Source organism: Pipistrellus hanaki, assembly GCF_964339955.1.
Source record: "Pipistrellus hanaki genome assembly, chromosome: 13".
Taxonomy (NCBI): domain Eukaryota; kingdom Metazoa; phylum Chordata; class Mammalia; order Chiroptera; family Vespertilionidae; genus Pipistrellus; species Pipistrellus hanaki.
In genome coordinates, this window is record NC_140515.1 from 36623073 (window position 1) to 36695161 (window position 72089).

General features: G+C 41.2%; 1 protein-coding gene across 1 annotated transcript; it reads right to left on the reverse strand.

Moving 5' to 3' along the window:
• Window positions 1-278: 278 nt before the first annotated feature.
• Window positions 279-37229, reverse strand: ACP3 (acid phosphatase 3). Its single transcript, XM_084902148.1, has 11 exons — window positions 36792-37229; window positions 27564-27659; window positions 25997-26083; window positions 25388-25540; window positions 20527-20625; window positions 19194-19286; window positions 17373-17505; window positions 13822-13904; window positions 11250-11353; window positions 9280-9449; window positions 279-895 (listed from the first exon to the last, which is right to left on the reverse strand). The coding sequence occupies exons 1-11, from the start codon at window positions 36903-36905 to the stop codon at window positions 777-779; spliced, it is 1251 nt and encodes a 416-aa protein (XP_084758274.1). The 5' UTR covers window positions 36906-37229; the 3' UTR covers window positions 279-776.
• Between the last annotated feature and the right edge of the window lie 34860 nt (window positions 37230-72089).

Here is a 72089-nt window from a genome sequence, read left to right on the forward strand (position 1 = left end):
GCTCTGATAATTGAAGTAAGAAGAAGAAGAAGAAGAAGAAGAAGAAGAAGAAGAAGAAGAAGAAGAAGAAGAAACAGGGGTATGTAGATTTTCTAGTTATTATGGGGAAAATGGCCTCAGCTACAACTAAAATAGTTGATATTACAGTTTCTGATAATTAAATATAGGCATTTTCAGTATAGATATGTGTATGTATGTGTTGGCTATCAAACACTGGGTAGGAGTTTCTTTTCCAGAGTATGTGTGTGTGCATTTGTATTAAACCTACTTGGTGGCTGAAAAAAACCACAATAAAACCAAATTTATTAAACCTTCTGATTGGGTCTTATTTTTTAAGAATCATCCTATATAATTCTACTGTTAATCTAATCCCTCCCTCCCCCAAGTATCCAGGCTTCTTTATACTATATCTTTGCCACACCTTGTAACTTTTTGATCTTTGCAGGCTAAAAGTTGATTGGAGTTTGGCTTCTTGTTTCTGTCTGGCCATCTGTGCCAGAGAATACAACTGCCGTCTGCAGAGAACTTCTTCCTAGCCGGATGAGAGACACCTGCACTGCGATGAGACCTTACCAAGCAACCTGGGCGTTCATTCATCAGTCAGTCCAGCAGCTGTTCCTGGGTCACTCACTGTGAGTTCCTGCTCTAGGTAGACTCAAAAGGAAGAGTGTGGGCAGTGTTGCGCCCACATGGTGAAACTGTCCTTTGAATCTTGTGTCACTGAGAGATTCTGCTTCACAGAAGGTTGGCACGTCTGCCCTTCTTCAGCTGTCAGTTCAGATGTCCCGATAGGAGCCTCTCGGCCAGCAGGGCCCATGGCGGATGAGGGTAAATAGAAGCACCACTAGGATACTAGACACCAGGCAAAAGGCAATGGCAAGGATGAGCTTTAGGACTGTGGAAAAATAGGAAGAAGATTAATGGGTTAGAAATATATGAAGATTACTAATCAATCAGTGTTGATTTCTGCCTTTTAAAAAATTCAGGTTTTTATTGATTTCAGAGAGAGGAAGGAAGAGGGGGAGAGAGAGAGAGAAACATCGATTGCTTGCCTCCTACATGTGCCTACTGGGCATCACGCCTCCAAACCATGTGCCCTGACTGGGAATCCAACTTGCAACCTATGGGTGCACAGGATGACACCCAACCAACTGAGCCACACCAGCCAGGGCTCTGCCTTAATTGTAAATGTCAGTGGCATTTCTGAAGCAGCCTTGAAATCAGCATAATGTGGTGTAAAGAGCAATAGGAAATGACTGAGGTCCCAGTTCCAGTATGATTTTTGAATTTTGTGCCTCAACTCCTCCACTGTAAAGGGAGGACAATTGACTGAAGTATTTCTAAAGTCCTCTTCCAGGACTAACTTCATGTATTTTTCTACAATTAAAATTATTTAATTGTTCCTGGTCTCAGGGTCAAAGGAATTTCTGAATAATCAACTGCAATCATTAATTGGATCTAAATGAAATGGAATATCATCTTTCAATCTTTGAATTTGATTTTTGGTAAATATCTTTTAGAGAGGAAACCTTGAGCATATCTACCTCACCACTTGAGAATTCCAGATCTATTTGCAGCAAGCATTTTTTAGGATAACTGTGTACTACTGTCAATCTGTGTCTTTATTTATACAGATCCCTTTGACAGCTGACCGGGCATGATACAGATATAGGGGGTCCTTTTAAATTAGATGCTATTCATTATTTCATCTGGAAAGTTATCCTAACCCCACCCACACATACATCCTAGTCAACTATAGTATGTATATCATAAATATATAAATGTATGTCAGATTTTCATTCTAAAAATATGGATTTATTGTTGGCAAAGGCAATGGGAGAGCAAACATCTCTGATCCTGGAAGCTCTGTCTACAGAACCCTAGTTAGTGAGTGTTCCACAGAACCCAGTTGAAAATCATTTATTTAGCCTAACTTTATAATTGTAGAGGTGATAAAAATGAGAAGTGGAGAGATTAGATAATTTGACTAAGTTAAAGCAGATATTTGAATTTGGATTGGAATGCATAGGATCTTATTAGTCATATAATTTTTTTAAAATATATATTTTATTGATTTTTTACAGAGAGGAAAGAGGGAGTTAGAAACATTGATGAGAGAGAAACATCTATCAGCAGCCCGAAACCTAGGTACATGCCCTTGACTGGAATCGAACCTGGAATTCTTGAGTCCACAGGCTGACGCTCTATCCATTGAGCCAAACTGGTTAGGGCAGTTGTGTAATTTTAAAAGCCATCTATTCATAATGACTTCCAAATTTAAATATTCCCCAAACTCAAGACTCATATAGCCAACAGTGTCCTTGACATATGCCCTTGGACATCTAGTTAGGCATTCCAAAACTGCACTCCCAACCTCTGCTCACCCTTTCCCCCCACACCCTGCTCCTCCCGCATCCTCCCCACTTCAGTTGATGGAAACCTCCTTCTCCTAGTGTCTTACTCCAAAACACTTGGAGTCTTCCTTGACTCTTTCTTTCACATCCTATACCCAATCAGTCAGGAAATCCTGTTCTTTCTATAAAAAACAAAACAAACAAACAAAAAAAAACTGTATCTGGAATTCAGTGATTTCTCCCCTTCTCTGCCATTACCCTGCTTTGAGCCACCATCATTTATTTATTTATTTATTTATTTATTTATTTATTTATTTATTTATTTATTTTTTGCCAGGATTGCTACAATGCCCTTCTGTCTTGCTCCTTAGCTTCTATCTTTTCTTCCCTACAATTAGTCTGTTTTTAACCCAAATGACTTCAAGTCAAATCAGCGTACTTCTCTACTTAAAGTCTGCAATGAATGCTCATCTATAGGAATGAAAGCCCAGACTCTGATTAAAACAGTTGATGAGACTCTTAATCATCTGGCTTTTTAACCTCTTTGATTTCCTCCCCTGTCCCTGTCCTTCCACTTCTTTTCTTTTGGCCACGCAGGCCTTCTTGTCCATCCTCAAACATGCCAGGCACACTCCCCCTTCTTGCCTTTGCTGAATTGTTATCATTATCTGGATGCTCTATTCACCTGTCTCTGCATCAGGCCACTGCATCACCTTCTTTCTCAAATCTCATCTTCGCATTGAGGGCTTTCATTTAAAGGTGCAATCTGTATGTCCTCTCCCCAGATCCATTTCTATTTTGGTGCTAATGATCTTCACTTTCCAAAGTACTTTCTTATCATGTTTATTAATTATTGTCCATCCTTCTTCCCTCTCTAATAGAATGTAAGCTTCATGAAGGCAGACAATTTTGTCTCTTTTGTTCATGAGTATATCTAATGCACTTATAACAGTACCTGCCCCATAGAAAGTGCTCAATAAATATTTGTGGAATGAACCAATGATCTAGAACTCCTGGGTTCCTGACTGTTAGTCCAGTGCTTTTCTCATGATGTCAGGAATTCTCTTAGCAACGTGAGAAAGTGAATATTAATAGAATTAGATCCTGGGAGTTGGGTGCCATTAGTATTGAGGATGGAGTTAATGGTAAGTTGGAGGGAACTAAATGGAATTGAGGAAGGAAGGGAAGGACTAATGGAAATGAGGAAGGCAGAGACTAATGATTCTTAAAAACTCATGTTCATGACTGTATTTGAAAATTATTTTATTTTTTTAAAATATATTTTTATTGATTTCAGGGAGAAATGGGAAGGGAGAAAGAGATAGAAACATCAATGATAAGAATCATTGTTTGGATGCCTCCTGCACACTCCCCACTGGGGATTGAGCCCATAACCTGGGTATATGCCCTGTCCAGGAATTGAACTGTAACCTCCTGATTCCTAGGTCGACACTCAACCACTGAGCCACACCAGCAGGGTGGAAATGATTTTCAGTGATTTTTGGCTATGTTGTTATGGTAGTTCAATGGAATAGGTTTTTCCTCTCTCCTTTCTTCATGCCTCCCTGGGCATACAGAGAGTACACACTATATGCCAGACCAGCTGTGTTTTAGGTTCTGGGGATCTGTGATCCCTTCACTTGAGGAGATTCAATATTTAGAGGAATAATAAGATAGATAATTATGAGGTAGTGTGATTCATAGTAAAATAGAGTTGTAAAAAAATATGTCTGTCTTGAAATTGACACAAGGTTTTCTATTTGGAAGAGAAAGAGTTGGATGGAAAGTCTTCTGAGAAAATGATAAGATCTGAATGGGCCTGTGTGCTAAATAAGATTTTGCCAGAAGACAGGACAAATAGCTCAAGAGTATGTTTGGGAAAATAATAAGCAGTTGGAGTATAGGTTATGGTGAGGTGAGACCAGATATGTAGGTTGGGGTTCAGGTTTTAGGAGGTCTGGTTTGCCGTGGGGCAAATGGAAATCATTAACAATTATTACACATGGAAATGACAGGGCTTAATTTAAAAAAAAAACAAAAAAAAAAAAACACTTCAGAACTGCCTGGCTGACGTGGCTCAGTTAGGGCTTATTTAATTCTGTCTCCCTCTCCTCTTGCCTGCTTCCCCACCTCCCTGCCCAGATCTACAAGCCACAAGAGACAATTTTCTTATATGGCTGCTGTTTCCTCAGCAAACTTAATGCCTGCTACATAGGGACTTACTGTGTACATGATAGGTATTCAATAAATATATATTGCTTATTAAATATTCATGTACTTTGACACACTAATCCCATTTTTTTTTTAGAATTTTCCCTAAGGAAATGGTACACAAGACAGCGTGGGATGGAAAGGAACTTTGATATAATAGAAATATGGTGTTGGAAAATGTTAGACTTGAATCCAGACCCTACCACTTGTGGCATGTGATTTTCTGAGGTTCAGTATTTTTCTCTGCATAATGGGGATATGTGAAGTTGTCAGGAAAAGGAAAAGAGGCTACTGAATTAGGCACTGAGGGCTTTCAAAAAGGGACGTTTCAAAAAACATGAAGGATCGGGGTGTGTATGGGAGGCAACCAATTGATGTTTCTCACATCTATGTTTTTCTCTAAAAATCAATAATCATATCCTTGGGGTAAGGACTAAAAACATAAAGGAAGTTTTATCATTTCACAGAATAGTTCCAGAGAGGGAGATGAGGAAATAGAGTTAGTGCAAATGATTAGCTTGAGAAAATTGAGATTGAAGAGAATGATAGAACAGGCACTGTAGCGCATTCTCTGATGAGAAGATTTGGTCATTTTCATTGTAGAAGGGATGGAGCCTTCTACTATGGAACAAATGAAGCTAAGAGACTCATTTAGGTTCAAGTAAATGGAAGCATTGGGACCATATGAACAGGGAAAGGAGTTAGGTTTCTCAAGGAGGAACATGTTTCTAGAGGGACGGCAGTAAAGGCAGGTTCAAGCTACTGAGATATTTTGAGGTAGTGACAGAAGTTAAAAGGGCTTTCAATAGATTATTTTGGTCTTCTTAGAGTTAAAGAAGCCAAGATAGTATTAGAAATTTCATAAAAACACACACAGCACAATGCCTTTCTATAGAAAATGAGAAAAGAGTCTCAAGCAGGGTTGAAAGATCCAGCTGCAGTTGGAACAGAAATGTCAACACTCATGGTTTGAAATGGTGACAATAGACTTAAGCTTCACCCAGCAGATCAGAATGGAGAAACTGTGTGATTGATCTGACATAGGGTTGGATATTGGTATGGTGGGCAGGAGATGAGGTGGGGGCATTGTTAGGAATGTCCAAATTGCTTAGATGAGGGCAGAAGTGAAAATGAGGTGTGAGTTGGTATATACCAAAGCAAGTTTCCAATGTCTTTTTATGAATGATAAGACATGCCTTGGGAAAACTGATGATAATGGCAACAAGAAAGGGAAGAATATTACAATCAGATGGCCTAATTTCTGAGATAGGAGAGGTGCTGGGATGGGTATCATTGAACAAGCCTTTAAACAGCAATAGGGGAATAAGAGAATTTAGAGGTCAAATAACACAGACATGTTGAATTAAGAGGTCAAATAACACAGACATGTGTATATATAGTCCATGACTACGTCTTTATTGGGCAGTCACATTTGAGGCTCATTCATAGCTTTCCTCTATTTATTAAACAACTGAGTATAGGCTTCTGACATCTGGATCTGGCCATGAGGAAGCCAGGCTAGGTACGGACAGCTGAACATTTATTAAATTAGCAAATATTGGTTGAAGGTACCAGGTTCTAGGCATGTAGACTGCCTGGAGATTCAAGGAGGAAAAAAATATAGTTCCTGCCTTCAAGGCTCATGGTTGACTCTTGGGCATGTGTATATGTGCTATAGAATCTCAACTTTGCAAGGATTATTAGGGGACACAGGAACTGCCTACCAGTGCTTCTCCTTCCTATGAAGTAACTGGAGTGGAGATTAAGGTAAGGGTTAGGAGAGTGCTAGTGAAGAAGATCTGATTGTGTTAGTAAAGTTTGGGAATTAAAAAAGTATTTTCTAAAAAATATATATATATATATATATATATATATATATATATATATATATGTATATATGTATATATTTTTAAGTAACACATTATGGGACTTAGACTTATCATGAAATTTCCAGCAAAGACTCTGGTTAATTTAATTGATGTGAGAATTAAATTAATTGGATCTACTAGCTGAAAACACTGCCTACAAGTATGAGGAGGATTTCATGGGTAGAAATCCCCTCAGGCATAGGGTTGCCAGGCATTCTGTATATCTAGAACATGTCCTTATTTAATGACATTGTCCTGCTTACTGTATTGAACTTCTCAGAACAGCCTAAATGTCCTTAATTTGGCCTTTGAAGATATATATTATAAAAATTCATCAGCTAGAAATATTATATTTATCTTGGCATCTTGTACTTTTATTTGCTTTCTGTGGTGAAAATACTCCAGCCGTGACACCATGACCCATTTCAAACCATCAAAAGGAAGTCATTGAATCATAGTTGGGGAGCAATGCTCACGCTCCTCTCTTGATCTGCTTGAACTCACCAGTACCTGAGTTTTCTTCTTCTTAACATATTTTGCTGCTGAATTATATTTCATCCTATGTGGATCTTGAATTGTTGATAGTGGTGTTTTGAGGAAAATATTTACAAACATACTGATGGAGAGGGTGGGGTCAAAAAACACTCCCAAGTTACTTGGTATTGCTGCCAATCAAGATGGAGTCTAAGAGTAGGTTCAGGGAGGAAAGATAACTAATGTATACACTCATTGAGCAAATGTTCATTGAGCACCAATCCATGTCAGGCATAGGCACTTCTAGGGGTCCAGGACAGATATAGCAGAGAACAAAATAGAATCTTGGCTATTGTGGAGATGACATTTTATTTCTTTAGAATTGGCCCCTTAGATATCTTCTGGGAAGTAACTCCCCTATCCATTCCAGCTTCAAGCCAATAGGACATTTGATATGCCTTTCAAGTACCTTGTACCACATTTTTAGAAACCCCCATCCAAACTGATTTCAGATGGGTCAGTTGTCACTTCCTGCAAGAAGCCTCTCTGACAGTCCTTACTACCTCCCTCCCTCCAAATCCAGGTAGCTCTTGTTCCCATAGCAACCCTTGTAGACATAAGACATGAACCCTAGTTATTCTGTGTAATATGTATCTCTTTAATTCATACTATATCATAACTTGCCCAAGGATGTTTTCTTAGCAAGTTTTATCCTGAATAGTTGGAGCAGAGACACCCATCAGCTTAGCCTTTATCCAAAGCAGTCAAGTCCAAACTAAATACATTTTCAATGTATAATATTAATGTAAGCCAGCCAAATAATTTCACTTTATATATTTTTCCTCCTGTTACATTAAAATAAAGCCACAAAACAAAAAAAGTCCCTAAAATCTGTCCTGGAATTTTATTATAATTAAACACACACACTTTTCATCATCCATTATAAAAATGTAATGGTATTGAACTTCCTAACAATGACTTTATTCCTATTTTACACTTGGCTCACTTCTGGAGGAAAGTTACATGCACGGAGGGGAAAGAATAATTAGATGATGTCCCCAAAGCCACATATTTACTTGGGAAAGAAATCATGCAAAAAAGTATGTCAATCAGTATCTCGTGTCAGTCATCCCATGGCCAACTGGGAGGGGGAATGGCCTAGCTGTAGACTCTGGTGCCCAGTAGAAACCATCTCTAGAAACCATTTCATCTTTAGCCCTAAGGGTGGCATAGCACGTTGTTCTCTAGATGTATTGCATCTATAACATGACAAATCTACTGGACTCCAAAGAGTCATCATTTGAACATGATTTCTTCTTATATAGTGAGTAGTTTCAGCAGGACCTGTGGGTGCTTAGGTTTTTTGCAGAAAACAGGACCAAAGCCTTACCCGTCGCTGTTGTTGTCAGAACAGGTATCACAGGCACACTTTCAATATTCCAATAAGCTTAGATCTTGGAGGCGTTCAGGACATTCTGACATTTCTAATTTTGTTCCAGGTTGAAACTATGTAATCATACTTCCTCTTTTAAATTAACTTCACATGCAACATGTCTTACCATGGAGCTTTGAGAGCACACTCTGCAGGGCTCTCATCTTGATGTGTTGGGCCTGAGTATCTTGTTCTCAGCAAATAAATTATTTGCTATTATGTCTATACATATGCATATGTACAGCAAAGTTTGCTGGCAAGATTGCTCTTACTTTCATCAAAAGTAACACGAATTTTCCCGTGCCAAAGTGTACAAAGAGGTATTTATTTTTCAGCTCTGCCACCCAATACGTTTTTACAGAACATTGAAAGATAGGTTCAGTTTCCTGGTGTAGGTTACTTCTCAACATCTCTGTACTGTAGCGCCTTTCTCTGCTTCTCACAGGAAATAATGGGTAAGTTGGTTCTCTGCCCATTAGCCTTAGGATTAAAGTCTTCCCATCTTTGCTGTCACCGAGATTTGTTTGAAATCTTTTCCACTTCAGACACTTAAAGAATAGCCTCATTTAATTCTGCTTAAATAAAATCTTGGAATATTTAAACAACAAAAGGTCCTATGTGGTCAATCGTGTTGCTCATGGGAGCTCCAGGAATTTTGACCAAAGTCTTATCTCTGGTTATATGTTGGCATTGATGCCCTTTTATATTAACACTGAAATAAACCACGTTAAGGTTTATGGCAAGTGGGGGCAGGGGCAGGTAGAGAGGTAGGATTTGTCTGAAATTGGGGTCCCTGAAATATATGATTATCACCCAAAACCTATTTCTTTTAAGTCTGGGGGCAATGGCTATGTTATACTCTCAAAGCACCATCTACCCTAAGGAAGGGCGTCCTGCCCTTTCTGCAGGGCTTTGCGTGCATCCCCAGTGTCCTTAGTACCTTCATGCTTGCTTGTGAGTTTACACTCCGTGGCCCAGTCTTGGGGGATCACAGGTGCAACCAGCTCAGCAAACTTCGTCAGTGGGCAGCTGGGGGTGCATCCTGGCAGCGTGAGGGGATATGGCTCATGGTTAGTCTCATTCCGGTAATACATCTCCACGAAGTAGTCCCTGGTGGAGGAAGGTAGTGGAGAGAGCTCTGTTATTGTATTTTTGTATTGTTGAACTTGCCATTGAATTTCTTTCTACTTAGCTTGTAACCCACCAGCTGAGGGATTAGTAGAAAAAATATATGGGAATAAGTAGATCTTAACTAATTTAGGGGTGAGAATGGGGAGATAGTGCAAGTGGACCAGATCAAGAGAGTGGGAATGGGGGAAGGGGGTTAGTTGGTTAGATGATCAGGGACATAGGAGGTGGAGAACAGAATACTTAATCAGAGAAGAAACGGAAAGGCAGTGGTTGGAGCAGTTGGGGGTGATTTGATGAGCCTTTGAGTAAGAATTGGGGTGGGATGTTGGGGTTCCTTTCTCCTATTGTTTTTCCTTTATGCTTCTCATTTGCTCCTTCCTTTTCTCTCTTTTCATTCCTCAGTATTTTTCAGTCTTTCTTCTGAATAAATCCATCTCCCTTCTCCTTAACCAGGTCATAAACATGGAACTGAATAATACATAACATATGTGTTTGAATACAGCAAAGACTTTATCAAAATTATACCTCAGAAAGAGAAAATGGGGATATATATTCAAATCCTTACATTCTCTCATATTAAAGAGGGATCTCCCCATATTTGATTTCAAAAAAACAGTGTACTTTTTGGGGAAGGTGCATTGTCCAAACCAATCTCAGTAGAGTTGGTATGAAATGCTTATGAAAGTCATTTGTCAAAGAGGCCAGAGAGAAATTCAGATAGGATTTAATGATTTCTTTTTTTCTTTAGAAGCGGAGTATAATAACCTCACAATTGTACATTTGGATGTTGTATAAACAAGCCTTTAAAAAGCCATATAAAAATATGTAATCACTTATAATCCTGTTCAGTTTGACTCAATTGCTTGAGCTTTGTCCCGTGCACCGAGAGTTCACTGGTTCGATTTCTACTTAGGGCACATGCCCAGTTATTGGGTCCAGTCCCCATCAGTATACATACAGGAGGCAGCCAATCAATATTTCTCTCCCCCTCTCTTTCTGTCTCCCTCTCCCTTTCTTTAAAATCAATAAAAACGTATTTTTTTAAGTAGTTTTAAACAAAGATGTTATGGCAAAGATGACCCAAAGTCCTTCAAGGTTTGTGATTCTCTTTCCATAGAACGTAGTTAAAGCTAAGGAGTGACATTTCCCAGAACCCCTTGCACCTCAGTGGGACCAAGTGACTAATTTTAGCCAGTAGAATGTAAGTAGAAGTGATAGGTTCCTCTTCTGGGCTGAGGTGGTTCATAAGCAGGTTGCTTTCTCCACCCTCTTGATCCTTTCTGCAAACTGCCTGCAGATGAGCCCAGCACTCTTAAAAATTGTAGGTCCAAAAGATTGAACTCTGAGTCTCTGAATAACCACATGTGGCTCCTACTAGGAACATCTACATTGAACTGTCAGATGAATGAGTGAGAAATAAATCTCCATTGATTAAGTAAGCCTCTGAAAATTCGAGGTTCATTTCTATAGCAGCCAAATTTACTCTTATTAGTTAATATTGCTGGTAAACAGTGTTAGGGGATTCTTTTGACTCTAGTGGGGAAGACAAGTTAAGATACATACAGAAGTTTGGATATAATTGTTTCATAAAATGTGAATGGCAAACATTATTTTTAATTTAGTGAATTATATAATATAGTATATGATTTTTAAGTTTATGTACCAATCTAAAAATTAAATATTTTAAGAATACAGCTAATCTAACAATAGCAATAATAATAAAAAAAACCCTTCAGGTCCAATGATACTAATTTTGAAAAGCACCTCTTAGATACTTACCCCTTCTCAAGGTACAATTCCATTATGTGGCAGGAAGCATAGGGAGGAAGGATTCCGTTGTAAACATCTAGCGCCATCTGTAGGCCACTTATAGTAGTGTCATGCTGCAGAGATTTGAAATATTATAAATCATTTTTTACTCTTTACCTTGGTTTCAGATTTACATTCAATAGGTATATATTAAGCATTTGTAAAGCACCATGATGGTTTGTGATTCAATTAAATCTCTTATACCCTTAATGACTATAGAAATAGAGAGGAGAAGAACTAATTTTGGTTGAGCATGTGCTGTGTGCTAGGCAGTCAGATTTGCATATACATAATTACTTCCAATTAAAAGATGAAGAAACAGACCCAAGAAAAATTAAGTAGCTTACTTACTGTCATATAATCACACAAAGGAATAAAGTACATTTAAGCTAAATCTTCTGATTTTTCTCCCATACCTTTTCCCAGAGGCATCTCTCTTTCAGCTTGTGTCATTTTTATTAAAATTTTAAAATATTTTGGAACATATCAATGCTAGATTCTTTTTGTAAATAGGATAATCTGGGGTTTTAAAATTGGAGAGGAATATATGAGGTCATAAATGTTTAAGGAGAATAAAAAATAAGGAAGTAGAGTGTATAGCTTAAAAATAATTGTTCAGCCCAGCCAGTGTGGCTCAGTGGTTGAGCATCAACCTATGAACCAGGAGGTCATGGTTAGATTCCCAGTGAGGGCATATGCCTGGGTTATGGGCTCATTTCCCAGTGTGGGGTGTGTCAGAGGCAGCTGATCAATGATTCTCTCTCATCATTGATGTTTCTCTCCCTCTTTTTCTCTCCCTCCATCTCTGAGGTCAATAAAAAGATATTTAAAAAAAATCGTTCTGTCCTAGCTGGTTTGGCTCAATGGATAAAGCGTTGGCCTGCAGACTGAAGGGTGCCAGGTTCGATTCTGGCCAAGGGCACATGCCTGGGTTACAAGCTCGATCCCCAGTAGGGGCAGTGCAGGAGGCAGCTAATCAGTGATTCTTTCTCATCATTGATATTTCTATCTCTCCTTGTCCCTTACTCTCAGAGAGAGGAAAAATAGTTCAATGTTCATCCCAGAGTGGCTGAGAATAATAGGGAACTGGTTTTGTTACTGATTAGCTATCTAATTCTTGGAAATCCTCAGCTTCCATATCTGCCAAATGGGTATAACATTTGTTTGTCTAAGTTATATTGCAACGTAATATATTCAAAAGGAGTTAGAACTTTTACTAGAGAAAGGAATGGTTTATAGATATGTGATGTCTCAGAAGTCACACAAGTTAGGACTGGAAACCAGATTAGAAACTAGGGAAATTTGTGCAACTGACTTTCTAGGCCTGCCTCTCTCCAGGAAGCACTACACTACATGAGCTTTTTCTCTGGTCGATGCCATTTAGAACCCCTAATGATAAGCAGAGTCCCCTGTATCTTCAATCACCTCTTCCATCTGTGTGCAGAATGAAAGCGTGGCTTTCTCTAGCCACACCACATCTGCAAGATCCTCAGTCATGGAGACAGTGGGTGGAAGACCGAGTCCGCATACGATGTCCAGTTTCCCTGCTCCTCCCAGACTCCATGGTCGGGCATTCAGGGCATGGTCCCTGCAAACTCCCCTCCACCTGTGTCTCTTCCCCTGTCTCTCCTGCTCCATGGAGGGAGTCTTCTCCCAGATCGCTCCCTTTTCTTTCTGAACCCAAATGCAGCTCTAACTTCATATTGCAACTCTTCTTTCCCTTTCCTCTTCTACCTGTCCATTTGCCATTTGGAGTTTTCAACTTGGATGCCCCCTGGCATTTCAAACCCAGTTGTCTAATTGGTACATTCACCTGGCCCAAAACTACTTCTGTTAATGGTTGCATCTTCCTCCCAGTCATCGAGGCTTGAAACATTGCCTTTACCTTCCACATCATTGCCTTCCACCCACATTGCAGTTCATCACCACGTCCTGCACTCTGCTTCTCCTCTCCTATGGTTTGGAAAAGTGCGTGTTTGTCTTCTCTGAGGCACCAAAGCGCTGGCTTGATGGCATTTCTGTACTGCTTTGTAGGGCGTTTCTGTATACACTCTTCTTGTCAGTGTTAGATTGCAAATTCCTCAAAGGCCAGAATTATGTGTTTAATTTTAAAAGCTATGAACACGTGCTTACCACCTACTGGGCAATAAGGAAATGATGATCAAGAGGAGGCCCTGCCCTGGCTGGTGTTATAGAAGTGTGACGTCCCAGAAATCACACAAGTTAGAACTGGAAACCAGGTTAGAAACTAAGGGAAACTTGTGCGACTGACTTTCCAATTGGTTGGGGCATCGTCCTGTGCACTGAATGGCTGTCCCTTTGCTTCCTGGTCAGGGCACATGCCTGGATTGTGGGTTCGATCCCCAGTTAGGGGGTGTGCAGGAGGCAGCTGGATGTTTCACTCTCACATGGATGTTTCTCTCCCTCTCCCTTCCTCTTTCTCTAAAAGTCAATAAAAATATTTTTTAAAAAAATTAGGCTCCCACCTTCAAGAGATCACACACCTGAACAATGGAGGTTGAGTGGAGACAAAAATACTTACTGCAGAATACATGATAAGCTTTCTGAGGTTCCATGGCTGAGTTGCTGACTTTATATGATTGAGGATTTCACCGACCAGGACACCTAAAAGAAGAGAGAGCAACTGTGGAGCTGGACCAAACAGGGACTTCTCTTTTAGTTGATAAGCTTTCGGTTAATTCATACTTAGTGATTTTCTCTGCTATGATTCTCAAGACTTAAGAGGAGAGAAAAAGAACTAATTTCGGTTGAGCATCTGCCGTGGGCTAGCAGTGTGATTTACATGCATTATTTTACTAAATTCTGACTGTGTAATTGACTGTGTAAGTTAGGAGGCCGAGCAATGTGGAAGGGATTTCAGACGGCTTTTCCCCAGACCGTTATTAGCCAATGGTGCCCTCCAGGCCAGGCCTGCAGTGACTGCATTAAAAATGGAAGGAGCTGGCCAGGCTGGTGTGGCTGAACATTGACCCAGGGTTGCTTCTGGCCAGGGCACATGCCCACGTTGTGGGCTCGATCCTTAGTGGGGGGCATTGCAAGAGGCAGCTGATTAATGATTCTCTCTTATCACTGATGTCTCTCCCTCTCTCCTCTCTCTGAAATCAATAAAAACATATTTAAAAAATAAAAAACAAAAACAAAATGGAAGCAGCTGGATGCCACATCCTCAACAGGCCTACATCTTTCTGTCCCAGGGAAGGTTGCCTTCAGGGAGCCCGTAAGAACTTATGTTTGATCTTCATGCCACATCAGCACTAAAGCCTGCAGCCAATTTTCTGTAGTCATAACAGCCATCTTCAATCAACCTGTCCCTTGTCAGCAGGTGCCTGTGCAGCAGGCTTCAGTGGATGCTATTAACTCTTGGCTGGGAGTGACTGTACACCTGGTCTTCGGAGAAACTAGGGGAACTATCTCAAGTACCCCCAAGTTCTGGCATCCTAGTAATGATGTATTATAGGAGAGGAAACTGAGACTCAGAGAGGTTCCGCGACCTGTTCAAGATTACGCAACTCTGAGCAGACAGGCTGAGCTTCTCTGAACCAGCATGTCCTACTTCACAACTCTGGCTCTTAGTCATCGGGCCATGCTGCAATATAAGCTAGCTGCTGAGTTCCCCACTGCATCATTTATTAACGCTGCATAAACTAGACAAAATGCCATTGACTGAAAGACATAAATGCCACTTCCCTTACTCTTGGGCCACAGCACGGATTGGCACACTTTTTCAGAAAAGGGCCAGATAGTAGATGTTTTAGGCTTTGTGGGCCATTGTGTCTGTCACAGCTGTTCACTCTTGAGTAGAAGCACAAAGGCAGCCATAGGCATGACCGGAGAATGAATGTGGCTGGGTTTCCATCCCATTTTATTTACCAAAAAATAGTCAGTGGGCTGGATTTGGACTACAGGGTGTGGTTTGCCAACCCCTGATCTAGAGCACACAGAGATTTCCATCAATATGAGTATGACCAGCCATGTATTTCTAAATGACCTGGAAGGATTTTCTTGGTGTGTGTGTAGCAGGTGAGTTGAGGGCGTATATTACCCAACAGTGTCACCCCGGAAACCAACAGATAGAACAGTTTTGGCAGAGCTCCGAAGCTGCTGCTCAACGTTCTGATGTTCCCATGTGATTCTGTCACCCAGACAATACATGTTTTCTCTTCAGGATGGCGTCCAGTCACTTCATCATTCAATAAGCACGCAGCTGACAAGTCTCTCTTGCCCAACAAGATCAGAACAATAGGCTGAGTAGTGTTTTGGTAGGGATCACCCAGGAAACAATTTCCTGGCTTATCAATAGCACAGGATTTCCTCCAGAAAATGCAGATTCTGATTTGAAGTGGGGCCTGAGATTTTGCATTGCTAGCTCCATGATAGGTGATGTTGCTGGTCCTTGGACTGCATTTTCAGTGGCAAGGGGCTGAATTCCTGAGCCCATAACTAGGTTGGAGGAAAGAAATCAAGATTCCTGCCTCCACCATCTAATGGGACTTGGTATTAAGTCAGAATGCTGGCACCTGGGGGTCCCTGTATGAGGCCTGGTGCTTATATAGCCAATGAGGCCCATCTCCCACCTCTGCATCGTTTTGTTATTTAGTGCACAGGATGAAGCTGTTTCCTGGGCTCTGTCCTTGACACACTGTCTGTATCCTGCCTGCTGCTTTCCTCTAGATCCCATCAAAGACTCATCTCTGGATACTCTCCCTTCCCAAAAGGCTGGATCTTGCTGCCCATATCCTTAGCATGAAGTAAGAACTTGTATATTTCTACCAAGTCTGCCTCTGTGCCATGCCATCAAGACTTCTGTGACAGTAGGCCTGTAACTTCCTCATATCACTAATGACCATGTTCCTAAGCATTTGCCACAAGCTACTTTGTACACCTCATATGCAGTTGCTCCTGACTACCGGGACTTCATGCCTCATTAGCTGCTCTTCTGGTTATAGCTTCCATCAGGCTTTTTTGGTAGCTATAATTGACTCCTCTCCTGGCTGGTGATTTGCATTCTTTCTCTAGCTATGCAGTTCCAAGTGAACTTCCTCCCAGTGTGGTCCAACCACCAGGATGCTTTGCTTCTCTGCATTCTTCTGAGGTTCTGCTGAACTTGTCCTGACCCCATGAAAATAGAGCCTGTTATGGATGGAGTCCTGTTGTGTTGTACTGTTTTCCTCAAACTGTGTAGAGGATATGATTTGAATCATCTCCATGACATAGGATTGCTTCATTGTTATGTCAGCCTGACATAATGGACCTTCTCTTGCTCTCCATCCTTAGTTTTAATGCCTATATTAACAACACCTGAACCTGACACACCAGTTGGTGTCTTGGACTTCCTATTGATGCCCTCAGTGTCTATCTCCACCCTGTCTGATCCTGGATTCTTCCTTCTACCCACCTGTCCTGATTATAAGGGCTTGGCATCCTCTTGCCTGGGTCCACCTTCATTATCATAGAGGAGAAGCATCACTGAGAAATAAGCACTTTGTAACACCAATGGAAAAAATTTAAGTTGGGTCAGAAGCTTGCCAATTGCAATAGGTATTCATCTAAAGGCTATCATCAGCCTGCAAAATATGTTTTATTAACCTTTGAAATAGCTACCGCCAAGGCCATTTTTGTCATACCACCCACTTGAAAAATTCATCCTCTAGGTCACTGGACACATTGATTTTCATGGGGGCTTAGATACAAAATCCTTGATTCTTTGATCTGAAGAGGATGAAAAATATCATTTAGCTTTAGCCCAAAGCCTTCATTTTCCAGATGGGAAAACTAAGGCCCAGAGTAATGCTAGTAATTATAATAACACATAACGTTTATCTTCAGCATATTATGTACCAGATAGTGTTTGTCCTAAGCCTTTTGAACATATTAATTAATTTTAATCCCTATGACCTATGAAGTGGATATCATTATTATCCTGGTTTTGCATCATGGAAACAGGTAGGTACAAGAAGGATCAAGTGATTTTTCCAAAGTCACATAGCTGATTAGTCGTGGAACCAGGACTTAGACCTGTATCGTGCGACCACAAACTCAATATGCTCCTCTCATTTGTTAAAATGTACTTACCCCCCTGTAGTCTGGATTTCTCTTTCTGCTTGTGAATTCCATACAGGGACAGGAGGGACAATTCCGACAATTCTTTCAGCTTAGTCATGGTGTCCGCTGTGGCCCAGGAGGGTAACGTGAAATTGTGAACACTCTGCAGCGAAGAGAAAGGGAGGAAATGTGAATTTTCATTTCTGAGTGCCCTCTTGGTTCTTCCACCCCATTGAGCTACCGGGTTCAGCCTTTCGTGTCCTGTGCTTTCGTCTAGGAAAACTTCACTTTGTGATAAATAGTAGCATTGATTTTCAGAAGGAAAAGTCAAAGAAACTAATCTGCCCCCTCCTATAAGTCCGTAGCTTTGGGCTTAACTCTGGGTCAAAGGATAATTCGTATTTTTCAGAGTAAGGTTGTGGTAGGGCAGGAATATACTTTATTCTCTTATGAGAGGTTTAGAAATATTTTTATTAACCTAGGGGTAAGTACAACCCAACAGGGTTAGATGATATATATCCTTAAAAGCTGGATGAGCAGCCTAAAAGGAGGGATGGGAAGGTAAGATATTTCTAGAGCCTTTGATAATATACTCCCACTCCCATCAGCTTCCAGTTCTCTGCCTCTTGAGGAATGCCTGCACCTTGCACACCGTGGACATTTGGTAAATTGATGACTGAATTATACAGCAGGGTAGGCAGAGATGCTGTGCCAATATTTATTACCTGGCATGAAAGTTAATTAAGCTTGCCTGAGTTTCAAAGGTAGAAAAAAAAAAAAAAGGGAGGGAGGGAGGGAGGGAGGGAGGGAGAGAGAGAGAGAGAGAGAGAGAGAGAGAGAAAAGACCAAAGAAAAGTGAGAAGTGAGGAAACAAGAAAGAGGTGAAAAAGAACCACACACCATGACCACATTATGGTATAGCTCTGATCAAACTGTAGTAAAGAAGAAAGAAAAAAAAATCAAGACTGGAACCAAAATGTGGGCTCTTGTCTCCATTGAAGAGTGTTGTTTCTAAATAGCCTGACATAGCTTCATTGAAACAGGTGCTGATGAAAAAGTAATATTGGGAATGTAGTGTGAGCTTGGGAGGGGGGCAAACGGTGTCATCTGTAATTGCGATGGAACTATGAAGGTGATTGCTGCCCCGCAGACACTCACGAGGACCACAGAATCAGGAGTGGACATGTGTTGTGTGTGTGTGTGGGAGGAGGGCCGGAGGGGGGTGGGAAGGAAGGGGAGAAGGGGGTGAGACTTTTGCCCCAGGATTCTGTGAACTGGTTGGGAAACCAGGATTGTAGATTATTCCTTTTGGCCAGCAGGTGGAGCACGTGAGTACAAAACACCACATGTCCTTGAACAACTCAGTAGTTAATTTAGCTTCAAAGGCTATTTTTGTATGCATTACATGGCAAGGAAGAGATCCTTTCCTGATAAACCATTTTCAATAGTGGCTTAAAGTTGGTTTGCTTGTTTTATATCCAGAAATCAGATTAATTTTTTTCTCTTACTGTACAATAACATTGTGTTTTCATTAACATCTATGACAGGAGCCCAGCATTCCTAAGTGATTGAAAAATAAGTGACAAAGCACAGAAGAAAAGCAATTTTGTTTGCAATTTTCTAAAGGGTGGGAAACATAAATAATGGTGAGAAGAAGTCAGGATGTTCAAGTTAATATAAAGAAGGCCTGAATTATGTTTCAATATCAAAGAAAGTATAAGTAATACATCTGCAAAAAAAAAAAAAAAAAAAAAAAAAAAAAGGCAAAAGAAAATGTATTCATCTATTTCAAAGTAGGCATAAATCAAAATCAGATTTCAGGTTCATTTTTAATATATTTTTTTCTTTTACCTCACAAAATAAAGGGTCGTAGACTTTACTCCAAATTCTGAAAAGGTCCTTGCCATGGAATCCTGAAAATTTGGGCAGCGTTTCTATAAAATCCTGAAACATATGGAGAGGTAAAGATATTTCTATGCCAGGTTTCACGTCAGCATTATTGTTATTTTGGGCTGGATAACTTCCTGTTGTGGGAAGCTGCCCTATATATTATAGGATATTTAGTAGTATCCCTGGCCTAGATTACCCCCACTGAGGACTGTTATTCATTACAGAAAAGTGTGCTACTATTACTGGCTATAATGCCAACCCAGCCAGAGTGGCTCAGTGGTTGAGCATCGACCCAACAACCAAGAGGTTACTGGTTCAATTACCAGCCAGGGCACATGCCCTGGTTATGGTCTTGATCCCCAGTAGGGGTGTGCAGGAGGCAGCTGATCGATATTTCTATCTTTTTATCTCACTCCTTTTCTTTCTCTTTAAAAAATAAATTAAAACATACCCATTTTTTTAAACAGATACTAATTGATCATTTCTTTGCATTCAAAATGTGAGCAAAGGCTGGCTTACCGCCACATGCTCCTTGTTTGTCCTAGAAGCAGACTGAAGTGCACTGCCTCAAAATTCTTTGTGGAAGTAGGTTACATATAACTCACATATAAGTCAGTGGCCAAGGTGAGAAGGGAAAGCATGTCCCTGGTCAAAGGACCCCAGGACAACACAGCAGAAACACGACTGCTGAATGGCTATAGATGTGAAATGTGGATGAGATGCGAACATTCTCTATATGATTCTTAGGTTGCCACGTTCATGAGACCCCCCCCCCCCCATTCAGCTATCTGCCTGAAGAAACTGGCAGCAATTTCTGACAAGCATTTTGGAAGACAATTTACCTTTTCCATAGTCTTGAAAGGGACATTTCACAAAGTGGAGACATTAAAACACACACACACACACACACACACACACACACACACAAACAAACAAACAAAAAAACCCAAACAAATGAACAAAAAACACACCTATCCTTTGTGTACAGTAGGCCCAGTCCTTCAGCCTCACAATAGTGCAGATCATCTCAGATTTGCATTTATTCTGAGCCAGCCACACACTTTCACCTGGTTCTGCTCAGGGACATAGGTATAAGCTTCTTTCTGCCTGTGGTCCCAGCACAAGGATGGGGAAGAGGAAATGATGACTGACCTTCATTAAGGAGTCTCCCTGATTGCCTAGACCAGCCACCGCAGGCCTGTTCCACCCACACTTTCAAGAATCTGCAGCCCTGCCCTTTGACTTGGCCCTCATACTTATGCACACACCATTGTGAAATGACACAATTTTTAACCTTGTAAGGCTGCAGCCTCTTCTGGAATTCCTCTGATTTCAATGTCTCACTCTCTAGTTCTTGAAAACGAGGGCAGTTCTTGAAAGGCAGAAATAGCAACTGAGGACAAAAGAAAAATAATAAAACCTTCGTTAGTCAGAAGTACTTTGCTAAGGAAGCTGCAGCCATATTTTAAACATTAGATGCAAAGAAACATTCATAAGAGTATTAAATGTGTTTTGAGCTGAGTGGAAATCCTAAAATTGAGGGGAAAGAGGTAAGTGATCTGCTGGTCTTAGAAATAGAATAGGTACCTAGAACTGAAAATCATTTTTTCCCCCTTTCATGAACTTGCCTAAGAGAACTGTGCTATTGGTAAAAATTCATACTTCCTGGCTTTTCAATGTGAGATAATAACCCATCTCTTGCTTCCCTCCCCACCCCTTTTATTCTCTAGGTGTTCATGAGTATAGAGAAATGAATTGCAGGTTCTGGAAAGAATCTTGAGATATCAATTAACCCATTTGTTGGCTTAATTCTTGCAAATTTGCAGACTGTTAAAATAAGGGCACATATTAAATCCATAGAAAAATATACTTAAAGACCTATTACAAGGACAAAGTGATCATGCAAAAGTAAGTTTAGATCCAACAAGCTTTTGTAAATCATACTCCATAGGCTGGTGACTCCGAGTTGATTTTGCTGCTCTTGTTTTCCCCCTGTGGCTAGCCCTGAATTTCTAGCCCTTGGTAGATATCACTGCTTGGATGGTACTCTTCTCCCCCAAATGTAACATGTACAAAGCTGAGCTCAACTTCTTCATTTTTAACCAGTTCCTCTTCACCATCTCTCTATTGCTTGCTGATTTCAAAATATTTCCAGAATAGACCCCTTTTCCTGGTCTTCCTTATCCCTTTCCCGTCCAAGCTACCCAAACCTGTGTTTCAACCACTGAGTTTCCTGTTGGATAGGACAGTGTCCACCCTTCCTACCTTCATATGCCATCTCTGTAAACAGCCTCACAAAACCTTTTTGTTTGATTTGTGTAAACTCGAAGCCTTTTAAAGCATCAGTCAGATCATGCCATCCTGTGCTTTATAACCCTCCCGGGCTTTCCATCTTACTTGGAACAAAACCTAAACTCACGGTTGGACCCTAGTGACTGCTCTGCCCTGCTTCCCACTGCTGTCCTCCCTCACTCATCTCCAGCAACACTGTGGGCCTTGGATGTCCCTTGGACACACAGGCTTGAGGTCTCTGTGAACTGTTCCCTGCTTGAGACACTCCCCCACGGACTCCCACCCCGGATTTTCTAACCATCCTGCCCAGCCTCCACATTGCCTTGTTTTATTTCCTTTAAGGAGCTCATTACCATCTGAAAATTCTTTCTTTCTTCCTTTCTTTCTTTCTTTCTTTCTTTCTTTCTTTCTTTCTTTCTTTCTTTCTTTCTTTCTTTCTTTCTTTCTTTCTGACTTTCCTTCCTTCCTTCCTTCCTTCCTTCCTTCCTTCCTTCCTTCCTTCCTTCTTTTCTTTTCTTTTCTTTTCTTTTCTTTTCTTTTCTTTTCTTTTCTTTTCTTTTCTTCTCTCTCTCTCTCTCTCTCTCTCTCTCTCTCTCTCTCTCTCTCTCTCTCTCTCTCTCTCTTTCTTTCTTTCTTTCTAAAATATAAACTCAGGGCCAACCAGATCTTGACTATTCTGTTCACTCATGTGTCCTCAATGCCTGGAACAGGGCCTGGCATATGAACAGCCACTGATAAAACACTTTTTTATTTAAGTTGCTTCCTGTCATTTCTGAGTCTTGTGTGTCACTTGTCTTACCTGTCTTTCCTTCCCTAACATCTTTGCCATCTAATATCAAGCCCTCATTTCCTTATTTCTGAATTGTTTCAATCACGTCAGAGGCTCAGGTATCTTTTCCTTCTAAGTCACTGTCAGACAAATGCCTCAAAACACTACTCATCATCCATGTATGTTATTGAAGAAGGTATACTTAAAAAGTTTTCAATTACAGTTGACATTTTGAAGAAAGTATACTTTTATACCTACTGCTTTAAGTCAAATTTCATTGCATGATTTTCAAATTTTTCCATAGTTAGAAATGACATTATTGAGGAAAAAGCACAAGGCTGTTTCTTTAAAGGTCTAGGTTTTAATGAATTATTTCACCTTTCTGGACTTGTTTCCTCTATCCACATATTGAAAAAAAATCAGGCTGAAAATATATAGAACTAGAGGCTCAGTGCATGCAATCTGTGCACTGGTAGGGTCCCTAACTGCTGCTGGCTGCTGCCTAGAGCCTTCCTCCCTCCCCCCAGTCAGCCCTTCCCCCTGGTTGAACTCCCGGAAAAACTCCCAGGTGAGGGGACAATTTGCATACTACGCTTTTACTATATAGAATAATACCTAAACACCTGCCAAACATTTTGCAGTTTACAAAGTCCTTTCCATTTCTTAACCAACTTAGTTTTCTCAAGCCCCTAATAAGGAGTTGGGGGCGACTGCTTACAGAAAAGGAAACTGAGGTGCTGGGAAGTTACTCAAGGTCAAGTGTCTGAAGTAGTTGGCTCTCAGACCTAGCTTTTCCCAACTTTAAATCCAGCCCTCCTTTTACAACCTCATGATTCCTTCGGGCTATTAAATTTGGATTATCTAATCTGTACCCAAGACATCTTTATTCTTTCTAAATATGAACTCAGTACACAGAAGGGCATGTTTATTCACTCACTGCCTTCCGGCTGCCTTCTTCTCTTTCCTACCCCTCCTCCAAGGTCTGGTTCAAGTTCTCATTCCCTCCACAAAGACCCAAATGACTGACTGACTGTCCTTTGGTAGCTCTATGTACATCTCATTCTCTAACTTCATCCAGAATGTGCAGCTTGTATTTGAAATCACTGCTCACCATCTTGCATTGGATTCTACACATTTCACACATGTGAATCTTTTCCATCAAATGGATCCATAAACTAACGAAGAAACCTGGCATATTTCTCTATAGCACTTAGCACAGCTCTGGGGATAACTTTGTATTGCTTGATTTTATTAGATTTTCTAGTTAATGTTAGAGGACTGTTTTATCTGAGAGAGCAGGGAGCTGGAAGCCATAAATAGGTAGTCTTGTTTCTCTCTTCCTCTCCCTCACTCTCCTCGTTTTTCTCTTTACTATTCTCTTTGTTATTTAATTTAATTACTACCTTTGGGATTAAGGATTTAACAGCTACCTTGGTCTACCTTGGCTAAATTTAGTGTTGCCGTCCACTCTTTAAGCAGAAAAGGCTGTGTTGAAAGTGAATTTTTTTTTAAAAGAAAATACCCACAAACTCCTAAGAATACTGATAGTCATAATACTTCACTCCTGATTATGTGGTGGAAAGAGGAATAAATAAATAATCCTGACTTTTCAGAAAACACTAGAAAAATTGTTTGGAATAGATTGAGTGAGGTTGACAGGGTTGGGAAAAATTCTTATGTCACCAGATGCAGCAATTGAATCACATTTCCAGGAGCACTGGCAGGACAGAGAATAGCAACCCACCCCCGAGGTGTGTGGGCTACAGTCTGTAGTCACGATGAGCCTCAGAGAGAGATGAGATGGTCATGCTTTTACTGTGACTGCAGAGGAATGAGAAGGGTTCCTTGTCCTAAACTATTTCCTTCATATAGTCTTAGATTCTATACCTGGGAGATGAGTTAGATTTATTACTATTAAAAATAGCAATTCCTCTGAAAAGGTTAAAGAGTTCTTGATCAGTCCTACCCAGTGTAAATAAACTCGAGAGTTTCTCTCAAAGCAGCTTGCCTTACAGTACTGGTTCTCAGACTTGGCTATCTCTGGAGTCATCTAGAGAGATTATTTTAAAAACACTGCTGTCTGGCTCTGCTGGTGTGGCTCAGTTGGTTGGAGTGTCATCCCATACACCAGAAAGGTTATGGGTTCAATCCCTGGTCAGGGCACATATGGGAGGCAACCTGTCAATGTTTCTCTGTCACATTGATGTTTCTCTCTTGATCTCTCCCTTCCTTTCTCTCTAATATCAAGAAAAACATCCTCAGATGTGGCTTTAAAAAATACTGATATGGGGGTCCAACCTCAGAGATGCTGATTTGTCATGGAGAGTCCCCTGGGCATTCGGAGTTTTAAGAAATTGTCAGATGATTCTAATATGTAGCTAAATTTGAGAAGCACTGGTTTTCAGAGAAGAAAATTGTTCTGGAATTACCTGGTTCCAGCAGTGATGCCTACCAGTTGTGTGGCTTTGGGTCCATTTTGTTTAACTTCTCTAAGCACTTATTTCCCTTGCTATCAAAGGAGAACAATAATATTGTCCATTCAAAATAAATATAAGGACACATAAAAAGTGTTTGGTACCAATCATCTATTCAATTCAATTCTTCATTTTCCTACCTAGAAATGGGGATTTTTCTTGGAAGGAAGGGTACTTTGTAGGTAAAGAGGTCTTAGGATATTCTGTGATGGAGGAGAACCTGTGTGGGCCACCAAAGAATTGAACACTGGGAGCCATGTGTATGTGTGTATGTATGTATGTATGTACTTATGAGAGAGAGAGAGAGAGAGAGAGAGAGAGAGAGAGAGAGAGAGAGAGAGAGAGAGAGAGAGAGAGAGAAGATAGATAGGGACAAATTGCCAAAAGTTGAAAGAGTGGCAAAACAAAATAGATGATAAATATCCAAAGAGAAATTCTGTTCCTACTCTCTCTTGCCTTGGGCTTTCTATATCCTACTTTGTTCTTTGCACCTTTATTTAGGAAAGAATTAAGGCTGCACAGCCCAAGAAGAGTCCAGACTCCCAAATCCACAAGTACTGAGCAACCTGATGCTGCCTTCTAGGCCCAATAGAATCTCCTGGTTTTCTCAGAATACTGACCCGATCTTCCATAAGAGGGACTGTGTGCACTGGGATGGGCTGCCAGGGCAGGTTGGGATTCCAGAGGCTAATACCATCCGGGGGAAACAGGGCTGCAAGGTTCGTCATGGCACTCATCAATGTCCGGTCAATGTCTGTGCTGCGAACATAAACCTAGAGTGGGAAAATCAAAGCAGAATCCAACTGAGAGGAACTGTGGGTTTTTTTCTGTGCAGCTAGTACCTGAGAAAGGACAGGATATCCACACCAAAATATTAGCAAACATTGTAATAGCATCATGATCATAAGATCTGTTATGGAAGGGACAGTATTATGAGCATGGCACACTATAAAGCAACCTGCTATGCCAATAATTGAATTGACAAAAGAGACGAATTAAGTAGAGGCTACATATCACTACTTGTCAAGCTAAAGTCTTTACCATTGGTGTCCCTAACATTTTAGCTCACTCATATTCATAACGTTTTAGGAATAAAATATTTGTAGAAAGAGGAATACATTTCTAAGCAAGATATCTGTTGGGAAATAGGCAAAGCACGCTGAGAAATGCAAGGTTATATTAAATTCTTGCAGAGGGACAAGGTTCCCACTTTTAGCTCCCCAACTTGCCTGTTGATGTTTATAGGATTCATTTAAGAACTTTCCATATCTTTTCCTTATATACTCTCCAAGTTCATAATGCTGCTCCATGCCCATCTAGGGGGAAAATAAAAGCACAAATTATTGAAAGTAAGTTCTGTGACTCTTATCTATGCATCTCATCTCTCCTCATTAAATGAATGAGCAATTGTGTACTGTAATAGTTCCACAGTAACACATTTTTAAATGAAAACAAGAAAAAAAAAGCTGTAATTTTCAGTCATGACTCCCTGAGAAAACTCTTTACCTTCATTACCACTTAACATAGAGCCTCATACAGTTATAACTGGTGATGAATCTGATTTACATAAATGATTCATCCCTGGTGTGGTAGGGAATTCAATGGTCATCTTTGTGGGCAGAACATTCAAAGGGCTGGTTGACCACTTTGGGGGTTGGTGGAAGAAATTCAACCATTAACAGGTTGGATTTGATGAATCTGAAGCTCACATTCAACCTCTGGGTGCAATGTTTTATTATTTGTACAGTTTACTTATGCGTGGTACAGGAAAAGCTAGAGCCTGTTACTCAGAGTATGGTCTGTGGATCATCAGAATTAGCATAATTTCAGAGTATGTTAGAAATCAAATTCCTGACCCCCCTTCCCCCCCTAGTGTGAGGATGAGCTCAGGAATCAGTTTTCCACAAGCTCACTAAGACTGTGATGGCCAGTAATCATTGAGAAGCATTATTTTAGCTAAATGATCCCTAAGCCTATCTGTGCGTCAGAAGCAGAATGTATATAGGGGTGCTTGTTGAAATGTAGATTCCTCAGCATTTCCCCCCAAGATTCCTGCTCATTAAATCCTGGTTTAGCCCTGGAATCTGCATTTTAACAAGTGCCCCGAGTGATTCAGATCTATGTATTAGAGCACCATGCTTTGAGAAACACCGCGTTCAGGTCTGTCTTTATCCAGACCTTCACCAGAGCTTCAGGAGTCAAAGAGGACATGGTCCCTGTGGCTTCTGCTTGGCCCCATATGCTCATTTGCTTGCCACTCCTGGCCACCCCTATCATCACCACCCCTCTAACATGGGGGAAGGAGGTAATAGGAGCAATGTATGCTTTGAGGTTGAGTGTTTAGTGTTGACCTATGAACCAAGAGGTCATGGTTTGATTCCCAGTCAGGGCATATGCCCGGGTTGCATGCTCGATCTCCAGTAGGGGGTGTGCAGAAGGCAGCTGATCAATGATTCTCTCTCATCATTGATGTTTCTATCTCTCTCTCCCTTCCTCTCTGAAATCAATAAAAATATGTTTTGAAAAATCGAAACAGGAAATTTAATACACTTTTGGTACAGTTATTAGTCACTAAGACTGACTTGGACATGACCAGAAATTAAGGCTAACTGTTAGTTCCTCTTTGTTCCACAATTGAAACACATTTTAGACTTTTTAGAACCCAGATAATTGTGCAAAATATTTTCCTAGATCTGAGTAACCAAAGTGGTTTTATGGTTTCAATGGCTTACAAACCCCACAATGTTTAGTTTCCCCTGAGACTTACCACCAACGTTAGCTAAAAATCCAACCAACCTGAGTGAGTTGGCCAAATCCTTGTGGCCATGAGGTTTCTTTAATGGGGTCATTAGGAAAGGTATCAATGGGACTTCGGTCTCCATGCCTAAAAACCTGAAAATAGATTAAGACAGAAATGTTACAAATATCATTTTGGTATTTTGCCTCTACCCATCATAATAGATGTTTTTCTAAGCCACTGGTTCTCAATCGTGGCTGCTCATAAAAATCACCGGGGGAGTTAAACATATTCTGAAGATGGAGTCACCCCTAGTAATTTTGTTTTATGAATTTGGGATATGGCCAGGGCATCAGGATTTTAAAAACCTTCCCAGGTAAATCATAGTTTAAGAACCACTGTTCTAAGATTGCTGTGTTTCAGGTAAAGCAAGTAACAAATGATTAGCCATTGGGAGGCAGACCACCCGCACATGGAGATTGGTTTGCACATCGGATAGGACAAGAAGGAACACAAAGCTCAGTAAGATCACTTTATTGCAGATGAACTCTGATGAGAAGTAGTCCTCCCTTAATTGCGGTTACAGTAATGATAGTGTCAACATTTTTTTTTTTTTTTTTTTTTTTTTTTTTGCCTATAATAAAATGTTACATAGAAATTGCAATTATTTTGCACCAATGATTCTTCGGTTTTTAGGAGGTTGGAGGTAAAGGAATTGCACTGGGGAGATAAGAAGAGCAAATTTTTTATACTTTAAGGACATACTTTGGATGTGTATACATATCATGCTATTTTTTAAAATGTTTTTAATTGATTGCAGAGATAGGGAGAAGGAGAGAGGGATAGAAACATCAATGATGAGAATCATTGATCCATTGCCTCCTGTACACCCTGCAACTCAGACATGTGCCCTGACCAGAAATCGAACTGTGACCTTTTGGTTCATGGGTTGATGTTCAACTACTGAGCCACACTGGTTGGTATGTCATGCTATTTTGATTGCCCATTTTACTCTTTGGGGGTGTAGTCTGAACTTTTGAAACCTTGATTACAATATGTTTTCTGAGCAGTATACCTAGCCAAACACAAAGTTATTTTATAAGCAAAAAAATAGAGAAAGAAAAACACTCAAGAAGTACAAGATGGCCCTAACCGGTTTGGCTCAGTGAATAGAGCGTCAGCCTGCGGACTCAAGGGTCCCAGGTTCGATTTTGGTCAAGGGCATGTACCTTGGTTGTGGGCACATACCCAGTGGGGGTGTGCAGGAGAGAGCTGATAGATGTTTCTCTCTCATCGATGTTTATAACTCTCTGTCCCTCTCCTTTCCTCTCTGTAAAAAATCAATAAAATATATTTTTTAAAAAGAAGTACTAGATGGCTCTAGACCACATGTGTCAAACACAAGGCCCGCGGGCCAAATCCAGCCCGCCAGGCCTTGTAATGTGGCCCGCACCGCGCTGTCATCACTGCACTCCGCTGTCAGTTTATGACATTGTCAGTTTATGACTGTTCAGTAAACCATTCGGCCCGCGATTTAGGCTGGATTTTAGATTTTGGCCCCTTTTCTGATTGAGTTCGACACCCCTACTCTAGACTGTTTGGCTCAGTAGATAGAGTGTCAGCCCTTGAGCTGAAAGGTCCTGGGTTCAATTCCAGCCAAGGGCACATACCTCAGTTGCAGGCTTCATTCCTGGCCCTGATTAGGGCTCATGCGGAAGGCAACCAGTTGATGTGTCTCTCTCTATCTCTCCCCCTCTACTCTCTCTAAAAATCAGAGGGAAAATATCCTCAGCTGAGGATTAACCAAAAAGAAAAAGTACAAGATGAAGTCTACATTGATGCCAGCACACACATTTAATTGCACTTTTCACTTATCCTACTTGGCTAAGATGCTCCATTGAAAAGAAAGCCGGGAGACTGTTCTTTTGAAATCCTGTAAAAGAGCTCAGTAGACACTGAATAAGAAAGATATCAAAGCTTTAGCCATCTATGAGGCAGTGAGGGAGGATTCTAAGACTTTGGTCGTGTATGGAGAAAACTGATCTTTTGGTCCCTAAACCAGCAATTTTCAACAGGTGTGTTCAAAAAATTTTAAAACATGCAATACTTGGCTATTTTGTCAGGGACACTGACCTCTTTTTTCTTAGTCAAATAAAAAAAAAAAAAATGACAACAGCCGACACAACAATAGCTGTTTGGTGTGAATGAATCAAAAGTAAAACTTTTTTCAAAAATCAGATTGGCATGTGCCGAAGAATTTTAGTAATTAGTTTATGTGTGCCATGAGATGAGAAAGGTTGAAAATCGCTTCCCTAAACTAAAATCTCATTAGCATAGGCTACAGCAAATAGAGGGCTACTGGTGCAGTGGGTCTTAAGAAACCGTCTGGGCCAGATAAGGAATTACTGTCATAAACGGTGCCCTGATGGCAGGAAGGAGGGCCACATAGTCTCTGATGAGCACCTACAGTTATTTGTCACCAAGAGTGACTTGGTCATGACCAGAGGTTATTGAGGCTAAGTGTTAGTGCTTCTCTTTTCACAATAGAAGAAGCACACTTTAGACATTTAGATACCGAAATACTACATGCAAAATACTTTCCCAGATCTGAGTAACTAAAGTTGTTACATGAGTCAATAGATTATAAACTCCACATTGTGTAATTTCCCCAGTTTCTCAACTTCATTACTGTTGACATTCGGGCTGGATAATTCCTTGTGAGGAGCTGTCCTTTGCCTTATAGCTATGACAAGCAAATTGTGGTTCGCGAGCCACATGCAGCTCTTTGGCCCCTTGAGGGTGGCTCTTCCACAAAATACCACGTCCTAGGCAAGTCTATTTTGAAGAAGTGACGTTAGAAGAAGTTTAAGCTTAAAAAATTTGGCTTTCAAAAGAAATTTCAATCGTTGTACTGTTGATATTTGACTCTGTTAACTAATGAGTTTGCCGACCATTGCCATATAGGATGTTCAGCAGCATCCTTAGCCTTTGCCCACTAGATGACAGTAGCATTCCCCACTTGTGACAACCAAAAAGGCACGTGCCCTGACTGGGAATCACACCGTGACTCCTGGTTCATAGGTCCACGCTCAACCACTGAGCCACCGTGGCCAGGCAGACCTCAAGTGCTTAAAAAAAAAAAAGAAGAAGAAGAAAAAAAAAAGTCCATCAGAATGTGTTACTTGGTTGCTTAGAATCCACTCATTCTGTTATTGGGCAGAAAATCGTAAAGATATACAAAAGTAGAGATTTTTATAGTGAGCCCCTGCCTACTCTAAGACATTATATCATTTCAGTCATTATATCATTTCCTATTTCTCTTTGCATAAAATTATAATTTCCTTCCTCTGGCTTACAAGATCCTACCTGATCTGGTCCTGCCCACCATAATGTTCTCATTTTTGCTAAACATGGTTAGTCACCAAGCCCTCCTGCTGGCCCATCCATCCGATATAATAAATTTGTTCCAGCCTTAGAGTGTTGATGTCCTATCTGCCTCAAATGTCCTGTTTCTACTTCTTCCCCTGGGACATGCGTGCATTCACACACACACACACACACACACTCACTGAATTCACATCTATCCTGGGAAAGGCAACCTCTGTGGAGAGGCCTCCCTTGACCACAGGTTACAAAGAAATTCCTGCTCCATCTTTCTCATCCCCCGGCTCTATTTTTTATCCCTATTTGCTTGTGCTTTGTGTGTATGTGTATCTGACATCTCTTCTCTCCTAAATTCCTTGAGAGTAGAATCCTTGCTGTCATGGGCACTGCTATATCCCTAAACAGTGCTGGCACATAGGAAGCGCATGCTCCCCTACAGCGAGATGCCTTTGAAGGACATGCAGGCCTGGGGACCACAGCGCCTAGGAGAGCCCCTGGAGGGTTTTTTGTGAGTGGAGGCCGGAGCCCTGGCTTTTGTTTGCCAGCAGAGAGTTCTCTCTGGTCCCTCTTTTATATGCCAACCAATTTGTAGGAGTGGCTCTGGACAGTTACAGTGGGAATCCCCAGCACCCGGTACACCACAAAGAAGTTCCAGTTCGTCTTTAATAGCAAGAAAATATTCCACACCTTGCTGGGTCATTTGGGGGACTCAAAATGCAAACGTAAGAGCCTGCCATCTAGGATAGTGGTCAGCAAACTCATTAGTCCACAGAGCCAAATATCAACAGTACAATGATTGAAATTTCTTTTGAGAGCCAAATTTTTAAAACTTAAACTTATATAGGTAGGTACATTGTTATTAACTTAATTAGGGTATTCCTAAGCTGGCCTTTGCTAAAAACTCAGGGGCCAAAGAGCTGCATGTGGCTTTAATAGTTCCACAATAACACATTTTTAAATGAAAACAAGAAATTCTGCCTTTGCAATTTTTTTTTTTTTTTAAGAAACTCATCCTTAAAAAAAAAAAAAAGAAAGAAACTCATCCTTTATTTTCCAACTCAGGTTTTACTGTGCTTTTCCTGAATTATGGTAGCATCCTCTCTCTGTTCTTCCTCCAGCTTTTCCCCTCTTCAAACCATACTGCAGATGTACCACCCCCAAGAGAAAATGAATTAGAATTCATAGTGGGTAAGACTTGAGTAGAAAGAGGTGAAATAGTTATTCTAAGGTTCTAGTTAGTCTAACGTTATAGTGTAGATAATGATCTAGTACCTTATGTTCTCTTTTCTTTGCTCCCTTTCAGTTACACATGTGCCTAACTACGAAGTTTACTTATTAATTTTACAAACTAGAAAGTACAATTTGTAGTCTATTAAATTTATAAGCTCAAAAATAATAAAGGATTACTTAGAACCTTGAGGACATCATGCTAAGTAAGATAAGTAATTCACAAAAGGACAAATACTGCATGATTTCACTTATATGAAATATATAGAGTAGTCAAATTCATAGTGAGAAGGTAGGATGGTGATTGTAAGGGGCTGAGGGGAGGGGAAAATAGGAGTTTCTGTATAAAGGGTATGGAGTTTCTGTTTTCAAGATGAAAAGAGTTGGGACATATGTAATACTTTCAAGAATATTTTTTTAAAAACAAAAAAAGAGAAAGAATTAATGCCACCCAAACAAACAAATAAAAAACTGAGGTAAGAAGTAATCTATTCAATGAAAAAAAAATATAACATTTATCCAAGCTTTATAATTCAGAGCAAATTGATATATTATCGATATGTCCCTCCAAATTTTATAGCAAGACAATTGTGTATCAAGAGAGGTACTGTATTATTTATTTGTAATTGTCTAAAAATACATTATCTTAGACAAGTGCTTTCACTGGAAGAATATTTGTGATAATTAAATCAATTGCTTTTGTGTTTAAAAAAGAAAGATGAAAAGAGTTCTGGAATTGGATAGTTCTGGAGTAGTACCGCAACATGAATACACATAATGCCACCTAAGTGGGTCTGGAACTTGAATCAATGATAGTTTAACGTTTTCTAAGATATGGATTTCCACTTTTATTTTAGCTCAGAGTGCTAGAAAATTTAGAACAGTATGGGGCTGTCCGGCTGAGGAGTAACATGCCAATGTATCCTTTCCCGGAGGAGTGAGGAAGAAACCTGAAGGTCTGATGTCCGTGGAAAAGTGTGATGGCCAGCCTCATTCGAATTTGCCCAACCACAGTGTGCAAGTTACTCATCCCAGTGTAGAGATCATGTGCTTAACATTTGGGGACTGTTTTCTTCCAGAATATTCTATGGCCTGCGTAAGAATTTTGCAAAGTTAACTATAAAGAATAAGAGCTTATACTGTGGGACTCATTATCCTTTTGTTGTTGTTAATCCTCACACAAGGATATTTTTTCCATTGATTTTTAGGGAGAGTGGTAGGGAGTGGAAAGAAGGAGACAGCAGGCAGAAGGAGAGACAGACAGAGACAGAGGCAGGCAGAGACATGAATATGACACATTGATTGGTTATCTCCTGCACTGGATCTGACTGGGGCCAGAAATTGAACCCTCAACCCTTTGATGTGCAGGCTGAGGTGATGCATTTCTTTCTTTGTAAAACCTGGGTGGAATGAGGAGTTTTTATCTCTGTCTGAGATCACCTGAATTTTTGGTTTCCCCTTGTTTGGGAAGAGAATGCTTTCAAACAGCATCTCCCTATTTATGGATGGAATAATGATATACAGGATTATAGTAGGAGTGTGTGAGCATACAGATGAAACAAGATTGTCCATGAGTGATAATTATTGAAGCTGCCTGATGGATACATTGGAATCCACCATACTTATTCTCTCTATATAAATTTAAAAATAGCAATTCTCTAAGGGTTTCCTATGGTATACTCTCTGGAAAAAGGGAGGTAGATTGTGTAGTCAAAATTTAGAAAATACAATTTATAAAATCCTTTCTTTGAACGTTATAGTATATATTAAAATGTTAAAGACTGGGAGTTCTGCATTTAAGAGACCTTTAAATACAGTTTTAACCATGTGCAATTCCCAATGCTGATTTGACTATTGAAACCCACTTCACCAAGCAATGTCTATCAACAACTAGTCCAATTAGCATTCTGTGGGGCACATTTTGGTGAAGCTGTTTTAGAAGACCATGTGGTGACCCTGCTTATGAGACAGAACAAGGACCAAGGATAGTCTCCTGCTCTTCCTGCCAAGAACAGCTTTTCAGAGTTGTGGGAGATTTCTTTACTTTGGATCACAGAGGAGAAGTGAGAAAACCACCTGCGGGTTATGAATTAAGTCAGCACACCAAACCTCCATGGGCCAATCTCAGCTCCAGGTGCTGTGTTAACAAGAACATATTGTCCAGTGATTAAGGGCATGGCCTCCGGGGTCATACAGCCTGGGTCCAAATCTTAGCTGTGTGTTCATGGGAAAGTTGCTTAACCTCTGTGTCTCAATCCTTTTCATCTATAAAATAGGGATCATAAAAATCCTTATGGTGTGGTTGCCAGATGTAGCAAATAAAAATACAGGATGCCCAAATACCTCATGGAACATATCAACACTAAACAATTATTTGCTGTTTGTCTGACATTAAAATTTAGCTGGGTATCCTGTGCTTTCCTGGCAGCACTACTTTATAGGGTGGTCAGGAGGATTATGTGAAATAATCCATTTTGAACTCTCAGAACAGTGCCTGGCACGTAATAAGCACTCAATTAGCTATGGCTTATTGTCATTCATATTATCTATTTAATCAGAGGCACCTTTCTTTTGTTCTGGTTCTCCTGATAATTTTCCAAGGATTTTCCTGGGTATATAATGGAACTATTTATAGTAAAACATTTGCTAATTTTCCTGGGTATATAATGGAGCCACTTATCGTTGAATATTTGTTATAATTCACAGAAAGAAGAAGGTACTATCTTCCCGAAACCGGTTTGGCTCAGTGGATAGAGCTTCAGCCTGTGGACTGAAAGGTCCCAGGTTCGATTCTGGTCAAGGGCATGTACCTTGGTTGTGGGCACATCCCCAGTAGGGGGGCGTGCAAGAGGCAGCTGACTGATGATTCTCTCTCATAGATGTTTCTAACTCTCTGTCCCTCTCTCTTCCTCTCTGTAAAAAAAATCAATAAAATATATATTTTCTTTAAAAGAAGGTACTATTTTCTGGTTTAAGTCCTTGACAGAAGTTGTTTTGCAAAGGCCAAGAAAGGTGTATTAAGTTGCCTTTCATCTACCATTAGTGGGAGGAAGCTGTGGTAGGAGAAATTGTTAACATTGGCTTTGTGTGAGAATTGTTCATTGTTTTTGGCTCCCAGTGAACTACCTCCGTAAGGTTTTTCTTAGGGAAGAAGACTTAACTGGGACCTCCTAAACTTAGGTTCACTAAGAGTGGAGGAGAAGAAAGGAAACCCAGGAGAATTTGGTAGTCAAGGGAAGTTAGCCTGGGCTGTAGTAAAACAAGGAGGAGACCCCACCACAGGCATTTCACTGAGGGTGGACTGTAATATCTCAGAGAGGGTCACTACTCAACTGGCTTGTCACAGGTTTACAGCATCGCAGGGCAACTTCTGCAGTTCCCACATTTGCTCAATGCACATGTTGGCAAAGGAACCCACGCACAGAACTAAAAGTCTAACTCCCATGGATTTCCCTATGCAACTGAAAGTCTAACTTCCCATGGTAGGCGCACAATATTACACAGCTATTTCAGCACAGAAACCTGACAGCTGGTGAATCGTCTGTAAATTAATTGATGGTATATTTCTCTGGTTCTCGTTCTCTCTCTCTCTCTCTCTCTCTCTCTCTCTCTCTCTCTCTCTCTCTCTCTCTCTCTCTCTCATTGTTGACTCATGCCCTAGTAAAGGTTTATTGGACTAAGAATCATGACTTGCATAAACACATGGTCATGACTCTTTTTTTTGTAGAAGGAAAAGGAGTTTTGACTACACTTAAGCTGACAAAATAGGAACTCCATGTTTAATTTTCAAGAAAAATTTAAAAATAAATAATGAACATTCTTACAGAGAGAAAAAAATCTTTGTATTCATCAGCATACTTCCATAATCAAATGAAAAATTTGAGAAAGAGAGGGAGAGAACCTGTGAAAGACAAGGAAAGGGTCGAAGGCAGAAACAGATCTCAGAGAAACAGAGAAAATCAGACACAAACAGAAACCAACAGAAGGATTAATTCCAGAACTGGTATGTAAAGTGGTAAATCCCCTTTACTTTGCAAACTCTCTATTTTTAAAACAGTGCCAACAGTGTATTTCTTTCCCCAACATCATGCCTGAGGCAGCCTCTTCTCCCCCCACCTCCCCACCTTTTCTCATAACCTGTCACACTTATGGGTGGAGAAAAACATGATTTCAGGGGTAGATCAAATCGCTGTATCAGGAAGTCATCCTAGAACGCCTGAGTTTAGTTTCATTTTTCCGTTTCAAACACTATTTATAAATTCCCTGGTAAACAGAAGGGTTTCTTTACTCAGAAATGACTGTTTTCTGGGTTTGCAAACAAATAATCATGCAACGTAATGAAACTAGTTCAGCCCCTCGTACTAAACAGCGCCAGCTGTGGCTGCTTCTCCTTCCCCGCTGGATTGGCAGTCAAAAGGAATCTGTATTCAAGGCAGTTGTGAAGAAAGTGGATAAACGAGGAACATGGGCCAAGGCAGAAATACCCAAACCAAACACCTTTGCATCCTTACACGTTAAAACTTCACTCCAAGGAACTTGCGAAACCTGATTATTCACTCGCCCGGTTTGGTCTCCCCAAGACAACAAACAGGAGGGTAACCAGGAACTTGACTCTCGATGTTCAGACCCTGCTGGTCACAGTTTTGGGAGAAAAGCAGTGAGAAAAGAGTACTCACCAGAGTCACAAACTTCAGCTCCTTAGCTCCCACACCTGGGTCCTGCCAGAAGCAAAGCAGGAGGAAGAAGCTAAGGCTGGCTGCCCTGGCCCCCAGGCTCGGGGCAGCTGTCATGCTGGGGAGAGCTGCTGCTGGCAGGACTTAGGAGGTGCAACTTCCCTTGAAAAAGCCATTAAAGGGGAAGCTATTTAATCAAGAATTAAAAGAGAAGGAGGAGCTGGGAGGAGCCAGACTCCTCACTTGTAAAACCTCCAGGTAGCTTGGGGCGGGGTTTGGCACGGTCAGCTTAATTTTGAGGGCTGGGTGTTGGAGATCACAATCTTCTGAATTGAAGTTGCAAGGAGACCCAGGGAGCGGAATGCTGGGGCTCTAAGGTCACAGAACAAAATTGCAGGCCTCTCTTTTTGAGTTGAGCTTTATCTTTCCTTTCCATGGAGTGTGATCCAGCGTTTGCTTTGTGGCTGTCACTTGGGGAAGGGATTTACCCTGACTTGGGAAGCTTAGGCCAGTCATGATTCATCTCTTGGGAATCCAGAATCATAAGGGGTGCACCATGGAAGAAACTGGCAGTGGAATAGAATAGTAAGAAGCTAGGAAAAATCCCAGAACAAGTGGGACAGGGAAAGCAGTAGCAAGAAGTTGAGGTGAAAGCTTGCTGCCCTGGCCACCAGGAGCGGGGAACAATGGGCAATGGAGGCCCATCCCAGGCTCACCCCCCTGAACCTGTCACAAGGCCGCCTTTTCTCTGATTTCCCAGTGAGCCAAAGCAGCCCAGTCTAGGCTCTCCGGTTGTTTCTTCTTCTATGCCCTTTCTTTGTTTCACTGTCCTAAGTACATTTTTGCTGTAGCCAATACATTCTTGCTTGCTTTTCTATACTTGGTCTCTTGATTGAAATCTTTCCTTAAAAAAGACAAGAACCGAGGTCTCCTCGTTTCACCAGTAACTCAAGGACTGGCATATTTTGGGTCTATTACCCAGGCTACACGTGACCCCCTTTTTAAAACTCTCATGTAGCCCATAGAGGTATTCTTAAATTGCAAGAGAGCTAGAGCCATTTTATACGCACACGTTAAGTTACTTGGGGCTCGCCTGTGATGTTTCAAAATTAGGGTTAAAAGTTTATTTCCTAACCTGACACAGTCCAATCACAACAACAAACAAACTCACAAGTCTTTACTGCCCATCACCAACTTTGGCCATGAGCCTGACATTCTGGGTGAGTCATACCCTGGCCTCTCCAGCCATGATCTCATCGGGGAAGCTATGGAAGAGGATAATCTGGACTAAGGAAACTTAGCTCCCATTTTTTCTTATCCTGTCAGCCCCAATCATAGGCTAAAGTGGGATTTTCAAGCAGAGCTCTTGTCCTGCAAGCAGGAGAGCAATGCTTTTCCCATAACCTGTTGCCCAGCGCATAGTGCTTACCTGCGACAGGAAGGTGCTGTCGAGATGTGATCAAGGATGACCCAGAATGCGATGTGTGGGAGAGCCGTTCTTCTGTATGTGAAACATGAAAGTACGTGTGGTTAGGTTAGGGTTAGACATTTAAGGGGACCTGTGATATAACATTCTCCACCTGCCAGTCTCCACTGTCATTTCTAATGGGTGAGATTTTGAGGAGATGGGTGCAGGGAAAGGAGGTTGTCCAGGGCAGAGCTGAGGTTGCCACACTGATCCCTGCTGTGTGGGCCAAGCAACCTGGGAAAGGAAGCTCCAGTACCTGCTTCCTTAGCTCTGAACCATGGGCCTTACATTGTGCCAGACACCTGATTCTGTTCAATGTCTCCTTTTCTCTAGGATCAGCCTGGCTCCCTGTTCTCTGGTCTTCTTCCCTGTCTCATGGTTAGATTGATGCCAATACTATTCTGAATACAGCTTTAGTGCTTCCTGATAATCACACTGCTCCTGTAACCTACCTGTGTTAGGTTGTGCTAGGTTAGATAAGCCCTCCTTCTAACCCAAACCCTACTATCTCTGTCACCTGCTCTGGGCTCATTTTAGCCCTTCAAGTAAGATCAACAACAACAATAACAACTTCTTATAGAGAACAATCACTCACACATATGAAAAAAAGCTGCTTGAATTGAACACATCTCAATTCAAACTTAATTCAAGTTGGAATAAGTGGATAGTTTATAATTCTGTCTCAGTCCCCACCCAAACTCCTACTTCAATCATCAAATTATAAGGAGAGGAGAAGGTTATAAATGCAGATCTGCACACCATGAAGTAGAGTTTGAAGAACCTCAATTCAGATAAAACCTATTTTAGAATCGTCCTTGGTTTTTTGAACCTTGAACTTAGAGTCATCTGGAATTAACATATGGATATGATAGCGTTGATAGTGAGACTTGGAAAAAATATTGAGATGTCTTCCTTTACGTCCTAATGAAGGTTGCCAATCATTTTATTGCCAAGGATTAGAAGAATTTACTGGCTGAATTGCCTTAGTTTCCTTGTGATATTTCTTTCAACCTCTAATTAGTATGTGTCAGGAAGTTCCATAAGTGGCACAGGCTGTGTTCCTCGGAAAGCAGACACCCAGATGGAGATTTGCATGTGTGAAATTTATTAGGGAGTGTTCTTAGGATCAGCAAAGGTAAGGGGAAGATAAATGAGCCGAGTTGAGAAAGAGGAAACCCTGCTGCTCCTGCTAACTTTCTAAAGCTGGGAAGGCCTTTGGAGTTGTTCTGAATTGGGTGAAGGGACAGGACTTTTTACTCCGACATTAGCCAGTTGTGGGGAAGCTATGGAAGAGGATAATGTGGACTAAGGAATTAACATATGGAGGGAGGGAGTTTGGCAGGGAGTTTGACCCTGTTGTAAGGTGGCTCTCTTCTGCCAGGACACTTCTCAAAGGAGTTGACAGCAAAGTGATATCAGACAACAAGTTCCCAAGAGCTGGGGTGAATTACTCCTTCAGCTCATAAAGGGAGACCTGGGTGGTATAACACAGAATCATGATAATGAACAAATATTTATGAGGGGGAAAAAATTCATGGTTTTTGGTAGATAGAAGGCTATAAAAGTACTAAATATGCCTCTGATAGCAAGAGACTAGGTTGGAAATCCATTAACAGGTACATTGGCTATTCACCAGCTAGAAAGCCTGTTTGAATTCTCTGACTTGCTACATCTTCACAATTGTATTATTTGAATTTCAGTGCCATATAGACTTTGGGCACTCAATAATATTGATTGGTTAACAATCAATATAGAGAACAATTATTGTTTCAGAATCTTGTTACTATGTTAACTGATTTGAGGCAAATTTAATATAAGATGAGTTTAGAGTAAAAGTTCTTTTCCCCTAAACCAGTCACTGTGTGTGTGTGTGTGTGTGTGTGTTTCTATTTGCCCTTGCATAGAATGACTATGGTTTAATATTTAGATAAACACCCCCTCCAATCACCAGTGACTATGTCATTGGAAAGTATCATAGTAAGCTATAACTGAGGTCATCTTTCCTGCATCTCTCTAACTATAAAACATGTAAGAATCACTTAGGAAGCTTAATGAAATACAGATTCCTGGGCCTCACTCCAAGAATTCCAGTTCAGGAAATTCAGATAAGATCAGGAAAAGTGTCCTGCCAAGCCTTATTGGAGCATGAAGTGAAAGGGAAAAACAGTAATACTGATCCTGTCTTTATGTAAAATTTTGATATTTAATAATGACATTGTTTTACATTAATTCATTAATTATTTTAATTGATGTGTGTTTGTGTGTGTGTGTGAGAGAGAGAGCTCACAACATGGTTCAGTTGCCTCCCATTTGTGCCCTGACCAGGGATCAAACCTGCAACCTTTTGGTGCATAACACTTCAACCAACTGAACCACCCAACTAGGGCACAAATAATTTCTTACTGTAAGTGTTCCATGCAATATTTGGGCATCTTGTATTTTCATTTGCTAAATCTGGCAACTACTCCTCAACATTTTTGTAAAAACATTATGATTCCTATTTTATAGATGAAAAGAATGGAGGCACAAAGAGATTAAGCAACTTGCCCATGGTCACACAGCTGACATTTGAACCAAGGCTGTATGACCCCAGAGGCCATGCCTGCATCACTGGAGAATATGTTCCTGTTGTGTGTGTAAAACCCAGCCCATGGAGCTGAGCTCTCTCCATGGAGGTTGGTGGGTTGGCTTAACTTGTAATCAGAGGGTTGTTTTCTTGCTTTTCCTCTTTTGGAGATTTGTGAACATGGTGGGAGGAGATGTAGTCAGAGAGGTGAAATGGTGTCAAATCGCACAGGGTCTTGTTTGCTTGTTGAGGAGCCTGAATTTATTCTAAATGCAATAGGGAGACCCGTGGAGAATTTTAATCAAGGGAGGGATGTGTGTTAAAAATCACTATGGCTACTTATGAAGAGAGAATTTCAGAGGAGCAAATGAGGGAGTGAGGAAAACAGCCAGGGGGTTTATAGCATTGGCACAGATAGCTTGGATCAAGGTGGACCGAGGGGAGGTGGAAAAAGAGGATGGAGGGAAGAGCTGATCAGTCTTGGATATGAGATATGATGGGGAGTGGGAATCAAGGAGCACTCCCAAGCATTGGGCTTGAGAATTGGATGAATGGTTGTGCTGTTACCAAGGTCACATATCAGAATGCTTTGGGCCATGAGTTGCAGAAGAACCATCTGTGTTTTCATATAACAAGTAGTACAATGGTTGAATATTCCAGGTTTGGTTAATTTAGGGGCTCTACAACGTCACCAAGATCCTAGGTTACTTCTTTCACCATCTCTCTCATTTAGATTAGCCCTATTATGGTTTCAAGATGGCTGTCACTGTTTAGGTATAGAGTAATTCTGCAATACCTATAATATATTAGCTATAATACCATGCAATAGCTCTTCTAATTAAACTTTGTTTTATAGATGAGGAAATTAAAGTGCAGAAAGATTAAGTTACTTGCTTAAGGTCACACTGCTAATAGGTGACAAGCCAAGATGCAAACCCTGGATGTCTTACTGCAGACCTTGCTCTTAGCCTCTACACCAAAGGGAGTAAACAATCAACATTTCAATCTAAGTAGAGATGGCTATTGGATATGTGAGTCTGGAATCTGGAAGAAAGACTGGGATTATTGACATAAGTGTGGTTATCCTGGCGATAGTATATAATGCCAGAGATAGTATATAATGCCACAGGCTTATATGACAACACATATAAAGAAAGTATCAAAAGAGAAGAGGAAAAGTCAATATATATATACACAGAGAGTTGATCAGAAGTTACCTAGGCTGGGGGTGGATATCAGAATTAGCTATAAATGAGCAAGAGGGATCTTGCTGGGATAAGAGAAATGGTCTAAAACTGGATTATGGTGATGGTTGCAACAACTCTGTATATTAACCAAACATCATTGAATTATATACTTAAAATGAATGTAAATATATGTACCTCAATAATGTTTTTTAAAAAGTAAACGGAAAAGGACCAAGAACAGAGCACTGTAGCATGCCAACCTTTATAGTGTAAGCAGGAGGGACCTGGAAGCATGTGATGAGGACTCGAAAAGGAACAGAAGAGTAGTGTCATGGGAGCTGGCAGAGAGCATTTCATGGAGGAAGAAGTCAACTGTTTCAAAAACCTTGAGTATTTGCACAAGAAGGATGAGGGCAGAAGCAGTGGCCAGTGGATTGGGCAAGATGAGGTGGTGTTGACTCTAATAGGAGCAGTGCCTGTGGAGTGGGGAAGATGGAAGTGCACTCAGAACTGACTGAGAAGGGAATGAGTAATGAGGACACAGAAGTAGCAGCCACCAAGGACTCTTTGGAACAATTTTGTATGAAAAATGAGCTGAAAATGGGGAGCTAGATGGAGAAGTTGAGGAAGATGTGGGCTTTCCCTGTTTTTAAGTATTGAGTTTATATGCTGAGTGAAAGCAAGGAAGGTGGAGAATGTTTTAAAGGCTTCAGGAGCAAGGGGTTGGGAAATACATGTCTTGGGTAGTGGAGAAATGAACACACCACAGTGCAATGACCAGGCAGTGCCAAGGGCCCACTTGAGATCTTGGTTATAATATTGTAGTTCAACATTCCTTTACTTTCATTGTTTGTTCATTTACCTTTTATTCAGCACATGTTTGTTAAGAGTACATTTCCAGTTGGGTGGGCTTTTTTCCCCCCTCTTATTTCTCTTTTCTGATTTTAATTGTTAGTACTTAAAACATAACTTTAAATAATAGTTGTGATATAGGAGCACTTATAACCATTTATGACTTTATAGGAACTACTTCTAATGTTTTATTGTTAGGCAGGAAGCTGGATTTTTTACTTAACAAACACACGTATACAAAAACACATTTCTTCCCCATCTCCATTTATAGAATTAAAAAAATCCTGCTTTATTAAGAATTTCTAAAAATTAAGAAAAATATATTGAATAGATATTGAATATGCTACAGATTTTTAACATCTGTGGAAAAATTATTTTAATTCCTTTGATTCTTTAATATGTGGAACTTTATATTTCTGCAATAATTCCTTTTGCATTTTTCTTTCCATGAGTAACTGTGCTCCATTTCTACCATTTTATTTTTGTTTAGTTTTTTTAAAAATATATTTTGTTGATTTTTTTTTTTTACAGAGAGGAAGAGAGAGGGATAGAGTTAGAAACATCGATGAGAATCATCGATCAGCTGCCTCCTGCACACCCCCTACTGAGGATGTGCCGGCAACCAAGGTACATGGCCTTGACCTGAATTGAACCTGGGACCTTTCAGTCTGCAGGCCAATGCTCTACCCACTGAGCTAAACCGGTTTCAGCTTACTTTTGCTTTTTAAATAATATTCACAAAATATTGGTCTGTATTTTTCTGTTATCATTTTCAGATTTGAGTGTCAATGTTACCCTGGCTTTGTAAATACTGCTTGAATGCCCTCCTTTTCTTTGAATGCTTGGGAACTATTTTAATAGTATGTGTAACCTTGTTCCTTATAAGTTTGACAGAAGTCAATTTGCCTGTGAAATTGTCAGCATTTTGTAGTTCTCAAAGATTGACAATTTTCTCTGTGGGTTTTTTCCCCCCCATTTCTTTTACTTTTTTTGTCATTTATATTAATATATAATATATATTTTATATTATATATGAATTTTAAAATTTATATTAAAATAATCCATTTCATCCAGCTTTCTTATAATGTTTTAAGTTCCCTTTATATTTATGTGTAGTTTTTTCTCACATGTAAATTTGGGAGTGACTAAATAAACAAGGTGAAGGGATTAGCTAACAAAATATATGCATAACCCATGGACACAGACAATAGTTTGGTGAAGGCCAAGGGAGGGGAGGAGAAGTGACACCTGCAATAATGCCAACATTAAAAATTTTCAATAAAAAATACAATAAATATAATTAGAACAGTAAAATCCACTCATTATGGATTTATAAAAACAATAAACTATAAAGAAAATAATATAACCATATCATAAAAGAGTAGTATTTCACTTAATTTAAGCCTCATTGATTTTAGGTGGATCCTAATTTCAAAATGTAGAAATGAATATCTTAGGATCAATGAAATATACACATGCACATACATATGTTCATGATTAGAAGCACAAAATTCTATGAAAATGTCCCAAATTCCAAAAATCATACATTTTTTTAAATTTCTACTTTTTTCCCCCTGGATATTTGCTTAAGATATTATATATAGTGGTGTCCTCCCAAAAATGTATACACACTTTGAATAATTATTCATTCTAATGGGTTTAATTTGGAAAGCAATGCCGGGAACCAGGAACAGGGAACCGAAACCTAGCATTGTCACTGGAGATAAAATGTAAAAAGAGCTAGCCGACCTTGACGGCTCTGAATGGTCAGAGCTATTAACTCATTGTCTAGTTGAGATAGTGGTGCCTGAGGCAACTTTAATTTGTTAATCATATGTAAATGTAAATTGATTTTCTGCTGTTGGAACTTCCTCCTTAAGATGTTGGAACTTCCTCCTTAAGAGATGTCTTTGTCTCAGAATCTCAATAAAAGGAATGGTAAAAGGCCAGAGAGGGGTTAGTCTTCCCACTAGAGTAGGGGTGTCGAACTCAATCAGAGAAGGGGCCAAAATCTAAAATCCAGCCTAAATCACGGGCCGAATGGTTTACTGAACAGTCATAAACTGACAATGTCATAAACTGACAGTGGAGTGCAGTGATGACAGCGCGGTGTGGGCCACATTGCAAGGCCTGGCGGGCTGGATTTGGCCCTGGCGGGCTGGATTTGGCCCGCGGGCCTTGTGTTTGACACATGTGCACTAGAGGTAGACTTTCCGCCTGGCCCCCATTTTCCCAAATTAACTCTTTTCCAGTCTCTCTCTTCATTTTAGTGTGCGGCCTTCTCCAGAAACCGGACCCTGAGTGGGCCCTGAACCACGCGGGTTGTGTTAAGGGATCCCACAAAGCAACATCACTTGCGCAATCAAAAAATGTATGTGTATACATATTTTGGGACACCCTATATTTTAAAAATTATGTTAATAACTGCTTTTCTTATCCTCTATAATAAAAGCCTAATATGCTAAGTGTCTGACCAATTGGTTGACCTTTTTACCAGTTGCTATGACACACACTGACCAACAGGGGGCAGACGCTTCTACTGGTAGGTTACCTTTCTGCTGAGGTCCAGTACAATAAGACCGTCCGAACACGCCCTGGAGCCCTCCCGAGGTCCTTTCCTGGCCCCAATCTGCACTGGTGAGGTCCCTCAACCTGGCCTGAGCCTTGTTGCCATCTGGGGCCCCTTGGGGGATGTCAGAGAGCCGGTTTTGGCCCGTTCCTGGCAGGCCAGGCCAAGGGATGCCACCAGTGCATGAGTCTGTGCATCGGGCCTCTAGTAGCATAATAATTTAACATGTATACACTTTTTTACTTTTTCCTATTTTGAATTACATTGAAATGATTAATTTTATAAATCTTATGTAATTTTGGATTATTTTCTTAGGATAGATTTTAGAACTACTGAATCAAGAGTGAATTGTTTAAATGCTCTTCATAATATTGCCGAATTGTTTTTAGAAAACGTATTTCAATTTTTATCACCACTGGCCATATTTTAAATCTCAGTTGAAAGCATATGATTTCCATCTTAGTATTTCTCCATTCCCTTCCCTTCCTTTCTCCTCCTCCTCTTCTTCTTCTTCTTCTCCTCCTCCTCCTCTCTCTCTCTTTCCCTCTCTCTTTTTCTCTCTCTCTCCCTCTCGCTCTCTTCTTCCTTCCATCTTTCCCTCTCTCTTTCTCTCTAATTTGATATACCAAAAATTAGTATTCTATTGTTTTATTAGATATTCCTTCAATTATTGCTTTATTTTAAACTTCTGGTTTCTCAGCCATTTCAATTTCTCCTTTGATTATTTGTTTGCTAATACTGTTTACCTTTTTAAAAAAATAGTGTTTAAGTATTTTTCATATTGTTTGATCTCTTTAAATATTAACTCTTTATTTTATGTACTGCAAATACTTTTCCTAGTTTGTTATTTGTTTACATTTTGTTGATGATATTTTTGACATGGTAAAGTATTCAATTCTTATATAGTTACTATATATTTTTTTTATTTCAACCCTTTTAAGCTCAGAAAATAGTGAGCCAATTATTTACCAGAGCTCCAACAAGACTAATTGAGGCTAAACTCAGACAATTAAGTAAAAACACATTCTAAATGTTAAGTAGGACACGAATCTTAAGGTCAGGCTCTTATTAAATGCCATCTTTTTTTTCTTTTAAATACTATTCTTGCTAAATGTTAAAACATAGCACAGTATTTTGCAGGTGCAGCTGTCCCTGATGGCGCTTGATGGGAACTCAACCAGGTAAGTTTAACAACTGTAAAGAAGAAATCAACATGCAGTTAACCAAATATTGAATACTGAGCAACGGTTAAACCTCCCTCCAGGGAGACAGAGCTTTGGCTGTGGATTCCCCGTCTCCCTTGTAAATAAAACTACCTACCAACAAGCACACCTTGTTCTTGAACAGAACATCCCAAGTGATGAATCCCTTGAGCTCGGTAACATAAGGGTAATACATAGCATTTTCTGAAAAATTTCTGTTGTCAGACCCTGGGACAAGGGCGTTACCATTCTCACAACAACCCTGACTGCAAGCTGGGGATTTTCCCTGGTGAAATCTGAAACTGCCCCGCCTTTCCCATGAAGGGCAGGGAGAAATCAAGAAAGAGGCTGATGACCACTTCAGATTGGTAGGTGGTAGGAAGCTCCCAGCAGGGGAGCTTCCCTAGGAGCTTGCTCAGGCCACTGCAAGACCAGTAGGTCCCCGTACCTTGCACCAGAGCCTTAAAAGTTGGCAGAGAGACCTGGACGGGGTTTAGGCACACATACCGTCCAGCTGGTCTCAATCACACATTGCTCTCTCAAGACTGCTTCCTTGACAATAGCTCCCACTGTGGGACTGGTAGGCAGAATGTATATTCCAAGGAGTGAGGGGGTGAGGGGTCTCCACTGTTCTGGATGGAGCTCTCAGGTCAACCAGAGGTCACACCCTCTGGGCAAACTCTCACAACAGAAAGGTAGTTGTTATCTACAAGGAGTAGGTGAAAAAAGAAGAGTTTGGAGGTTAACAGACATTCTCAGGACACAGAATATTAGGAGCCAGAGTTAAACCCAGGATTTCCTGTATATAAAACCGATCCTTTTAAGCATTCTGCCATATCTCTGCTAAAAGGTATGTATGTGTGAGCCACGAGTTTAAAGTAATGACAATTAAAAAACAAACACTATTATCTTGGTATTTAATTTAGTAAGAAATAATTTCGTTTTCTATCACGAATTTGTTTAAGAACTATTTATTGGAATTTGGACTTTACTGTTGGTGGATGTTGGTGACACAGAGATATTTACTTTTGGAACGTATTTCAGTGAGGCAAGTGAAATCGGATAAACTAATCACCTACTATGGGGTGGGCATGTGCTCAGAAAAGAAAAAATGAGGAATTGGCTGTGTGTGTGTGTGTGTGTTTATGATCTTCCCTTATTCTCTGAAAACCTGGGTCTCTTCTAAGCAAATCTGCCCATATCTTGGAGTTCCTGCCTCACAGGACCAGCCACTTGCTTCTTAAATTTACACAAACTTGTTTGCTCTCCACTCCCTCTGTTTTCTATATAGACTCACTCTCCTGGGGGATAAATCTACTTTGTGTACCTTTTGGACAGAAACAGAACAGGTGTTTGGAGCAGAGGAAGTTTCTTGAGTTCCCAAATGGGCCTTTGTAAGGTGAATCTATTATACGTAGGCTCCCGTGGCCGAGTTAAAAGAACAGGGCCCCTTTTAGTCATGTTTGCTCTGTAGCCCTCTACTGGAGTTACACTTCCTAGGAGGCCAAAGGGAGGGCTGGCAAGCTTACTTCCTAATACTTAAAATGCTTTACATTTTTGACTTAGCATAGTGTAAGTCTTCTGAGTGTTTTCCCATTACCGCAGACTTGGAATTGACGCTAAAAGCTTATTATTCTAATCACCTGTCCACTTTCCAGCTCTCCAGAGCGGAATGTGCTCTAGTCCAGTGTTTTCCAACCTTCTCTCATGATGAGAATCACCTGGTGGAGTTGTTAAAACACAGATTCCTGAATCCCAACTAAGAAGTGCTAAACTAGAATTTTTGAGAACATATAGGTAAAATTGCATACCTAACTTAGTGCTCTGTATATAAAATCTGTCTTAGAGCACTAGTTAAGTATACAATTTTACCTATATGTTCCCAAAAATTCTAGTTTAGCACTTCTTAGTTGGGATTCAGGAATCTGTGTTTTAACAACTCCACCAGGTGATTCTCATCATGAGAGGTTGGGAAACACTGCTCTAGGGACTAAGGGCACAAATGGAGATTTGGCTCCTGATTTCACTTCACGCAACCTGTGTGTCTCTGGGCCAGCTCCTTGAGCTTGTTAAACCCTTAGTTTTCTCACCTGTAAAATGGGGATGATAACAATGATTACTCATAAAAATTTTTTTTGGGTGGCTTGATTTAAGAAATAAAATGTAGGGTGGAGCAAAAGTACATTTACAGTTGTTCGTATGGAAAATAATACAAGAATAAACTCTGTGTTTCATGTACTCACCCTGTACATTATATGTATTGTCTTAGACAACTGATTTTTTGACATTTGAAATATTCATTGAGCATCTGCTATGTGCCCAGACAAGTTTTAAGTGCTAGGGATACAATAATGAATGATGCTTATAATAATATAACAAAACAAAGCCTCTGTCTTCCTAGAGCTTACGTAAGAATAAGAGAAGCAAGACAATACCCCAAAAACACATAAGCCTATTATAGAACTTCTAATAGCAATAAGTTATATAAAAAAATTAAGCAAGGTACAGAGGAAGAAACAGATGTTATTAGATGAAGATATCAAGGAGGTCTCTTTGTTTTGTATTGTATTTTTTTTCACTTTATTTTATTTTTATTGTCTAAAGTTTTACATATGTCTTCTTTTTGCCCAGTTGATCTCCCCTACCCCAACCATTCCCACCCCGGGCAAGCCCTCACTGCCCCAGTGTCTGTGTGCATAGATTATGCTAATATGCATGCATACAAGTCCTTTGGTTGCTCTCTAATCACCCCTCCCCTACCATTTGTCTCTGGATCTATTCTTGTTCATCAAATTATGTTGATCATTATATCCCACATATGAATGAGATCATGTGATATTTATCTTTCTCCTACTGGCTTATTTCGCTTAGCATTATGCTCTCCAGTTCCATCCATGCTGTTGCAAATGGTAAAAGTTCCTTCTATTTTTTTATAGCGGCATAGTATTCCATTGTGTAGATGTACCACAGTTTTTTAATCCTCCTAGATCCCCCTTCATACTGCATTCAGAGTTATATTTTCAAAAAACCAATCTTATCACATTCTCCTCATTGTGATTTCTTAGTTGAGGCTTCCTTCTGTTCTGCTGTTTTCCATATATTAATTCACTATTCTCTAATTGTCGCTTTATCTCTATCTTCCACCAGAGTGTAAGTGATGGTGCTAACGTGTGGTCTATGGACTAGCAGCACTGGTCACAAGGGAAGCTGTTAGACATGTAGAACCTAAGTCCCCACACCCCCACCTATGAAATCAGAAACTGCATTCTAACAAGATCTCCAAGTGATTCATATATCTGTTAAAGTTTGAGGATAATTGTTCTAGAATACAAGTCCTTGGTAAATAGTAGATGCTCAGTAAATATTTATTAAATAAAATAATGAATAAATACCATGCACTCGTATTAGGTGTGGAGAATACATAAATAACAGATGTGATTTTCCACAGCCTTTTGAAAGTTTCCAAGTCTCTGTACAGACTACATGATAATCATGGTGGAATGATTTAAAGGTGGGAGCTTAAACTCCTGCAGAATTACACCGGGGCATGATGGAACACAGATTGATGAGGATTGTTGTCTGTTTGGCTTACCTCTACACCCCAGCACCTGGGCTAGTGCCTGGCACATAGTAGATGCTCTATAAATATGGTTCAGGAAGTGAAACCATAAATCCATTGGGAAACTCTACCACAATGGGGAAACCATTTTCAATGCAAATCCATTCAGGAAGCTACTCTTCCCACCAAAAGAGACAGGGTATACCATACTTCTCTCCACTTCCCACCACCAGAGGTTGTTCACTCCTAAGGAAACAGTTAGTTCTTGGGGATATAAAATGTTCAGATAAGAGGTAGAGGGTGAAAAAGCTGCAGGACTTCGTCACCAAAGACAGAAGCCATTTGTGGGCCAGTAATTCACACAATGAGCTGAAGAATTCTTCATGGCAAAAATATTGTCTTGAGTATATGCAGAGGCAGCCACTGGAAGTACAGGTTTTGATCCAAGAAAACAGTGCTAATTGTATTGAGGTGGAAGCAGCATGAGACTCAGAAAAGTGAATCAACAGATCTTGATCAATACAAGAAAAGAAATCTAAAGGAACTGAGTCCCAGTGGCTAAGGACTTTTACTATTTCCTTTAGAATGAGAAATTTGAATTAATACCAGGCCTTTCTCAGTTGATTTGTGGTTCATGCTACTGGAGCTGTGTGGTAGCTATACATGGTTCTCATTCCATAGTTGGAGTTCAGTCATTCTTAACTAATTGCTGCTGTCATTAAGCACTGAATTAAACAATGCCTACAGGTATTGTTCTAAATAGCTATTTGGCCTGGGTGGACACAGGTGACATGTACTCAGAGCTGAAACATCACCAGGTCAACACTCTCCCCACCCCTATTGCTTTAACAATGTTTCTTTTATGATAATCCCTCTGTACATGCTGTTCTCTCTATAGAATGTACCGTGCTGCCTTTTTGCTCTTTATTTCTACATATCCTTTAAGAGCCCGTGTAAATGTCCCTCTTTCTCAGTCTTTCCTGACTCCCCCCAAGTTAGACTGTCACTACCTTCTTTGTTCCATGGCCACGTACACACATTTAGTATAACATAAAGTCACTTGTTCACCTTCTCTTCTCTCAAGATGAATTGGGGACTTCTTTAGGTATAGACACACCTCACGCACCTTTAATTTCCATCACTCGACTCTCACAAATTGTCAGCACCTAGTAAGCCCCTGGCAAAAGTTTGCAAAGACAGGCCTCATTACCAGGGGAAGCAGCTGGGCCTCGTCACTTTTTGGAATATCTCAGTGAAGGTACAGTTGACTCACTGTGAACAGATGCCTGGCCTTAATTGCTTAGCTGAGTACCCATACCGTGATTGTATCTGGTTGGTAGCCACCATCATTGTACCAGACACACCAATTGGCTGATCAGTGAACTTAGTTAGAATAGAGACAGTATTTTCCTCCCTTGGTGAATAGACCATAGTTATACTCTCCCTAGTTGGCAACTGCTTTGTACAAGCTAAGTAACACACTGGCTTTTAAACTGTATTATAATAATTATCATCAAGAAATAATTTTAATTGTTATTGCCAGAAGGACTTGATCTGGAATGAAGACCCAACTACAAGTAAACTTAACATTCTACCTTCAGAAGTGTATTTAGTTTAGTCATTTTGAAGACAAGCCAATAGCAAATTACACATTGAACTCAGGGTATATGTTTCTTCCCTCTTTCCTTCCCCCCTTCCTCCCTTGTTCCCACTCCCTCCCTCCTTTCCCCCCTTTTCCCATCATCCTTCCTCCCCTCCCTCCCTTCATCCCTCCCTTTTTCCCTTCTTCCCTCCTTCCTTCCATCCCTTCCTTTTTCTTCCTCAAATATTTATTGAACACTTACATTTTGACAGGCCCTGTTTTAGGCATAGGGAAGTGAAGGAGCCACATCCTTCTATTCCCTAGTTGCTTTCTTTTTTGGGCTTTTCATTTGCAAAAAAAGAAAGATAAAAGGAATTTGTAAAAATCATAATTTGAAAACTATAAAAAATTAATTGAGAGTAAAAGTTGGCAGCTGGTAATTGGTTTTGTGCCATTTGAAACAGAAAGCACTTAAAAGGGTAAAAGGTCCCATCAGATAATAAAATTCATTACTCAATTCCCATAAATCCAAATTATCTTACCTTGCCCTTATTATATTCATATTATATCAAATGAATATAAGATATGACCCCTGATCTTGAGAACTTCAACACTGGAGTTAATATCTTTTATGAGAATCTTAAGTTCTTTGCCAATATGATGAAAAGCTAGCACTATATCTATAAATAAGTTGCAAGAAGCAAGTTTTTAAGAGTCTGACTTGCTTAGTCTAGACCAGTCTGTCTTTCCCCCTCTCCAAGTAAAATATAATATATTTATTAACTACAGTCCTAGTGCATAAAATTTGTGCATGGGGTAGGGGGTGTCCCTCAGCCCAGCTTACACCTTCTCCAATCTGGGACCCCTCGAGGGATGTTAAAGTGCTCATTTAGACCTGATCCCACCGGCCATCTTATGTCCACATAGGGGCAGGATCTTTGACCGCATAGGGGCAGCCATCTTGTGTGTTGGAGTGATGGTCAATCTGCATATTACTCTTTTATTAGATAGAATTAGCTGTTTTGTGTGTGTGTGTGTGTGTGTGTGTTTTAAATAGGTTTTTATTGATTTTTAGAGAGACAGGAAAGGAGAGGGAGAGATAGAAACATCAATGACAGAGAAGCAGAGAGAAACATCAACATCAATTTGCTGCTTCCTTCATGCTTCCTGCTGGAGAGGGGCATTGAGTCCAAAACCTAAGCATGTGCTCTGACTAGGAATTGAACTAGTGATCTCCTAGTACACAGACTGACAACCACTGAGCCATACTGGCCAGGCAAACTGCTTTTTAAAATAATTTATCCTTATTGTTAAAAGAATACATATTCCCTTTTAACCCTACATTGAACCCCTCTTCCCCACTCCCACCTCTTCCCCAGGCCTTCCCCACACTATTGTCTGTGTCCATGAGTTATGCATATCTCTCTATATAAAAGGCTAATATGCTAAGTGTCCCTCCTATCGTCTAACTGGCTGCTATGATGCACAGTGACCACCAGGGAGCAGATGCTTCTGCCCAATCCCCGCAGATCATCGAATGACTTGGCAGCAGCAGTTCTCGGGTGATGCACCCTAAAATCAAAGAGGAGGGAGCCTGATTCTTTGCAGGGCCACACAATTCCATCTTTGGCCACGGGTTATGTTGTTGCTGGGGCACTGCAGGCCCTGAATCCATTTACTCTACACTTGGCATTTGCATTCCACACCCTGTATGACAGCAACTTTGCAAAGTGTGCTCTCTTGTACTCTGAGACCCCTCAGGGAATGTTGGAAAGCTGGTTTTGGCCTGATCCCTGCAGGCCAGGAAGAGGGACCGCACCTGCCAGAGGAATCCCCACTCACTCTCCAGACATCTGAGAGGAACTGAGGGAGGTTGGCTCCAAGGCCTGTGTCTTGCCCAGTCCCACCCCGCCAGCCACCTTCTAATTAATTTCCTTTCAATGTGTACAAATCCATACACTGGGTCACTAATATGCATATAAGTTCTTTGGTTAATTTTTTCCCATTCCCCCAACTCCTTCTTAGATTTGTCAGTCTGTTGCATGCTTCGATGTCTCTGGATCTATTTTGTTTGTCAGTTTATTTTGTTGATTAGATTCCATATGTAAGTGAGATAATGTGATATTTGTCTTTATCTGACTGGCTTATTTTGCTTAGCATAATAATCTCCAGGTCCTTCCATGTTGTCTCAAAGGGCAAAAGGTTCTTCTTCCTTCTTTTTACAGCTTCATAGTATTCCATTGCATCGATGTATATAGCTTTTTTATCCACTCATCTACTGATGGGCACTTAGGCTGTAAAGTGTGACTCTTAGACTAGCAGAATTATTAACACTTGGAAATTTGTGAAAGAGGCAAATTCGTAATCTTTAACCCAGGGCTACTGAGTCTGAAATACTGGGGATGAGGAGGGTAGATTCTGTGATTCTTAAATAATTTAATTTTTATTTTTTTAGAGAGAGAGTAGAAAAGACACACAGAGACAAACGTCGATGTGAGAGAGACATATTGGTTGGTTGCCTCCTGCACACGATCAAGCCTTGCAACTCCTGCAACTGAGGTATGTGCCCTTGACCGGAATCGAACCCAGGACAATTTAGTCCATGAGCCAATGCTCTATACACTGAGCCAAACCAGCTAGGGCAACAGACTCTGTGTTTCTCATGCATGCTTAGGTGTGGCTGACAACCAAGGCTCCAATCTAGACCTCAATAGTCACAGTGTGGTCCATCAGCATCCCCGGGGAGCTTGTGAGGAATGTAAGAGTGTTAGGCCCCATTCCAGACCCACTGAATCAGTGTGTGGCCTTTAACAGGGTTCTGGGCCTGCACCTTACATTTGTGAAGCACTGCTCAAGACAGATTGTACCTTAAAGAGCATTGAGCCAGGCCCTGGCTGGAGTGGCTTAGTTGGTTGCCATCTCATGCATTGAAAGATTGCTGGTTCGATTCCTAGTCAGTAACTGCTGTGAATAATGAGAATCAACTATATTCAGAATATCACCCAGTTTATAAATGTTTTAATCTAGTTCTTTAACCTTGATTCCTTTGCTGAAAATGCGGAGTACCATCACCCTACCTTCCCACTGGGTTATGCGTTTTAAAGTATTTGCTGGGTGGGAATGGAAGGTGGACTCATCAAATGTTGCAGAGATAAATTTCTGAAAAGGCGTGTGTATGTCCTCATCTTTGTATTCCCAAGGTAGCAATTACTAAATGTTTGCAACATATGGTTAATTAATTGGGAGTCTTAAAGGGGAAACCCCATGAGTGGGCGATGGAACTCCGGGGAGGGATAGAGACCTAATTAGAATCCTAACCAATGGTCCTTTCAAAATTCATGATTCCTTTAGCTACAGAGTGGATGTGAGAGGCCATGGTCTCTGCCCTTAAGAGCACAAAGCTGTGAGCAAGACAGACATGTGAACAAGTAATTCCCACTTCATAATCATGGTTATATTCAAACCGGTGTAGGAGAATTGTGGGAAATCGGAGGAGCAAATGCCTGATTTTGGAGAAGGAGACATTTCAGCTGAGTTTGAAGAAGGGAAAGGTGTTCTTTAGGCAGAAAGAGGGTGAGGTTAACAGCCTCGCCAGTGTTAACCGAGAGCAAGGAGAATTTCAGGCAGGAGGAGCAGAATTAGCAGAGGCATGAGTGTTGAGGGTGTGTGGAGGCAGGGAGTAGGTGTGTAGGAGTTTGGGCAGACAGGAAGGGGACAGAATGTTGGGGCTGGAGAGAGGGGTGGTGATTGGACCTCCATCAGGGGTTTGGACTTGACTTTGTATCTCAGGCGAGCAGTACACAATTAGAGTTTAGGAAAGATCGCTTTGGCAGCAGTGGGAAAGATGGATGGTAACAGGGAGACTTTCTGCTAATATTAGCGCTGGTGATGGATACTCAGCTCAACCTGGCTTCCCAGAGAATCTGTTTCTTGGTGCTTCCACATGGATTTCTACCAGGGTCCATTTCTCTAAAGTTAATCTTTTCAGACTTGACTATGGGCATACAAATCTCGTTGAAATACAAATTATGATTCAGTAGTGGGGTCCAAGCTTCTGCAGCTCTAACGTGCTTCCTAGTGATGCCAATGTTCTCTTCACACTTTGAGGAGAAAGGCTCCATCTTGGTTGTATAATGGAACAGTCTGTTTTATTGTTATTTTTGAAGACTGATATCTGGTGCCATACCCAAGATTCTGATTTAATAGTACAGGGTGTGGCCTGGGCAATGAGAATTTAAAATGTGCCCCAGGTGAAGTATTTTTATTTGATTGGTTGGTTGTTTTTAAAAGTTCACTAGAAGATACTGGAATCTGGAGCCACCAGCCAAAGGGGATGAGCAGTGACCAGGGATTCAGTGTCCTGGGAGAGAAGCAGTGATTGCTTCACCCTGGGATCATGCTGGCTGCTGGAGGCCAAAGAGGGCTGATGAAATGGGACTTCCCGGCTCATTGTCTTCAGGGTCTGTGGTCCCTGGGAGGGCAAAGAGATCCTAGGGAATCACTAATAATTGCCAGGAAGTAATGGTCTTACCTGGTGGCCAAATCATTACCGAAGAGTAAGGAGGGAAATTGTTTTTCTAGCTTCTTAGGTCTTCCCCTTAACCCTTCTCTTCCTGCCTTCCAGGTTTGTTGTGATATAGATGCTGGCTTTAAATTTCCTCCTGGAGAGTGGTGCCAGTTCCCTTCTCCCATACTGTATTTATATTGCAACAAGCCTTGTTATTTCATCCATGTTATTTCTTCCCCATGCCTTAAAGTGCTAGCTGGACATCCCCAGAACAATGTTGCATAGAAGTAGTGAAAGTGATTGATGCCATGGAGTTATTCCTGATTTTATAAGAGGATTTCAATGTGTGACCACGTTTGCTCTTATTTCTGGAGGGGAAAGGGGCTATTCTTTATTAATTTAAAGACGTTGCCTTCTATTCTTGATGTTAGGAGTTTTCTTCTTAAAGTTATGAACATTATTGATGTTCCTCAAAGGTTTTTTTTTTTTTTTTTTTTAAATCTTTTTAGACAATGACAAACTTTTCTCAATAAGTTTATAAAGGTGGGATAGTACATGAAAGGATTCTCTAATGTTAAACCATCCTTGCATTTCTGGGAAGAAACCACTTCGTTTATGTTATCTCTCTCTGATTTATACATTACTGGATTTATTTTGCTAGTAGTTTGTTTGCCATTTCTGCTTCTATGGTAATGATCGAGATTGTCCTGAGATTTTTCTTACTCATGTCTTTATCAGTTTGAGTATCAAGGTCATGCTAAACTCATTAACATTTTTACTTCCCTGGAAGAATTTGTACAAGACTGGAATTATCTGTCTGCTATTCTTGAATGTTTGATAGACTTGATGAGGGGAGAGATTTTTAACTGATGACTTAAATTCTATAATACTTGTAATGGTTGTAGTATTCACTGGTTTCTGTAGTGAAGATTCTCTCTCTATGCTTGATATCAAGCTAACAGCAGTTAGCAATCAGCTCACAAAATTCCTTAACAGGGAAGATTTTTCCAATTTCATACATAATCTGTAAACAAAAGATGTCATAGTAAAGCATGCACGGGAAACACTTTGGATACCCATGACCCTCTTGGAGTGTTACAAGGCACAGTGATAGGTGAAAAGCTCTCATAATCCTATACTAACAGGGTCTGATTAATTTGATTACATTTAATATTTCTTAAACTAATTTTAAACAGGAATCCCCTCAGTTTTGCATAATAATTTAATAGCATACTGTATCATTTTATCAACTAGGTTTGAGAAATGCTGGCCTGTGGTTGCTTCCGTGGATGGGAGAGAGATAGCAACCCTAGTGGCTTTCTTTCTGTCTTATCCTTATAACAGGATAACACCACCCAGACCCCATTTCTCTTTACATTTCATCAGTGCTTGCACCTGCCACTTTAAGGTTTGTATGAATGGCAAAGGCCTTGGCTGGGGCTCACAGTTTTGGCTGTTGTCACAAAGAGAAGGCGGTTGTAATTATTGGTGTAAGTTTGTTTACAAGGAGCCTCAGAGGAAATTTGTAAAGAAACTCTCCTTCATCCCGCTGCTATGAGAAACTCTACGAGCCAAACAGATCTTTTCTGGGTGTTTAAGTGCCTCAGCGATGATTTGAGCAGCAGCCATGCATCTGTTGCAAGCTCTCCTTTGTTGAGGTCCCAGTTTTAAGAGTATCAGCAGTATAAAACATCACTCCTGAGTAGGAGGTTGATTATAAAATGACAGATGAGAGCATACAAATCAGAAGGGTGTTAATTTCCTTATAGGAAACCCCAAAGGTGTTTTTCCAGAACTGGGAGCAGACTTATTCTAAAGCATCTGCTCTCCCCACCTCCCTCCCACTTCAGAGTGAGGAGGCGAATTGCTCTGGGGAAAGCCCCAGCCTTCCTGGAGAGAGATGGCTCAGCATTTACGTGAGTGTGATTAGAGATCCAGTGAATCACTGCCTTATGGCATCAGACCATCACCATCCGTGACAGATCAGCTATTGTCATTTTCTTTAAGCAGCACCTGGACAGGGCTGCTTGAGGTTATCTATGGGATCACAAGAAGGTGGAGGAAAGAACATGGATTCCCTGACCTTCAGCCTTCGAGCTCAGTTTCCCTTTGTTTTAGGCTCAGAAGTGATGGTCTTACCTGGTGTAAATACAGGTTTGACTAGCACAACCCCCTAGGGCAGTGGTCAGCAAACTCATTAGTCAACAGAGCCAAATATCAACAGTGCAAGGATTGAAATTTCTTTTGAGAGCCAAATTTTTAAACTTGAACTTCTTCTAAAGCCAATTCTTCAAAATAGACTCACCCAGACGGTGGTATTTTGTGCAAGAGCCACACTCAAGAGGCCCAAGAGCTGCAAGTGGCTCCTGAGCTGCAGTTTGCTGACCACAGCCCTAAGGAGGCCTGAAAGATTTTGGGAAGGCCAGGATCCAAGGTGTCAGCTGAGGTTTAGGGAAGCTCTAGGGGGAATTTGATCCAGGAAACAGATGTGAACTTGAATGAACAGCTCTTGTGGGTCCTCTTAGGAAATGTTCTCTAGATTCCCTTTGGCGTCTATGATCCTTCAGCTTAGAAATGAAGCAATAGGAGTTGTAATACCCAGCTGGAGTGATTCAGTGGTTGAGCATCTACCTATGAGCCAAGAGGTCACAGGTAAGATTCCTGGTCAGGGCACATGCCCAGGTTTCAGGCTTGATTCCTAATAAGAGGTGCGCAGGAGGTAGCCAACTGATGATGTTTCTCTCTCATGAATGTTTCTTTCTACCCCTTCCCTCTCTTTTCCTCTCTCCCTAAAAATCAATAAAACTTATAATTAAAAAAGAGTAGTAACACCTGCCAGAGAGTAATTGCTTACGATGTGTTAAGCACTCGAAATACTTGACATGCATTGTTTTTTTTTTTTTTTTAAATTTTCCTTTTTCAGTTACAGTTTACATTATTTTATATTCATTTCAGGTGTACAGCAGAGTGGTTAGATAACCATATACTTTACAAAGTGATCTTCCTAATATTGCAAGTGCCCATCTGGCACTGTGCAGTTATTACAATATTATTGACTATATGCCCTATATGCTGTACTTTACATCCTGTGACTATTGTGTAACTGCCCATTTATACTACTTGATCTCATCATCTCCAACCCCTACTCCCCTCTGGCAACCATCAGCCTGTTCTCTGTATCTATGAGTCTGTTTCTATTTTCTTTTTTCTTTTGCTCTTTATATTCCAAATATAAGTGAAATCATATGATATTTGTCTTTCTCTGTCTAACTTATTTTACTTACCATAATACCCTCTAGGTCCATCCATGCTGTTGCAAATAGTAAGGTTTCATTCTTGCAATATTGGCTCTGTAATTTATCTTAATTTCATAGATGTTGAGACTAAGTATCAGAAAGGTAAAGCCACTTGCCCAAGGTCACACAGCTAGAGCTCACACCCAGATCTGTCAGACACCTGAGCGTTTGCTCTGAACCACTGTGCCGTGCTGCCTGACCTCACATGTGTGCTGTACATAAACATGCACGTTCACAGCCACCTCCTTTCACCTCTGCTATTGATGTTAGCTTGAGTAGGTATAATTACTCCCCACAGTAGGTACAATTACTTGCCACAGAGGAAACTGAGGCACGGAGAGCTTGAGTGACTTGCTCAAGGTGCCATAGTGATGCGATGGGATTAAGGCTCAGATGCATATAGTCTCCAAGCCCAGTTTCTTCCCACTGCCATGCTGCTCTTGGAAATAGGCTGTTTCCCGCCTCTGCTTCTTCTCTAGCCTGAAGTTGTGGTCAGGATTTGAGTCTGGAATTGAGTCAAAACCCAAATAACTATGGAGAGTACATACGAAAGGACTTAGGATGAAAAATTAGTATTTTTGTTATTTTTATATTTATTTATAATTTATTGGGGTGACATTGGTTCTGAACACTTCCCATAAACAAAATCCATAGTTTTAGTTTGAAATAAAATTTTTTTCCCACTGACCTGTTTTGGAAAGGATTTTTGACACTATTATAGATGTCCCTTCCTTCTACCCTTAGCCCCACCCCACCTGCTTCTTAATGCTTCTCATGGTGAATAATGAACAAATATGATGTAATAAAACTCTGACAAAGGAGCAGTCTGAATTAAGTCATTATAAAATAATTCTTTGTGAATTTAATTTTAGAGGTTTAAAAGACAAAAACAAAAATAAGTGAAATAAGTAGTCAGGTCAAGGTACTTATCTTACCTTTACCTTTTATTGGTACATACAAAAATATTTATAGATGAAATGGTATCTGAGATTTCATTCTTAATAATCCAGGGGTGTGGTAAGTGAATAGATAGGTAAACAAGATTGCCACTTGTTGCTAATTGTTGACATAGGGGCTCATTAGAATATCTACGTAGGTGTTTGAAAATTTCCAGTAAGTAGTTTTGAAGAAACTCTATTCCATTGTGGCCAATGAATGCCATCTATGGGTCATCCATGGGAACTGCTCTGAAAGGCTTTTTAAAAAGCACTGGGGTGAATGATTAAGAATTGAAACACTTGGGAGCTCAGTTACTCAATAAAACTAAACAGTGGGAAGACGGCCATTTAGGCATCTAGGGTGTCTGCAAGCTTGGTTTCTTCTGAGGCCTTGCTCCTTGGGTTGCAGATGGCTACCTTCTTGCTGTGTCCTCACACCGCCCTTTTCTGTGCATAAACATCTCCATGTCTCTTCCTTCTCCTAGAAAGACACTAGTTCTATTGGATTAGGGCCCAATGACCTCATTTAACCTTAAGTATCTCTTTAAAGACAGTCATATTTTGAGAAACTGGGAGTTAAGCCCTCAATATATATATTTTTGAGGGGACACAGTTCAGCTCATAGCAATGTTGTTATTATTATTATTGTGTTGTTTTGTCAGTGATGAAGGGGAGACTTGAAGAATTTCTGTATCCTGCCCAAGATCGCATAACTTAGAAGTGAGATAGTTTGGATTTGAGTCTAGATTATTTGCACACTCTTCTCTCTCCCACACTGTATGCTGGTTTCCTGCTTCCGCCTTTTTTCATGCTAACAGACACTTTTCTTGTCTTCTACCTCTCCTGGAGGCACTCATTGCTCTTTGTTGTTTTGGAGAACAACAAAGACTTCGGTTGTAGCTTTATTTTAGGATTAAATGAAGATTCTTTTGATAGTCTAGCCTTCTATTTTTAAATTCAGTTGTATTCATTTCAGCAATAGCTGAAGGTTTGTAATAGCTCATTTCCCCAGGGAAATAGACATGGGCTAACACAAAAAGTAAAATCATGGGAATAATAAATTCTTCTCCAGGTTTTTCTCCTCTCTGGTCTGGATTAATTTTTTAGCTGGCTCTTCAGGAGCCTTCTTATTTTCTACTTTTATCCTTAAGCTAAGCTGTTCAGCTCGGCCATTGGTGCTCAGTGGTTGAGTGTCAACACATGCACTAAGAGGTTCCTGGTTCGATTCCCAGTCAGGGCACATGCCCATGTTGTGGGCTCAATCCCTAGCAGGGGATGTGCAGAAGGCAGCCAACCAATGATTCTCTCTCATCGTTGACGTTTCTCTCTCTCTCCCTTCCTCTCTGAAATCAATAAAAATATGTTAAAAAACAACAACACCTAAGCTGTCAATAATCTTCCTCTCCCTCCATTTGTTCTCCCTATCACTCCATCTTCCTTTGATCTATTTCTCCAGGAAGATGTCTGGAGTCAGTCCCTTGCTAAAGTTTGAAGGCTCACTTAGAGCCACGTCAGCAGCGGTGAATCAGCAGGTGGGTCAGAAGTCTCTGACTTCCAAGGGGTAATGTACATCTTAGGGAAGCCCCACATGGGTAGTGACCATCTCATTTGCTGTCTTTTGGTACAGAAAATGTTTTCTTACCTGATAATAATAATATTGAAAATAAAACTTTCTGATCAAGATGGCTGACTCAGCATGCCTGGTTACCTGTCTTTCCTGCCCAAATCCCATTAGCATGAATGAAGAAATACACAAAGTTAGTATAACAAGGCCTTATAGGTTTACTTTTACATACACTCTCTTAATCCTCAGAACAAATCTGGGTCGGTAGTAATACCAGCATTTTTGATAAGGAAGCTAAGTTTCAGAGAAGTTAACTAGCCTGCCCAAGGCAAGAACATATCCATGGAGCAGCTGGCACCTCTGCCCTGGAGTCCAGAATGGCCTCATTCTGAGCTCTGATCTGTCTAGATAGTTTTGTTTAGCAAGTCTAATCATCTGATCAGGCAGCATTAACTTCTAATTGCATAAGAATTGCTTATGTGGAGAAACCACTTTGAATGTAATTTAAAATCCAAAGATCTGTTTTTATTTGCAGAAGATCTCAATTTAGAATGTAAGAGGCAACTGACTTCACCATCCCTCCCTCCAGGTTATGTGTGTTTTTTTTTGAGGTGCCCAGATGATGCCTGAAGGCCATTATCTGGCTATTTTACACAGCTCTATCGCATACTTACTATTGTGACAGTGCTAGGTTTTCATTCAAGGACTGAAATAATAATTCAATTTGGTATGTACTTTTTAAAAAAACCTTCTCACTGTATTGGTGTCTGGTTGAAAGCTATGCCAAATGTCCAATTTCTGAAAGTGATAAGCAGAAAGAGGTGAGGTAGTTTCTGTAGAGACTTTGCCTTTGTCCTGGAATCCAAAGCACTTGAGAAACACAGCTCTGGGCAAAATGCTAAGCAGAGACTGAATGGAAATCAAGGTCTTTGTTGTAGTTAGTAGGCTGCCTCTCCATCTTCTCAAAGACTTTTTAAGTTCGCTAGAGGCAAGTTTCCCACTTGGGATGAGGAGCCAACTCAATGTTCTACTAGTTCACTTATTGATCTCCCCTAAACTTCCTTCCTGGCAGAAAAGGAGGGCTCTGCATCAAGGCATCTTCATGGAAGGGTGGATCCTTTGGATAAGAGAAGAGCACGTGTGGTTAATGGTCTGTATCCTTGGGGATAAAAGAGAACAGAGAAGATACCTGGACTTCTTGGAAATGAACAGGGATAAGAATACGGTGAGGTATTTTGAACCTCGGTGGCTTCTTTATGTTTAATCTTGAACAGCCCTTATAACTCTATGCAATTTAGTTATTAAGTCTTTACATGGATAGTGTTTGTTACTTCTTGGGTGGATAGCCTGGGCAAGGGGGACCTGGGTAGACAGGAAGTCTTAAAGAGAGTTCTAGCCTTAGCCAGTTTGGCTCAGTGGATAGAGTGTCGGCCTGCAGACTGATGGGTCCCAGTTCGATTCTGGTCAAGGGCACATGGCTCAATTTCCAGTTGGGGGCATGCAGGAGGCAGCCGATCAATGATTCTCTCTCACCATTGATGCTTTTATCTTTCTTTATTTCTCCCTCCTCTCTGAAATCAATAAAAATATATAAAAAGAGAGTTCCAGGGGATGGAATTCCTGAAGAGGAATGGAGAACAGGCTGGCCTCCTAGAAGCCTGCTGGGAAGGCAGCGAATGGACTGTTGGAGATAAAGGCATTAGTTCAGGAGGGTCAGAAAATGGAAATGCCTTTTGTAAGTGCTGAGAGTCTCACTGAACCACACCAAGTGGGCTTTTTTTTTTTTTTTTTTTTTTTTTTTTTTAAATGTGGCTACTAGAAAGTTATATATGTAGCTCATATTAGTGGTCCTTATTACATTTCCAGTGGACAGTGCTGGCCTAAAGATGAAGCCAAGTCAGGGAGATCTAATGGCCTTCAGGTCTGGAGCCAGGTGTTAGCCAGCCCAGGACAAGCTAGAGTCTCTTCATTCTAAACATGTTGTGGCTGAGATGGTTGGGGTGTACAGAGTCCTTAAATGCAATGCAGTTTTCATTTTCTATTCTGACAAAAGATGGTGAGCTTTGAATGATTAAAGAACAAATAGAATTGAGGTTGATGTTTCCTCTTATGTATACTTGGCAGTTGAGTTATTGTATTGTCAATCAGCGAGCTAGACAAGATGCCTTAATGAGCCAATTAGTTAGGAGTCATCTCTATTGCACGAAGCTTCAGAGCAGATTATTTCTGTCAAATTCTGAACAAACACAGGAAGGAGTATTCCCTTTTTATATCCTTCTAGTTCTTTGTGTAAGTTATTTTTGCAGACAGCTTGTAACCTTGAGTATATATCATGTCTAATAAACATGTCATATCTATACAGACAACTTGTAACCTTGAGTATATATCATAACTATATAGACACCTGTAACCTTGGATACATAATGGACAAACACTTGGCACGAGAATAATGGGAATTATTATCAGTATCAGCGTATCAGCCCCTTTAGATGGCTAGCTTGTGAGGTCAGACAGTTAGGTTTATCTTTTCTATTTTTTAAGCTAAAAACCAAAGTTATTTTACAGAATAAGAGACTATCTAAAAATAACAGAGGAGTTCAAACATCAGTTTCAAACAGCAGTTTTTCAAAGGAGGGACCACCATGCTTCATTGTGACATTAGGTTGAGAGCTGGTGGGGGAGGCAGGCTGGGGCTGTTGGAGGAGGTGGTGGTGGGGAGTGATCATAGGGAAAGGCCCCGTCTCCTGGAAGCTGTGCAAGTTGTTCTTTTTCATTTCTTTTTCCCCCCTTTAGTTTTGTGATTGCAAACTGGTGGTGGCAGCAGGACAGCTCTGACTATATTTGCTAGAAGCAGATGTCCACAATAACTTATAATTTTAGCGGCTGAAAACCATGCAGGGTGGCACTATGAAATCTGGAAGAGGCAACTGAAAATTTTGTCAGCCAAATTAAACCTCTGCAAATCTCCTGACTGTGGAAAACTATTTACATAATTGGATATTGAAAATGGGACACCTTTTTATAGCTGAAAAATATTTTAAGACCTCAAAGTTTAGATGTAGAACTTAATGCTCCTGGATCTGTCTCCCAGAACCCACCATTTAACTTCTTCTGAAGTTTCTGGAAAACAAAGAAACATTAGTGAAATAAAAATGGAAGACTTTGTGGAGGCCAAGGGCGTGGCCTGTGGTAAAATAACCTCATCTTTACCAAGTTTCAGTTGAAAGTTGTATGCCAACCATGTAAAAGAGAAGAGTCATTTCTCTGCTGCAGGAGCCACCATCTATCCATTTACATTTTCCTTCCTGACCTCATCACCCACTGCCTAATTGCCCCATTGCCCTCCACAGATGCCTGTTATATGATTCCAAGATCTCATGCCAGTGGAAAGGAGATGCTGCCACATCCCTTATCAGCTGGCAATCTAGGGAGTCTAGTGGTTATTTCATCATATCCTCTAGTCTCTTGCCCCAGGTCTTCTTGTGGGCATTACCATCATCATTTTGAGAGCAATTTTGGGAAATGGTAGTACAAAGCTTTGCAGTGGGAGGAGTGTTAATGGCATTGGTTGGGAGAATGAGGCAGGTACAGAGGCAGAGAAGTGAGCTGTGTGCCAGATACCACTTTGGCAGAAGGAAACATTCCACTTGCTTGAAGCCTTGAGATGTCAGATCCAATGGACACTGAGACTGAATGTGTAGGAGGAGTGGTAGTTGGTGACCAGTACATTTGAATGTGAGAAAGTATTGCTGCTGGATGCATCCTCTCCCTCGTAGGGGTCTGAGGCAATGGTATCTGGCTCAGAGTTCTGCTAAGTGAAGTGGGAGATTTGCCAGAAGCTCATCAGCCACTGGTCATTGGTTCTTGTCCTAGACCAGTGGTCAGCAAACTGTGGCTTGCGAGCCACATGTGGCTCTTTGGCCCCTTGAGTGTGGCTCTTCCACAAAATACAATGGCTTGGATGAATCTATTTTGAAGAAGTGGCTTTAGAAGAAGTTTAAGTTTAAAAAATTTGGCTCTCAAAAGAAATTTCAATCGTTGAACTGTTGATATTTGGCTCTGTTGACTAATGAGTTTGCCGACCACTGTGACCTAGACCAATAGGAAACTGGAAATGCAATGCAACTTGCTAGCTAGAGATGCCAGGACAAATAAAACAACAGCAAAATCAGAAGTCTTAGGCTCAGTTTACCAGACCACATTGTCAAGTGTCAACTATTAGATTATGATCTCCTTTTCCTTATTTACTGCGTAGTCATAATCATGTTACTCACCATAATGTTTGCACCATCTTGGGTTTTACCCATAGGGCAGCGCAGCTCACCATGACAAAGCAGACCAGGTGAGGGGAGGGACAGGGTCTGGAGCTCATGGACAGACTCATGCATTGTGATGGTGGTAAGATATGGTCAGCAAGACAGAAAAGGAGCAGGACCCAAGGACATGGCAGTCCCAGGTTCTGGTTGAAGCATGAAGCAGTAGAATGGCCTAAGAGTTATAACAGTGACAAGGAATACAGGCAGGTAGTTCCAGTTATATATCACCGCATAATAAACCATCCCAAAGTTAATGGTGTAAAACAACAGCTATTTATTATACTCATGAATTCTGCATGTCAGAATCATGTGGAGAATACCACTTTTTGATATTTGGTTTTATGTTTTAAAACAATTTATCCTCTGACTATAATGGTTTATTCAAATGCAAACTATATGCCTTCCAAGTTCCTACAAAAGTTTCACCTCATTATGAAGTCAGTCTCAATCTTGAGGTCCAGGTGCAAATGAGGCTCCATGGTGTGGTTTCTCAAAGCAATCTCCTGGAGCACCATCCTTCTCAGTCTGAGGGTCTGTGAACTGATGAGACTGATTGCCTGCCCCTCTATGGTGGGGCAGGCATAGAATGGCTATAGTAGACACTTTTATTCAAGAAGTGGAAAAACAGGAGGCCCATAGCAGCCACTGGTCCAGAGCAATTTGGAAACCCAGGAAGGCATGTGAGACTAATTCCCTATGAGGACTCGGTGTTACTTTCTTGATTCTCCATTATGGTTCTTTTTTTAAAATTATATTTTTATTGATTTTAGAAAGAGGAAAGGAGAGAGAGAAACAGCAATGCATTACCATCGATTGGCTACCTCATACACGTCCCTTGCTTGGGATGGAGCCTGCAACTGGGGCATGTGCCCTGAGCAGGAATCAACCTGGGGACCTCTTAATGCATGGGTCAACACTGGCTGGGCGATTTTCTATGCTTCTTGACTCTGCCCTCTGGGGTCAGTTTTCCCCTCTGAGTTACACTTAATTATCCATAAGAAATGGACTCACAGGTAATGCCAAGAGACTTGGGAAGGGAGGCAGCCAGTAACTGGGACACCTGTCTGTAGGGAGCAGAGTTATGGTTCATGAGTTTGATTTTGGGCATAGAGACTGGTAATAAAGTGGACATAAAGCCTTGGTCCTTTTTGTGAGGGAAGTTAGTATCTGTGTGTGTGTATGTGTGTGTGTGTGTGTGTATGTGTACCTACATATTCATTAAGTCAGCTAGAGTGTAGAACCCAGATAGATGACAGAGTTTTCTTGTAGGCAGAGACTGAAGCTGTTTAACTTCATGTGAACTTGGTCAGGTCAGCAAAAACTTTATGCTTCATTTTTCTCCAAGCTGAGTTCACTTCCTATAAGTCAATTAGGGCCCTTTGAGAGCTGTATTCTTCCCAGAAACTTTAATATAATGCATTCACTTTATATAATGCTTTTCCCAGGAGACATAATAAAGGAGTTTTAACCTGAAGCAGTTTTTCCTTTAGAGCTACTGGAATATTTTAATTATTTTTTTATAGTTTATATTTCATGTACCTCCAAATAGAATTGAGGCAGTATACATAAAAAATATAAGATTTATCAAAATAAAGGATCAAAAACTATGAAAATAAGTATGCTAAAAAATTAAAATTAATTTATTAACAGCAATCAAATATTAAATTTCTTTGAGTTTTTTGTGTTGTTGTTGTTTTTTTTTAAAATGTGGAATATGCTTTTATTTTTTTTTATTTTTTTATTTTTTTAAATCAATCTTTATTGTTCATATTATTACAAAGGTTCCTCATTTCTTCCCCCCTCCACCAGGTTCCCACCCCACCCTCTGCCCCCTCCCCATCCCCCATTGTCCTCATCCATAGGTGCACAGTTTATGTTCAGTCTCTTCCTCCCTCCCTTTCCCCGATAGTAAATCCCTTTTCAGATAGTAAATCTGTTACTTAGCATTTTCTCATATCAATAATACCTCCACATGCCCAATGATACACTTCACACAAAAGACATTTTCAAATAGGTCAACCAGCCTCATCCAGGCCCCACCCAAGGCACTCACAGATCAACACCCCAGCGCTATACTAACTCAACACATCCAGAACTAAGTCTTCATCACTTGATTCAGCAGACCCTCAAGTTCCCGCAAAAGTTTCCAGCCATGTCTGAGAGGCAGCCGTGGGCAGGTACAGGCGAGGAGCGAGCTGTTTCGGGCCTGGCTGCTCCGGGCCTGGCCTCTGTTGCTCTGGTTCGTTCCACAACCAGCTGCTCCGGGTCTGGTCACTGCCGCTCCCGACCTAGTTGCTCTGGACTTGGCTGTTGCTGCTCCGGGCCTGGCCGCACCCAACCCGGCTGCTCCGGGCCTGGCCGCTCCCAGCCCGGCAGCTGCTGCTCCGGGCCTGGCCGCTCCCAGCCTGGCAGCCGCTGCTCCGGGCCTGGCCGCTCCCAGCCTGGCAGCCACTGCTCCTGGCCTGGCCGCACCAGACCCGGCTGCTCCGGGCCTGGCCGCTCCCAGCCTGGCAGCTGCTGCTCCGGGCCTGGCCGCTCCCAGCCTGGCAGCTGCTGCTCCGGGCCTGGCCGCACCAGACCCGGCTGCTCCGGGCCTGGCCGCTCCCAGCCTGGCAGCTGCTGCTCCGGGCCTGGCCGCTCCCAGCCTGGCAGCCACTGCTCCTGGCCTGGCCGCACCAGACCCGGCTGCTCCGGGCCTGGCCGCTCCCAGCCTGGCAGTCGCTGCTCCGGGCCTGGCCGCACCCGACCCGGCTGCTCCGAGCCTGGCTGCTCCCAGCCTGGATGCTCCGTGCTTGGCTACTGCTGTTCTGGGCCTGGCTGCTCCCAACCCGGCTGCTCTGGGCCCGGCTTCTCCGGGCCCGGCCACTCCGTGTCTGGGTGTTCCTGGACTGGCCACCCTGGGCTTGGCCGCCTCTGCCTCAGGCCTGGCTGCCACTGCCCCAGGTCTGGCTGCTCCAGTGCTGGCCGTTGATGCTCTTGTTCTGGCTGCTGCTGCTCTGGGGCCTGGCCACTGCTGCTCCGGGCCCAGCTGCCACTGCTTTGTGCCTGGCCACTCTAGGCCTGGTCGCCGCTGTTCCAACATTCTGTCCCTTTTTTCTCTTTTTTTTTTCTTTTAAAAAGAAACAAAAAAAAACAACGCATTTATGTTGCAATGTTGGCTGGTGCGTTGAGTTCTGACTTAGTCTTTGATTTTTCAAGATCTTCTTTGTATTCTTTCTTAAGTAATTTTACTATCATTTGCTCTCACTTGATTTCTTCACATTGAGAACTTCTTTGGTTTCTTCCTCCTTGTCCTGGGAGCTCAGCAGGTTGGCCTGTGGCACCCCTTTGTTCTCCGCAGGCTCCTGCGCTGCTTCAGCCTATTACCGGGGTCGGCGCCGCCCAGGAAGCAGCCCCCATCCTTGGTTCCGTTGCCTGCGCTCAGCAGTCGAAGGCTCAGGGGCACCCCCCCACTGGGGGCCCCATCGCCCGGCTCCTTGCTGGCGCCCGGCTGGCCGGTGTCCGGCAGGGGCTCCTGCTCCTTGTGGCGTTCCTCCAGTCTGGAGCTTTCTTTCTCCCTCCCACTAGGGGAGTCCAGGATCAGATTCAACAGACTGTCCTCTGTGCACAGTGTGCGCGACTCCGGGGGCTCGGCCTTTCGCCACGCTCCCAGGACTCCACCTCACAGCTCCGTCTCCCCCTGCCCGAGCCTGGGTCCCCAGGGACTGGCCCAGACCTGGAGTTCGGGGCGGTCTGGACTGAGGCTCAGAGCCGCCGCTGGAGGCTTTGTTTCTTCCGGCTAGGGTAATCCAGCATCAGAGTCAACATTCAGTTCTCTGCGCGCCATGTGCGCGCGACTCCCCAGGCCCCGCCTTTCGCCGTCCCCCGGGATTGTCTCCCCCTGCCGGAGCCTGGGTCCCCAGGGTCTGGCCCATAACTTGGGGCTCAGTGCTGCCGGTTCGGGGGTTCAGCCCAGGCTGGGGGTTCTATTTCCTTCCTGCTAGGGAACGCCAGGCAGCACCCAGCCCTCTCCTCCTCTCCGGCTGCGACCTCTCCCCGCGCGTGCGTGCGAGCTCGCAGCATGTCTCCGTACCTTAGGCTTTTTTTCAGCTCCTCTGATTTTCCTTCTGGTTTTCTCCCTCCTTCCTATTGTAGAGTTTTCAGTCAGTCGACTACCTGTAGCTCTGGGCAATGTCCACTCTACATTTTAGTTGTATTCCCTTGAAATTGTTGTGAGCTGCTGCGGCTAGGTGTCTACCCGAGCAGCCATCTTGGATCCTGGAAATATGCTTTTAAATAGCTTGTTTTGACGTATCTTTGAAAATGTACAAGTCTAAATATTTGCTTCTGGAAATATATACTTTTAGGTCCTTTGAAAATGAAGCTTCTCTTACTATATTCAGAGTATTATTTAGAAGTTTGATTTCAAATGATATGTTTGAAGTTACTATAAGAGTCTTGAGAGATCATCAATTCCAGTTTTCTTTTCTCTCTGCAGATGAGGGTGGGAGCATCCAAAGGGATTCAGGATCTTGCCCACAGGTCAGACTGATTGAGCAGAGCTGGGGTTGACTGTAGCAAAGTCTTCTTCCACCTCTACCTTAAAGGAGAAATTCTCAGATTTGAAGTTTTCAGTTACTGCTAAGCAAAGCTTAAAGAGAAATTTTTAAAAGACAACATACTCTTTTATGTTCTTTGGATAGTGGCCAGTCTAAGGAGTGTGAGGTGATATTTCATTGTGCTCATTTGAGGTGCACATCTCTTGTGCTTATGATGTTGAGCATCTCTTCATAGAGCACAGATGTATATTTCGAAAGTCCTCTGTGGAATAAAATGAGGAAAAACTAGGGTAGCAAGGTTGCTGTTAAATCTTGTGGCCATGGTAACATATTGCCTTTCTTTTTTCTGTTGCACTATATTTGAACTCTCCCACTCAATGTAAACCCCCCCCCCCATCTCCTCCCCCCCACCATTTCTTGGCCATTCTGTACTTTCTACCTAGTTCCACGAAGGAGCCATATTTCAAATTTGTGAGCCATAGACTCTGGGGATTGGAAAGGATCGAGGAGATCTTCTAATGACAGTATCCCCATTTTACAATTGAGGAAACAGAGGATTAAAAAGTGAAAAAACAATGAGAAAGAATATTTTCATATAAAGGGGAAAATCCTTCTAATTTCTGAAACTTAAATTCTAATGTATTTCCATTATGATAAAGTCCTATGGTATCTATAAAAATAAGAAAGACCCAGTTTCCACATCCCGTGGTTGAGCACATGTTGAATAGCCACCGTTTTCTGCAAGATGGCTGGTGCTGTGATCCCCACGTCTTCTGTAGCTCTCATGTGAATCTCTGAGTGCTAGGCTTTGGGATGCAGGACACTCCGTGCAGAAACCAGGACCATCCCCAGTAAATCAGGATGTTTGGACTAGCTCTAGGAAAGGACAATTTTACATTTATCCCCACGTTGATTGAGCACCTACATTGTTCCAGGCCCTGGGGCTTCCAAAGAGCCCCTGCTCCAAGGAGCTGGTTGATGGTCAGTTCTGCTTCTGCTCCTGAGATGTCTGTGACCTTACCCAAGGCTCTCCAGCTTCCCTCCACTTGTGTTTCTGAGTCTACAAAAGAAGTGGTTGGGCCAAAACCGGTTTGGTTCAGTGGATAGAGAGTTGGCCTGCAGACTAAAAGGTCCCAGGTTCGATTCTGGACAAGGGC

Coding starts and splice junctions, on each gene's coding strand:
- ACP3 (XM_084902148.1), bottom strand. CDS start 36,905: ATGACAGCTGCCCCGAGCCTGGGGGCCAGGGCAGCCAGCCTTAGCTTC. Junction 17,506..19,193: donor ACGACCCTTTATTTTGTGAG/GTAAAAGAAAAA, acceptor TCTTCGCTGCAG/AGTGTTCACAATTTCACGTT. Junction 896..9,279: donor ACTCACAAGCAAGCATGAAG/GTACTAAGGACA, acceptor ATTTTTCCACAG/TCCTAAAGCTCATCCTTGCC.